This window comes from Pimephales promelas, chromosome 2, assembly GCF_988280905.1.
Source record: "Pimephales promelas chromosome 2, fPimPro1.hap1.1, whole genome shotgun sequence".
NCBI classification, from domain to species: domain Eukaryota; kingdom Metazoa; phylum Chordata; class Actinopteri; order Cypriniformes; family Leuciscidae; genus Pimephales; species Pimephales promelas.
The window spans coordinates 42,264,007-42,336,095 of NC_142770.1; the positions used below are offsets into that span (position 1 = coordinate 42,264,007).

Sequence of the window (72,089 nt, forward strand, 5' to 3'; positions counted from 1 at the left end):
GCATGAGTCATTCCCTCAAGAAGCCTATGGACTGTATGCAGGAGCGATCTTAATATCTTAAATATCTTAATTTGTGTTCCGAAGATGAACGAAGGTCTTACAGGGTTGGAACAACATGAGGGCGAGTAAATACTGACAGAATTTTCATTTTTGGGTGAACTAACCCTTTAACATCATTGATTTATCATTACAAGTGCACAGCCATGTGAGTGGTGTTATTAAGAGTGACCACGGTCAATCGGACTGCAGTAGATGTGAAAGATATGAATAAAAATGATGTTAATTCAGCCAGCACACATGCCTGTGTTTACTTCCTGTTTTCAGTCGAAGTCCACAGTAGTCGATTGTCGAGTTCGCGCGCGATCATTGGTAACTAAGCAACAGTGGAGACTCAGACTGTCAGCCTATGACGGTGCTGTGTGGTGTGCTTAGAACATCAGCTCAAATGGATAGTTCATCCGTATCAGATGTTGAACATCATTTAGTTACTAATGATCGCGCGCGAACTCGACAATCGACTACTGTGGACTTCGACCGAAAACAGGAAGTAAACACGGGTATGTGCGCTGGCTGAATTAACATTTTCATTCATATCTTTCACATCTACTGCAGTCCGATTGACCGTGGTCACTCTTAATAACACCACTCACACGGCTGTGCACTTGTAATGACAAATCAAGGATGTCAAGAGGCTAAAGGCAGGTTTAGAACATGTCCCATTGAAGTCAACAGGGTGCGAATTTTAAAAATAGGATAACACGATGCAGGCAACACTGATTTTTGTCATTTTTGTCTGTACTGACAGCACTCTAAATGTACAAAAAATGAGCTCAATGTTAAAATTGACCGGAGTTCTACTTTAAAACAGTTTGATGTGGTTGTAAATTTGGTGCTTGGACTTCCTTGTTTTTAAGTCTGCAGGCAAAATGCTGTGTCAGGGGATGAGTTGGTGTAAATGATTTTTTTCTAATTGCGTAGATTAGTTTTACTGTACAGTAGCCATACGACAGAGTGCCTATAGTTTTCAATGCCTTAATTAAAAATGTGAAACGTAAAGGGGACTGAATAGTGTTATGGATTAAATTTTAAATTGATAAATGTATTTTCTGATGGCACATTAGACGAAGCACTTAATAAAAAATAAAAAAAAAAATCTTTTTTTTAAACTTTTCTTCAAAAAGAATTGTAGCTCTGATCTTCTAACCTTCCCAAATGTGTTATTACTGGTTAACTACAGGATTCTTAACTTTACTTCAAACATAATACATACTTTTAACAATTGCTTACCATTTATACATTTAATTGGTTTGGTCATTTTTTTTTTTTTTTGTGTGTGTATCTACTTGTGTGCTCTGTCGGGTTTAGGGTGAGTGAAGCACTCTGTGACAACTTTTTTTAAAGGGCTTTATAATATAAATTAGATTGACTTTGATAACTTTGCTGCTCAGCAAAATCACATTCAATGTATGGCTCTCATGGGTCATACTCAGTAAATGTAGCAACTGAATTGTGTAAGAATGAGTTAAATGCAGTATATGATTGTGGCAGTCTTGGAGGACTGAAATGACTTGCAGTTGAAGATTAGATGTTCAAGTTCATTTAAGTTAAGCTGAACTAACTTATTAAACCACCCTATTTTTAACAAACCAATATAACTTCCAGAAATACCATTATGAATTGGCCAGCTGGCCATATTATGACCTTTCTTTGTCTGTAGATTACACTGGTTTGTCCCCAGATTGGACATCCATGTGTACTTATTGATACACTAGTTGGTCAGGGTTTTGTCCCCAGATGGGATTTCCTGTTAATGCTCATATAAGGAGTTGTCCCCGTGTCCCCACATGTGTTAACCTGACCTGTCCCCAGATTACCACCTACCCTTATTTTAATGAATTAATTACATTTTAAGAGAGATATTTATTAAACTTTTTTTTTTGATTTTTTGATATGTTTATCTAGTCTCTAGGATGCCAGGAAAGTGGTGTCCCCAAAATGTGGTAAATAACTGGTGCCCCCACGAGGCACCCCAAACAAGTATGTGTGTGTGTGTGTGTGTGTGAACGTCTCAACCGTCCTGATAGAAAATATGTGGAAAAGATCAAAAGTGTACCTATATATGTGCCAGACTCGATGCCAGAAACACGTGATGCAGTATTTTCCTGCTCTTTTAGCAACAATAGTAAACCTCTTTGAATCAGTCCACATCCTAACACAACGCTCCACTCTTCTCCACAATGGTAACCCACTGTAATGTAAATGGTTCTGATAATTGCAAAGTAATTGAACATTAAACACATTTACACACTATAAAGTCTTCCCCTTACCTCGTTTTCTAAAAAACACATCAAATGACAGTTAATCAACATTTAATCTGTCTTAATTCAGATTTATGCAAAGCATGCTGGGAACTAACAAGCACCGCCCAGTTTCAGTTAATGCAACACAAATCATTCATGTAATCCAACACAAACGGATTAAGTAAACTTAATTTTACATATTTAAGCAGATTGAACTCAATCAAATTAAGTTTGGACAAAATGTACAGCATTTGTGTTGCTTGAGCTCATTTGAAGAAGTTTGAACAAGCAGACAAAATATTTTTTTTCATTGAAATATATTTAAAGCATTCCAGAACAGACTTTCCGAAATACTCACAGAAATGAAAGACTTAGCCTTTAGATTAGCGTTATATTTTCTCTGAGGCCATGCACCTGCTACTTTCTTCCCACTCCATCTTCATCCAATACACTGGAAATGGTCTCATCCAGGTTTTTTTTTATCGTGAAATTAAACCCTTTACATTATTTAACAGTTAATAATTAAGTAAAGTGGAAAAGTTCATTAAATGCAATACAATAGTTTTTGGTGGTAAAAGAAATATGTGTGTTACTTTAACAAAACATATTTGGGTATAAAGAACAGTGCCACAAAACCATTTCTTTGAGTGCATAATCATCTTTCCAGCCAACACACTCAGAAACACTTGAAACTATTAAAATATCTCCTTGAGTATTTTTTCCCGACACATTTTTTCTTTTGCTTTGCGGCAAGCTTTATACACATTTATTTGTAGTATATTTTTCACAATACATATCGTTTCAAAGCAGCTTTACAGAAAACGCATGCGTCTAAATGACAATGTCGAGTGATCTGTTATCTGAGGGGTTTGTGTTGGGAGCCGACTGCAATCGCACAGCTGGACTTGGTGAGAGCGGCTCCCATGTGTCGTGTGTTGTTCAGCATATGGCAGCATAACAATGAAGAAAAGAAGAGATAGCTGTAACATCCAACAAGTGCAAGTGGGCCACCCCAACAGAGGACTCTTTAAAGAAAGTGGAGTATCAGCAGGGCAAGGACATCATTTTTAACAACTCTCACCAATATAAAAAAGGAAAATCTTGGAAAGGTCATTCTCTGTCCGCTGCTGAGCAAGCCCAACTCTACAACAACCTCTCGCAGTGCCGCACACAAGAGAAGCAGATCATCAAACCAGTAGTCCTGTCTGTTGTGGAAGAGTACGCAGCGTCCTGTGTGCCAAAGGCTGTCATGCCGGATCTACCAGAAGCCCTCACCAACCTGTGTAACAAGCAGACGAGAGACCTCAACCTGGCCGACGTACAAGATCAACAGAAGCACTACTGAAGACATAACTGTGACCAAAGAACACGTACAGAAGACTCAATCTATCATTGCTGGTGTGTGTGTGAAATGAAAGACAGTTTGGACTACCTTTCCTGAAGTTCACAGTCCGTGTATTGAAGAGAATGCTGCGAGTCAGCGGAGGCCTCCCTGAGACCCAAACCGCGGACTCCCTTGCCGGCTGGATCGAGGAGGAGTTGCGTTTTTTACGGGACATTGTTCAGCCAGCACTGGGAGCGCCACGAAGTGAAACCCATACACAAAAGCAGGTGGGCAAAGATAAACTTGCATATCTATGGCAGAATAGAAAATCTAGAGCAATCAAGATTATTCTTAACAACAGTACATACCCAAGTGTACCAGTTAGCGCGGATAATATTGCCATCTGTGCAGAACTACTACACTTCTAAATGCGCGCCTGTGAGGTTTGAAGGTGTGTATATCATTCTTCCCTGTACAACTTAGCCAACCTAACACTGCGCTGTTCACTGTCACTGAAGTGGAGAAAGTGCTTAATGATCTCCCCAATAATAAAGCAAGTGGACTTGATGGCGTGACCTATGAAACACTGAAAAATAACAAACAAACGGTGTGCCCAATTCTGACCAATATATTTAACATCTGTCTGGAAAATGGTAAAGTTCCAGAATCATGGAAAGGGGCCCTGATGCACCGTATTCCCAAAAAAAGATAATATTCCTGACGATCCGTCTACCTGGAGAGATATTTCCCTGTTACCTGCAGTCTATCTGAAGTGTATACTGGCAAGAATACTTCCTTGGCTAGTAGAAACGGGAATACTTTCACCAAAGCAAAAAGCTTATATCAATAAGCAGGGGATGAATGAACATGTCTTCTGTCATAAAACGGGAATAGATGACTTCAAACACTTTGTCTACCGAGCTCTTCGTCGTCTTTTTGGATTTTCGTGATGCATTTGGCACATTACCCCATGAGATCATGTTTTGGACGAAATAGGACTACCACAGCTATATGCGGACACAATTAAAGATGTTTATAATAATTCATACATCCAAGTAATATGTGGAAGCGCCCTAACTGTCCCCATACCACTTAAAATGGGAATCAAAACAGGGTGCCCGTGGAGTGCCATCAATTTCATTCTGGCGATTAACTCCTGGATGAAGTGGCTGTGCCAGTGCGCGCCTGCAGGTCTCCAAACACAGTGCAAGGCTATGCGGACCATGTGGAAATCTCTTCAAGAGATCATGAAAGTGTAATTTCCAACATGCTCCTCCGCACAGACGAGTTCATAAGGTGGTCAGGTTTAGACATACAAAATGTGCTGCATCTACGAAAGACGCAGTGGAGGAAACAGATGGTATATAGAACAAAGTCTGATAAACCCCCTGCCTTTTCATTAATGCAGAACGCCATGAAACCTATCCTTATCTGGGACATAAATTTAACATCAGTGGTGATTGGGAGGAACAGATCACAGAGCTGTGTCACGAGTACACTCCACTATGCCCCACTCCCCATAATGATGAAAGTTGAAGCCATCAGGCTGATTGCAGTGGCTAAAATTCAACATCTTTTCCCAAACGTACATATTCCACAATGCACATTGATGAACGATGAAACGGTAAAGATGGTGAGGAAATGGTTCTGTCTTAATAGCCGTACAACTCGGGATATTATCTTCCAGCCGTGTGGAGACGGAGGCCTCGGCGCCCCAAACATCGAATGGCTTTACACCGCTTCTAGAACAGGACATCTTCTAAATATGCTCAATAATGACGATACAATTAGAGAATTAGCACGTGAATCGCTGTTTTTACATCTACAGCGTCTGCCGCTTCCACCGACGAGCCTCAGTTTCTTGGATTTAAACTAAAGCAGAACGGAAAGTTAGACGGATTTGGAGTGTGCTCTGATTGGCTGGACTTAAACGAGCTTTGTGGCCGTATAGGAATACAGCTGTCCTGGCTTGGACCCGACGGAGAAGTAGTTGCACTCGACGATAACATAATCACCAATCCGCTGGTTTCCACCTTGGCGATCCTCAATAACGACAGTACACCTCACCAACTACAGATTAAGCATGCGAGAGCTTCAATTCTTCATCTCAGACAAACCCAGAACGGACAGCGCTGGACGGGCCTCAGACTACAAGGAAAACTTGCAGTACTTCAATTCGCTGACCATTCAGTGTCTCATTCTGTACTGAAAAACTCTTCAATCTCAGATGATATTAAAGTATTCATGATTAAAGCAAGATTACAGTGTCTCCCAACAAAGTACAATCTGGCAACATGGTTCCCATCAAAGCATGAACCCTACTGCATATTACATCCAACTCAGCAGGAGAATGAAATGGTTGCTCACATATTAAATGGATGCTACAATTATAAAGGACTGTATGTGGCCAGACACGACCGTTTAGTTGATCTGGTTGCAAAGGACTTGAACAAGGTAATCTGTGGACATGGTATTAAGATTCATAATAGTAGTGTACAAATTAACTGGTTTCATCAAAATACATCTGACAGTGAGTCTTTTAAAAACCTTCCAAATACTCCTGATATTGTGATTGTAAATGAGGTTATGAAATCTGTGTGTATGTTTGAGGTGGCCTGCTGTTTTGACCTGTATATGGATATGTGTTACTACTCCAAACTATTGAAATATCAACCACTTGTAGATCGCATTTATCAACTTGGTTACAATTGTAAATGAATAATTCTGGTGTTTGGAAGTTTAGGCCACGTCCATAAGAGTGTGGTCCGGCGGATGCAGTTAGGACGGCTGCAAAAAAACGAGGCAAAAAAGCTTGCAAAATTCTGCTCTGTTTCAGCCACCATAGGGAGCTTGCAAATCTGGAGACGGAGATGCTTTAGTCACCTCTTTTTATCTATTCTCACAAAAATCATGTTGTTAAGTAAATGCTATTTATTAAAACAATAATAGAGCTGAGCTTGCTATTTTACCATGAGATGAGTCAGCAAGGAAAGAAGAGGGTGCGTGGCATTGTGATTTTTAATTTTAATTTGCAAGAAATATTCACCTTGTTAAAAAAAACAATAAAAAAAACAAATATAAAAATTTTATTTAAAGTTTATTCCTTGTATCGTGACACATGGATTTCTCTGGGTTAAGCCCCGGATATCCACTCACCCTAGAACCGCTCCTGATCGCAGATGTAAAATATATTTATAGAAAATTTGAAAGGTAATTGCCAGATGTTTTACTGCGTCACATGGCAAACAACAATTTATTAAATGTTACAAAATATTGTAACTCAAAGTTTTCCTCTGACTGCAGTGACAGCTGTAAAGTTGCAGCAGTGTAATTCACACAATTCACCACAGGAGGGCGACTGGCTAAGTTGTCTTGTTTTAAAGTTTTAGTGCTTAGCTTTTTGTGTTCAAAATGTTCAAAGGTTATATAGTAAGCGAGTACATGAATCAGTTGTCCAAATCGTGCTTTGTCTTATCCTGAATCACTGTGGTACTTGTATTCGCAAGTTTCTCAAATGATTCTTTATTAGCCACTTTGTTATTGTATCCGTAAACACATAATAGTATATAACGTCATTTATTTCCACTGCTACCATTAACCAGTGACCTTCTGTATCCTCTTGTGAACAATTATTGAGCCTTCAAATCTATTAAATAATAACATCACTCCAGCTGAATGAGAAGAACCATGTGCAAACAGAGCTAAATCACCCCATTGTGTCTTCCAAAATTTTTCATCGTTCAAAACAGAATGAGACTCTTGTAAGAATATGCAATTTGCTTTTTGTTCCTTACAAAATAAAAAAATGGCTTTACGCTTAACACTATTTTTTAACCCCCTGACATTCAAAGATATAAAAGAAATAGACATAACTGTACAGAATGAACTTTAACATTTTAATATAGAGAAACCGATCATAAAGAATCTTTAGATGCCTATATGGTCCTGTACAAGACTTCTAATATCCAAAAGAGTGAATCATTAGATTTCAACCATTGCTTGGATCCATCTTTGGATATACTGAAGACGAAACGTTGCTCCTCTACTTGCCAGATGAACTAGTCCTTGTCTTCCTTCTTCCGCTTGGAGGAACAGAAACACTTTGTGGAACCAAGTGCAGTTCGTCCCAAAAGAAGTTCACCAGAATTAACTGCAATTTTCCAAAAACCAGCAGGGGGATCAACACAAGCCAGACGATGCCACAAAGCAGAAGCTACTGGGCTGTTCATTATTAAAGTTCTTCCTCTGTAAGACAATTTTGGAAGGAGCCACTTCCATTTTTCAGGTTGATCTTGCACTTTCTCCAAAAAACCTTCCCAGTTTTACTGCAACATTTCATTGTTACCTAAATAAACTCCAAGGTATTTCAAACCTTTTTTATTCCATGATAACCCTGCTTTAGGTAATGTGAATAGACCTTTTCCCAATCTACAAACGCAGTTGCATCACTTTTTGTCTAATTTACTTTAGCAGATGATATCAAACTAAAATCTTTAAAGGGATACTCCACCCGAAAATGGAAATCCTGTCATCATTTACTCTCCCTCGAGTTGTTGCAAACCTGTATGAGTTTCTTTCTTCTGCTGAACACAAAGAATGATATTTTGAAGAACGATTGGAAACAAACAGTTGTTTGGCACCATTGACTTCCATAGTAGGAAAAAATAATACAATGTTCTTCAAAATATCATCCTTTGTGTTCAGCAGAAGAAAGAAACTCAACAACTTGAGGGTGAGTAAATTATGGTTTTATATTATGACTCGTGTTATATTAGAGGTGGTTTGTGGCATTATTCATTATGAATTAATGCTGATGGGAAATGAGGAAATGTGCAATTATATTGAATCTCTTAGTAACAAGCTTTCAGGAATAAAGCTTTTGAAAATTTAGAAAAAAAAATCACCCACATCCACTCAATAGGGAAGTGTTTTCTAATGGCAGAAACCAAATCAATTATGAGACTCAGTAGAAGAGCTTCAGGTTAAATCCTTCATGATACTCGGTAGTGTCGAGGCAATTCGGTCGGTACCTAAAAAGTATCGAACTCGATACCCAGCCCTAGTGAAATGATGAGAAAATGAGGGAAAAGTTGCTTTAAGATTTTGTCTTTATTTAGCCCTTACTGTATAATCATAATTTGCTAAAAGAAAATCTTAGTATTATATCACTGTATTAATGGCTATTCACATTCTCCTCTGTATAACACTTGTGCTGCTGTTAATGGTTGTATATTGTGTAGTGTGGTTTGCTGATTGCTGATGCGGTTGCGTGTGCATTAACTGTTAATGATGTTTAATGCATCTTTGTTTGGTGTTTGTGGAGTTAACTCAGGCTATAAAAGATAAAAGATAGCAGAGCAGCTCATACACACCATCATCATCTCCTGATGAGCAGCGTCTTCAGTCTTCAGTCTGATTCCCGGTAAGATCATGTCGTCTCATGTGGGAATTATTGTGTCCTTGTGTTTCAGCCTTTGCTCAAACGTTAGCACATGTTGTTCAGCTTGCTGACTCTCTAGTGTGCTTGATTATGTGGAGAACAAACTAAAGAAATTAAGGTGGAATTGTTTAAAGCAGGTTTGAAAGTTTTCTTTAAGGTTCTGCCGGATCCAGTTTCCATTTCAGGTTCTTGAGATTCATTTGATGATGATCGTAAACTTCATCATCTGTGTTCCCAGGTGAAGAGGAAATGCATTTAAATTGGGATTTCTTTTGGACATACTTAATATATTTAAATTATACTGTATTAAGTGCGTGTTAAATGTGTTATTGTGAAACAACTTTTCAAGATATGCTAAAGAACAATGTTAAAGGAGTCATCCAAGATGTCCATGTCTTTCTTTCTTTAGTCGAAAAGAAATAAAGGTTTTTGAAGAAAACATTTCACATTTTTGTCCTTTTGATGAACGAGTTCGAAGAGGAGAGTCACAAATGCGTGTCACAGAACAGAGAAAGGCGAGCATTTGTGCTTATAAAACTTAAACATTTTTTTTTTTTAATGAGTGACCGTTTCGCTTGATAAGACCCTTATTCATCGTCTGGTGTCGTTTAAAGCCCTGTGAATAGTTTGCACTGAAACTGTCTTTTGGACCTAGAACCGTTTGGTTCCCATTGAAGTCCATTATATGGAGATAATCCTGGAATGTTTTCATCAAAAACCTTCATTTCTTTTCCACTGAAGAAAGAAGGACATGGACATTTTGGATGACATGGGGTGAGTAAATTATTAGCAAAAAATTTTTTTAAAGTGAACTACTGTTTTAAGGCGAGACACGGCAGGCAAAAACATTGTGTTTTTTTCACTGGTCAATTTTGAGATTTTGGGATATTTGTCTTTAGTAACATATCTTCTTTCAGACTTTTGCCGAAAACAAGTCCAAAATACACATTTAGGTCTTTATTTTACTACACTTTATCTGTTTGCGTGTGTAGATTTCGCCTAATTCATCAAAAGTTGTCGTCTGAAGGATTTGTTGATATGTCATTCTTGGCCTGATTTATATGACTTTTTATGCCTCAATCAATTGAAATCAATTGTTTAAGGATATTGGCAGTGTTTTATGATTGACAGGGTAACAAAAGGAGATATTCATAATCCCCTCTGGTAATGTCTTTTCATTGAATATATCAAAAAAATGCTAAAATAATTTTGAACCTTGTTTTTTTTCAATGGTCAGATTCGTCACTTCAAAATATATGCAAATTAGTGCATATTTAATTAGATATAGCCTGTTCACAGTTCATTTTTTTCATCTTGAGATTAATTTGATGATGATCGTAAACTTCATCATCTGTGTTCCCAGGTGAAGTGCATTTAAATTGGGAAAATGGACAAATAAGTTTAACTTTATTTGTTAGTGAATTGTGTTTAAGGTAATTCCAGTTCCCTTTCGTAGTCACTCCGAGTTAAGTCGGATGACGGAGAATGGGGGTTTCGCCTAGAAAGCCAATCCTCTTCGAGTATTAAAAAACGAGCCAATGGCAAAGAAATGCCATGGGTCTGCAGAATTTGCATAGCGTATCTCCGCCTCACCCCGTGAGTATAAAAGGAGGAAGCGGACGCAACCGCAGTATGTTTTCGCTTCGGAGCCAAGAGAACTTCTTCACTCCACAGGCCACACAATCTGAGTTTACTACTGTGACTCACCTCTTCGAGACGAACGAACTCTCTGGTGTTGGTGTGACGGCGGTACCCAGCGAGTTTCACATTGCCTGCGATCTGAGCAGTGGTCTGCCAGTGTGTGTGTCTCTCCCTGGTCGCTTCAACATCCGCAGAGTTTTCTCCTCTCACTGAAAGAGTGTGCACGCGGCACGTCTTTTTAAAGACGATCTGCTCGTGTATTCCTGAGTGCGGTATTCTGATGAGTCAGCTGATGGGCGCGAGCGCTGTTTGACGTGTTTGGGTTTTGATCACGCTCAGACAGCGCTCGTGGGTGTGTCACGTTCTCTCAGTGGGAACGTGATCATCGCAATGTATAACGGTTGAGACTCAATGAGCTCAATAGTGTGAGAGTCCCCTCATCCACAACCCGAACTATTTTTCTCCACGTGAGATAATACTTCGGCTGGTGGCCAGGGTGACCAAAAGACGTCAGGTCTGGAACTAAACCGACGAAAATTCCTCGGTCCACACCCCGTCTTTCACGTTGCAACCCACGTGGTCCAGAGTGAGTGGGCGGGGCCTCATTTGGTCCCCCAGCTGATGAAATTATGTTTATCGCTGCATCACAAGGTGAGCTGGAGTCCTCTGAAGATGCCTTGTCTGTGCTGCTGTCCTCGGATGTGCTAGCATAGCGAGCTTGATTCAGGGTTCACAACTATGCTTTCCCGGGCTGCCACGAGTGTCGGGTTTGTGTGGAAAATTCTGCCATGTCCCCAGCACTTAAGGCTGATGATTGGTTTTTGGGGGTGGCAAACCCAAATCCTTTCTTCCCGGATGTGCATGAAGAGGCCGTTAGACTGCTGCCTCTACGAGGGCAGAGAAGGCAGAAGAGGCCGCTGAGCAGTCGTGAAAGTCAAAGGAGACTTCCACGACTGCTCAGCGGCCTCTTCCGCCTTCTCTGCCCTCGTAGAGGCAGCAGTCTAGGGTACACTGGGGTTCCCCCCTGTGGAGTGTTCTGTGGCAACACTTATGTGTCCCCACAGCGCCTCCACTGGCCGTGGCAACCCTAAGCACCAAGCGGACTGTGGCTTTGTCTGACCCTGTGGTTTCTGCTGCAACTAGCTGCCGGCTCAGATGCCTCACTTCGCTTGCCGCCGAATGTGCCCTCCTGCGACTTCCGCCCCCTTCTGTCCAGCCCCAGCAGCACCCGGCCGTGCCGTGGAGGTGGTCGCGTTTTGAACCATTCTCTTCACCGACTGCCGTTCATGATGCTTACGGCCAAACGCATTTTTGAGTGCGTTCGGCCCCAGGATTGGTTTGCAGCGATGGACCTGAAGCACGTGTACTTTCATGTCTCCATCTTACCTCGACACAGACCGTTTCTTCGGTTTGCTTTCGAGGGACAGGCATATCAGTACACGGTTCTCCCATTCGGGTTAGCTCTGTCCATTCGCGTCTTTACGAAGATCGTCGAGGTAGCCCTTGTTCCCCTTCACGAACACAGGGTTCGCATCCTGTTTCTAGCACACTCTCGAGATCATGTTTGCGAAAACAGAGACCTTGTGCTCTGGCACCTAGCCCGTCTGGGCCTTCGGGTCAACTGGGAGAAGAGCAAACTTTGCCCCGTGCAGAGGATCTCATTTCTCTGTATGGAGATAGACTCGGTCGCCATGTCCGCGCAGCTCACGAGCGAGCGCGCACACTCACTGCTGACTTGTCTTCGACAGTTCGAGGGCAAGAGTGCGGTCCCACTGAAACTTTTCAGAGGCTCCTGGGGCATATGGCATCCGCTCGGATCACTTCATATGAGACTGCTTCAGCTGTGGCTTCGCGATCAAGTCCCGAGGTGGGCATGACATCCAGTTCCAGTAACTCCGACCTGCCGTCAAACCTTCCCGCAGACGAACCTCAGCTTCTTGCGGACCGCTGTCCCTCTGCAGCGAGTTTCCAGGCATGTTGTTGTCTCCACAGATGCATCTGCCACGGGTTGGGGAGACATGTGCAATGGTCATGCAGCCGCGGGTTCCTGGACAGGACCCCAGCGCCTTATACATATCAATTGCCTCGAGTTGCTGGCAGTACGCCTGGCCCTGCACCGCTTTCGAGCACTGCTCAGGGGTCAAAACGTACTAGTCCGTTCAGACAATACCGCAATAGTAGCGTACATCAACCGTCAGGGTGGTCTACGCTCACGTCGGATGTCGCAACTCGCATGCCACCTCCTATTATGGAGTCAGAAGCACCTGAGGTCCCTTCGTGCTATTTACATTCCAGGAGAGCAGAACCTGGAAGCTGATGAGCTGTCGCGGTTCCGTCCAGTCTCTGACGAATGGCGACTCCATCCCCAGTCGGTCCAGCTGATATGGGACCAGTTCGGGGATGCACAGATAGATCTATTCGCTTCCCACGACTCATCCCATTGCGCCCTGTTTTACTCTCTGACCGAGGGCACGCTCGGCACAGACGCCTTGGCGCACAGCTGGCCACGGGGCCTACGCAAGTATGCGTTTTCCCCACTGAGCCTTCGCGCACGTACTCTGTGCAAGATCAAGGAGGACGAGGAGCAGGTCTTGCTGGTAGCCCTATATTGGCCCACCAAGACCTGGTTCTCCGAACTGGTACTCCTCGCGACAGCACCTACTTGGCCTATACCTCTGAGGAAGGACCTCCTCTTTCAGAGACGGGCACCCTGTGGCACCCTCGTCCTGATCTGTGGAGGCTACACGTGTGGCTCCTGGATGGGACGAGGCAGGTTTGAGTACGCTGCCACCTGCGGTGGCGGCTACCATCACTTCTGCTAGAGCGTCGTCCACTGACACGTCTATGCGTTGAAGTGGAACCTCTTCGTCAACTGGTGCTCTTCTCACCGAGAAGACCCCCGGAGATGCTCGATCTGATCTGCTTTCCTTCCTGCAAGAAGGGTTGGAGCAAAGGCTGTCTCCCTCCACCCTAAAAGTTTATGTGGCTGCAATTGCCGCATTTCATGAAGAAGGGCTCTCTCAAAGCAGCGGCTGTCTCACTGGATAGTGGACACCATCGCTTTGGCTTACTAGCAGCAAGGTCGACCGTGCCCCCTTGGTGTGACGGCCCACTCCACCCGGAGTGTGGCTTCCTCTTGGGCTCTAGCGCATGGTGCCTCGCTAGCAGGCATCTGCAGAGCTGCAGGCTGGACGACACCGAACACATTCGCGAGATTCTATAACCTCCGAGTGGAGCCTGTGTCCTCTCTTGTACTCGCTCAACCGGCCAGTACTGGACCCGCTCAGGTGTCTTCGCTTGCTCGCCACTACACTCCACGGACTGGATAGGTGCGAATTCTTCTCAGCTGAGCCTTCTGTTGAAGCCCTGAGTCCTCCAGCACTGTTGATGCTGGCGCCAATGTCTGTTGCCTGGGCGTCGGCGAGGTGCCTCCGTGTGCATGGTTCCTGCTAGTAACCTCCACATGTGTATTCTCCACTGTAAGCCTCTCTGAGCATGTGTCTTCCCTTGGCAAGCCACCTTGCCACCCCTGGAGTTAATATTCTAGCCACCCTACGGGTTGGTCACTCCAGTATCCTCCATATGGAGCCCCACGGGGCCATAGGTGTATTCGTAAGTCCTCCCTATGGTAGGCATACTGCGGCATATTCCCCTGGGATATGCTCCCCAGTGTACCTTGGTAAGTAGGACTCCTCGTCAGTAAGCTAAGTGCGACAGGGGCTCAGACTTGCGCAGGGCACTGGAAGACACCTGTGAAGGTGGCGTGATTACACGGGGGACCCCCATTCTCCGTCATCCGACATAACTCGGAGTGACTACGAAAGGGAATGTCTCGGTTACGTATGTAACCCTCATTCCCTGAGTTATGTTACGTCTCCCTGCCACTTCCGCTGTACCGCTGGGTAGACGCCTGAGTTCAGTCTCGGCTCCTCAGCGAAGACATACTGCGGTTGTGTCCGCTTCCTCCTTTTATACTCACGGGGTGGGGCGGAGTACGCTATGCAAATTCCGCAGCCCCAAGGCATTTTCATGCCATTGGCTCATTTTTTAATACTCGAAGAGGATTGGCTTTCTAGGCGAAACCCCCATTCTCCGTCATCTGAAGTAACGTCTCCGTTCCCTACTCAGGGAACGAGGGTTACATACGTAACCGAGACGTTTTACACGTTGGATCAAATAGTGTGTGTGTGTAATCTCAGGCATTTCCTCCATTAGATCAAGAAGCTTTAAGATGTGTGTTTCTCCAGTGTGTGCAGTGAATGAAGAGCTCTTTAAACACGGCAGTGGAAACTTGTGAAACATCTGTCAGTCTGTGTGTTATTCCACAAACTTCTGCTTTGACCTGCAGACCAAACATACACTCCTGTCAGTAACGTAAGTTCTTCAAGATTTATTCCTCCTTTAATAAACCATTGTACACTTGCAGCTGTGCTGGACTGAATATTCACAACAACATCATTCTTGCTTCTGTCATATTGTTCAAATGGAGGATTTACTAACTTTAATCTGACATTTCACGTATTTCAAGCTTTCTAACGTTACACACACTCCTCTAAACAACATGTCAAGCAAACTGAGAAAACCTTATTTCATCGCACAGAAAACACTTTATGTCATATATGTATCTCTACTGTCTACAATAGTAAATGAATGCATGTTTTTTAAACTAATGACTGGTTTGTTATTTAGTGCCTGTCAAGATTTCATGAAACAATGGCAGAACAAAACGCCAGCGTCCGCGGATCAAGTGGAGGAGATTATGAAGATGAACGGAGGCGTCAGATGAGGAAATTTCTCAGGAAACTTTATGTTGCACACCCAATAATTCTCAGGACCATTTCCACCATTGAGATTCCAGTCATGATCTTAACTCTGTGTGCGTTGTGTGCTCTTATCAAATCTCAGCGCTCCACTCCAGTTTTTGTTATTCATTTGATTCTGTCAGATCTCATTCAGATCATTTGTAAATTAACATGGACATTCACAAGGTCATGGGATGTGCGTATGCTATATTATTATAGTTTGATTGCGGGTGTGTATTTTATGGCATGTGTTGCTCTAGAACGATATATTCTGGTTTCTCATCCTATCTGGTCCAGATCTCATCATTCACTGAAAGTCTGCTGTGTTATTTCTGTGATCGTCTGGTTTGTTCCTCTGATCTTTGCAGACTTTAAATACTATTCTCTGTTTAAACGTCTGTCTCGATCGATCGCCTGTTTAATCCCCTACCCGATAATCATTCTGTGTTTTATCGGCACTTGTCGCAGTCTTTCACGCACAATATCTCTTACTTCGGTAAAGCGCAAAAAGATTTTGGGCAGTTTATTCCTGGTGCTTCTAACTTACACTTTTCTCATTCTCCCCTACATAATCACGAATTGTATTATAAAATATAGAGGTTACAGGAAGGTGTCATTGTCCTCTATATTTTGGTATTTTTCTGCATATCTCCTGCTCCTGAACCCGCTGGCTGACTGTGTCCTGTACATGTTCATCAGGCCTGATGTCGGAGGGTTAATGAAGTCTGTTCACTGCTGTTGTAGAACTGACACACATCAGGATTCGACACACACACACGGGACGAACACTCTGGAGACAGTAGTGCAGCGTTTGCCTGCTGTGTAGTGCTAAAGCCTGCGTCTCATTCACGGACCTGCACTTCAACGTACAATATGCATTTTTTGGCCACCAGGGGTCACTCATTTAAAATAATAACAAAAGACGTACTTTGATGACGTCGGGAAAGATCGTGGGCTCACGGGAGTTGTTGTCGCTGTCAATGACAACCAGCTCAGCTCATGACATGACATCATCGTTTCACAAAATATACGGATATACGGCATCGCTGTAGATTTTTTTTTTTTTTTTCAGGCTTTCATATTTTTCAGGCTGTAGCAGCAGAACGTGCAGGCAAAGTGTAGTCATGGTCCATAACTATAATACAGACGAATATATTTATATTATGCTCCTTCAATGAATGACCTATTTAGAAAATTTTTCATATATAGGGCGCACCAAATTATAAAGCACATAAGATACTGCAGTCAAACGTTCGACTGGGTTTCCGTTATGCATCCACTATGTGCTAAAGGCTAAAGGGAATGTAGTGAGTGCGCGAAGCCGGAGGTGAGGCGTTTATTTTGTTAGCATGAGCGCGCTGAAGCGGGCACGTACATTCGCAGCCTGACTCATATGAGTATTCAATGTGCGCGGCTCGCTAACTGCAACAGCTGGCTGTTTTGAATGAGACAACACGGTTACTGTGAACGGGGAGCACTTTATGCGCGAGCAGCACCGAGGACAGTGTCTGTTAAGAGTGAGTGCTCGTGAGCGGGCACGTGATTTACACACATAAAAATACGTACTACTTTTTTTTCTTCGTCATTTTCTTTGCTTTATTGGCGGTAGTCCAGTGTTCCCCTTTGTGTTTGGCGGTTTCGCCGGGTTCCACAGAAAGTTAGAGAAAATAGAAGAGTCAAAGGTTATATGACGGCATAAACGGGTGACGAAACGGAAATAAAGAAACGTACCGTGTCTTCGAATTAAACTATGAATTTCTCCGTATTTGAAAGTTGGTGGAAACCGTCGGGATAATGTAAGTACACGTCTAATAGAAATATATAACATCGATACAGCTATTTCTGCTATTTTTAAAGCAGAAAAAATACATATTGTGGCTTTCAATTTCAACATCTGCACTCCATACATGAAGTAAATGCCATTCTGTTCACTCACACACCCTTCCTTTCTATGGCATTCAGCTTTATTAGAGACAACTCTTGATTCATCAATTGCTCTGTTTGCGGCCCATAAAACACATGCGGTGAACAGAGTTTTATTAAAGATGTGTTGATGTAGTGTTGATGCTTCTGCTGGAATTCTGGACCAGCAGGACTTTATCATACGATGGAGAGGAGGGTTGTATAAAGCACGGTTTATTCTCACTTCATTCCCCCGATAGACTGACAGATCAACAACATCAAGTAGTTTCAGCTCGTAGTCTTGCTTGTGTTCCTAATGCATGTACATTATACTCTTTTGACCAAATAACTACTATTCACGCTGTTACAAAGATAACTGACATAATGTACATATGCTCTCATGTCCATCAAAAGATGAATAACTTTCTTTCTTCTGTGGAACAGAAAAGACAATATTGTGAGATGATTTTTTTGAAGGCAGTGGACAGTTTCGGGTGAACTATCCCTAAAAACACTTGATTTAAAGTGCAGAAAGTATATCAGAAGGGTTCTAAGTTTATATGAAATATTAACCAGAGCTTGCATGGAAATCAGAAGAGAGTTATTTGTAATATTGTTGTGTCTTTATAGAAGTGTTTCATGTGTCACATATGGAGTCAGAGATTGTCCTGTATTCGCTCTCTTCTGTCATTAATATAATTAAAGATCTCTCAGTTCTCCTGTGTGTGTCTTATTTGACTAATAACAGATGAGCTGAACTGAGAAATGAAAGCTTTAGCTTAAGTTCTGTCAGGAAGACTCAATCAGCAAATGAAACAAAACAGGTGCTTTTGAGAAGTACTACTTACAATAGGTGTTTGTGACTCTTCGTAAAAGCAAGCAGGATATTTGAGATGTCTTCTCGTAGATTATAGATTGTGGTATAGCACATACAGTAGACCGAACTGTTAAGTCTGTTATATTTAGCAGGTACATTAAACGCATAAATCCCTGGTCTAGTCCTTTGTGGAATGTGATGTGATCCTCCTCTTATTATGGTTAGATCTTCAGGGTCGTCATGTCTCTCTGTAATAAACAACTGTTCCTGATCCACAAATAGCCTACATGATGCTGTGCCAGCTGACACCATAAATCAAAGCCTGGATATTAACTAGTACTAGTGGTAGGCCTACAAGTTTTCTCATGCCATAGGGTGTCTAGCTGCCTGCCAATCTGCCAATCCACTCACTGACAGAAAACAACGGGGACACGTCACAACACACCTCCTCTGGCAAATACCGGTAAAACTTGCAGCTTACCTTTCTTTACATCCATGGAAAACAATATCCACCGAGATGACAAATCCATTGTTTAAATCCATCATATGCCGGCTGGCTAGCCTAATCTATCAAAGTGCAAAGTTGTCCGGAGGTTGACATTGAATTTTAGGAGTCGCTGTGGGTAACGTTATGCCGAGTTCAGACTGCATGATTTTCAAAGTAGTCGGGTTGCTGTTCTTTTCACACTGCATGACTATCTTGGCCAGCATTCAGTCACTGCTGTGTTCACACTGGACGATTGATCGGCGACAGAAGGTTTCACACTGCATGACTTTAGAAAAATCGCCGACAGACTCTGTCTAGCACGCTGCACGCAAACTACATTTCACAACAAACACGCGTGAGATATGAAAAGGAAACAACGCGCGACACCACACGTGCAAGACCGGAGTTCTCACGTGAGACTTTTTTATCGACCCGGTTGTGGTACAGCTGGTGAAACAGACACGAGTGCTCCTGGCAAATTTCTACTAATTTTTCTTCCATTTATTGTGTCCAAATAGACCGATAAGAAGCTTTTTTTTGTTGAAACAATGCCATATCATGTTGATATGTGATCTATAACTCCTCCCCGAACTCTGCTGCTCTGTATCTTGCTCTCTCACTGGCTGCCGGTGATCGCCGATGTAGTTTTCAGTCAAAACACTTTTCACACAGCAGGATTTTGAATCGCCGCCAGGTCCAGATATTTAGCGGGCGTCGGCGACTCGTCGGTGATTCTCTCAGTTCGCATCTTTGCTCATTCACACTGCGTGATTGTCACTCGCGTGAACGAGCGCCGATTTGCCTGTGATTTCGGGCATTTGTCGGCGATTTCTCAAAACCTGTCGGCGAGCCAAAATCGTGGCTAAAATCATGCAGTCTGAACTCGGCATTAGTGTCACAGTCCTCTGTCTGCACCAGTCAGTCTTGTCATCAGCACTACACTTCCCAGGATCCTTTTGTCTCCTCTCCTGAACTCACTCCCTCATCAGCCACCTGTTCCTCGTTTTGATCATCTGTTTCACCTGTTTCCACTCCATTTAGCTTAATCCTTCTGTGTATTTAGTTCAGTTCAGTTCCATTCAGTCTTTGTCAGTCGATGTAAGTGTTTGCTGTGTTTTGTGGATTCCCTACCCGCCTTCCTGTATGTACCCGGTCCTTGGAGTTTCTTTATTAAATGTTAGAATTGGAGCACTCTCTCTCGGATTCCTTCTTCCACCCGTACTACACCGTGACAGTTAGGCTAGGGGGACCAGATGTCCGGTTTACAGCAACCACTAGGAAATTGTTCCGGTTAAACAGGTAACTTCCCTATCTCTTAAAGTGTTATTTTACTTAAATTAAGTAAAACGATAAAGTTTTAACATGATCCAGTACAGATAATAGCCTTCTCATTATTTTTTATTTTTTAATATTCTATTGATGTAATATTAAACCTTACTAGACAGAACTCACTAAATCTTATTTTAAGGCCATCATTGTTATCATAGAAATGTTTGAATAGAGTGATAAAATTCAAAATGGTCTATAAATTAGAAGTCAAGGTATTTTGCCTTTGTATGGCACATTATTGTTCTGCAGATAATGCAAAGGCAGAATACATTAACTTCTGAATAAAGGTCAAGTTTGAGCTAAATTTTATTTATGTAAATAAATATATTCATTATGACAACCACTTGGCAAATTATCAGTGTCCAACCTATCATTTAATTGGCTGGACAACAAAAAAACTTTAAAGGGACTCTGTGTAGGAATTACCCCCATCTAGTGGTTAAATAGTATTTTGCATTCAAACGAATTTTGCTCTCCAGTGCCTCGCTTTTTCAAGTGCGTATTGCATCTACGGTTGCCGTTATGTACCAAAAATGCTATGACAGGATGTCTTGTAGTAACACTTCATCGAGTTTTTCTCCAGGTGAACAGGTTTGTAACTTAAAAAAAACAGCAACTTATGTGTACAATTTATGTGTCTAGCTGTATAAATTAATTTTAATTCTCTGTACAATCTTATCGACATAGCAAAATCACAATTTTAGCTAATTGATCATTTATATATAAAAAAGAAAGCTATAGAAAATCTTACAGAGAGCAATATTTTCTTCAATATTTTCTTACAATCATTATCTCTATATTCTTACTGAATTTATAGGTTATAAAGAATTAACTTACAAACCTTGTTTTTAGCACCTTACTTCACAATAGCTGCGAGTAAAGTAGTCAATAGCTGCTATTCATCAAAGACCTTGTTTAACTTTTTTTACCTATAAATGTTATACTGTCTATATAATAAAGTACACAACCAAGCAATGACAAAAAAATTAAGTCAGGCTGTAACATTGACTAACCTTTTGAGGAGAAAGCAGGCAACTTCAGCGTCTCTTCTGAAATCTTTCTGCTGCATTAGCTCTTTCCACGGTTGAAAACGCTATCCCGATATTTAAGGCCATTGCACACTGAGTACGAAATTTTCGTATGCGTATTTTCCTGTACGTCAGCCTAAAAATTCGTCACGCATAAACCTTGCACACCGAGTCCGTTGCGTATTTATTAAACCTTTGCGGGAAAAAACGCAAAAATACCGAATGGATTCGTCAAGCAGTGAGGATGATTTTTGCCCTCTCTCATATTGAAAAGAGAAGAAAGAGAAAATATCCATCCAATCCTGAAATTGCGCCGAGAGGAAGGAGTTCCTTATCAAGGAGTTGCGAATTTATCCTGAGCGATTCAAAATTTACCTCAGAATGTCAGCGGGACAATTTGATGCTTTGCTAGCGATTCTGGAGCCACATATTAAAAACAAGACCACCAATTTCCGTGAACCAATCGATTCTGAACGGAGACTGGCAGTGTGTCTGTACAGTCATATACAGGATGGTTCAATCATCACTATGTAATAACCAGATCTGCCATTAGAGGAATGAACATTTGATCCTATTCAAGCTACAGGCTTTCTGTGCGCTGGTTAGTTATGACAAACAATAGGCTATGCATCAAATGTTAAAAGAAAAGCAGAGAAACTTAACTTACATTACTTATATAAGAAATGTAAGTTAGTTTGTCTATATATTTAATGATAGTAGTGTGTATATATGAATAAATAATGTAGTTAGCAAGTATTTAATCATATTCATGAGAGGAGCATGCTGAGAACTTTTGATTGGTCGGCTCCTCAACCGTTTCCCAGAGCCGTAGAGATAACACAACCGAGGCTGCAGTTTCAGGACTCAGCATAGTCTCGATGGGACTGACAGGAAGAACGAAAGACTCAGACCTGGCCGATCCCGAACTCCAGACTCGAGAGATGAACTAATCATTTTGTATATCACACACGACACGGCACGGTCCAGCAGACAGCACAGATCAGAGTCAGACACTGACGAGTCAACAACTAACGACACGAGATGAGGAGAACAAACCTGATAAATATGAAGTTGCAAAAGAATGAACGTCTCGGATCAGGAGGTGAGGTGAACTAACAGAATGACACAGATATATATTATCAAATGTATTGTCAAAATTATTGTTCTGGGTTTTCAGAGCGATTTCATTCGGAGACAGTGGCTGCGTCCGAAACCGCATACTTCCCTACTATATAGTAGGGAAAAAGCAGTAGGCGAGCGAATAAGTATGTCCGAATCCTTAGTATTCATAAAGAGTAGGCGAGAATTACCAGAGTGACGTACTAATTATCGCGAGATTCGGGCATACGTAAACTTATAGTACGTCCGAATATTCCTACTTTCGTACTATATAGTAGGGGAAAACAGTATTTGAAAGGAGTAGTATGTCCGAAACCTCAGTACTCATAAAAGAGTAGGCGAGAAGTTCCCGGATGATCTCCTGCTTTCGCCAAGATTTTTGAGTGTTCATCCGATGGATACTCTTCTATCCCAGGAGGCCACGGGAGAGCATTCGTCATTATCAACATCGCGGAGATGAGCGAAGCAGGGGGTTTTCAAATGTGAGTAAACACGGTTCCTTGTGTTTAAATCGTATGTGTTAAACTACTATAGAGTAAACGTTTTAACTGTTGAAGGTCTAAAGCAGTGTTTCCCAAACTATTTTTCTGGGGACCCACATTTTAAAGTCGATAAATCCTTGTGACCCAATAAACATTAGGCCCATTTAGTTCATATATCACGGAGAGAATTTATGTATTAACAAATTATGTTTGACCATTTTTAAGGTCAGTTAAGAGATACAGATATTTGACAAAGCACAATTTTTTTTTTATTAACCTGTTGTTGACAATAAGCGAAATGCAGAGGTGAAATGAGAAAGGAAGAGTTGACAGGGCATCTCATTGTTTTCATATTCTTCTCAGCATTACAGTGTACACAATTTACTATAATAATTATTATAGGCTTAAATTAAAATATCCTAACAGTGAGATTTTGTAACCATGCATGGCTCACTACAACTGTATAAAAAATGCCTAAACAGGCAAAAAACAAACAAACAAAAAAAAACTATACACACAATTAATTATATAGGCCTATTTCTCTACCCCCTTAATAAATCTATGCAATATAAATGACTATAACATAGTAGGCTATTCAATATAAATATTCCACATTTATCCCCAAACCATGCAAATTATTACATTCATAGGCTATTACATGGTTAATGTTTGTAAGGATGGTGGTTAGGGCATTTAGTCTTCTAATTTTGTTCATGTTTCTGCTATTTACCTCATCAGTAGTGTTGGGAATGTTAAGGCTGTTTCATCCGATTTAAAACTAGTTAAAATCATTGAGTGATTTGTAGTTTGTAAGAGAGAGGAGTGTCCGATTAAAACGCTTCTTACTGGATGTCGCAACGCTGTTTAATAAGTGTCCGGGACCGGGAGTAAACACAACTCCTTTAAGCTTGCGTTTCGTTATCCACTGGACCGTGCTGCCTATTCAAAGTAAACTAGTGAAACGACTAAAACCAGCGCTATTTTGTTCTCTATTCGCTGTTACTGACCGAGAAACCGCTTCAGGTGGACAAATCCGAATCGTTTCAGACTGTTACGCGCATTTGGCCAATTCAAGGAAATAACCAAACCAACGAATGATTAATATCGCTGGTTCAGTCGACAGAAATACGGGACACACATAAGAACTGCTGAAATATTCGGACTGTAAACTTTTCTCTCAGGTCAGTCGGAGCGCTCATGGTACACACACAGTGCGGATAGTCGCCCAGCTGCACGCGCCACTGCGGCGACGCGCATATCTACACTGTAAACCCGGATAAGTTCACAGAACTCAAAAATTATTTTGTAACAGATTACACAAAAATATTTGAGTGATGTTTTTAAAAGTTTTAAGTTAACTTAAATTAAAAGTTATATTTAATGTTGCCTTAAATTATCTCAATGTTAACTTAAAAATATTGATATTTCTCAACTTAAAATTAGTGAGTAATTCACTCAAAAATTTCAATTATCTTCAAATCATAAAATGTTGAAAATACACTCAAAATTTTCACTTTTCTTAAACTCATAAAATGTCAGATATATACTCAATTTTCACTTTTCTTAAACTCATAATGTAGGAAATGCACTAAATGTCCTATAGTTTTCTACTCATAAAGTGGGATATGCACTCAACATTTACTCTAAACTAAAATCCTGATGTCAGCCAACTACACAATTTTACTCAGCTAATAATGTCAGAAAAGATGAAGTGACACCACTGTGACAATTTAGCAACTTTTTTTATTCAACAATGTGCTTTTAAAAAGACACAAAAGGAGCTTGCAAGTATTTTATCCTTCACGACAGATACTCTCAGGGCAGAAGAGGGCTGCATCAGTAGTGTTATCTGTTACGACTGTCAGGAGAGACACTGGAGTATCGGTGAGGTCTGGACCAACTCCTGACTATAAAACACAAATAATACAAGAATGAGTTTAGCCCCTCAAGGATACAAATCATGCCAATGATCTCTAAACATTACTGGCACTTAGACTACTACTAAGCCACATGTTTAAACTATTTTCTTTACATATGCTTATATCTTATGTTATTTTCACACCTATCTGTTGGCATACTTTTTGTGGAAAGCTTTATACTTACCTTTTCATTTATAATAACTTGAGAATAACAGTTTACTTAAGAATAACAACTCAGGTCCTGGGGGCTATTCCAGAAAGGAGGTTCAACAAACTCTAAGCCTAACCCTGAACTCTGCGTTGACTTACCATGAGTTTTCAGTTGCAGAATAGCTGATCTGAGTTAGGTACTCTAAAACATTATTATTATAGTATTATTAGTTATTTCTCTTTTTCTGCCAGCTGGTGAAAAAAAAAAGCTAAAACAAAGACGATCGTTCTGATCTGAGAGCACATCAGCAATGACGTGTAGTCTGATAATTTCACTGTAGGGCCGAAGTAAATAAATTGTGGACTGATGAGAGAGCGGTCAACTGTTCGGTTCAGTCCTTGTCAGGGAGTGAGAGCTCATCAAAATTAATCAAACTATGTGAATTATTTCTGCTTCAACATGATTGGACTGAAAAAGAAAGGACAGCTACTGTCAGGCAGCTACGTAAGACTCAGGGTTTCTTCAAGCAAATCTTTAGGTTCACAACGTAAGTTACCACAGTAACAGACCCAGAGATTAAGTTAAATCTATGCTTCCTGATTGCCATGGAGAAACACAGTATCAGAGCTCCATTGATGGCTTTATACTGCTTGTGAAGCACAAGCTCAACTCAAGAGTTAACATACTCGGAGTTGAATTACTTAACTCAGATCAGCTATTCTGCAACTAAAAACTCAGGGTAAGTCAACTCAGAGTTCAGGGTTAGAGTTTGTTGAACCTCCTTTCTGGAATAGCCCTCTGGAATGGATAAGTCAAGAGTTTTCACATAACCTGCTTTCTGAAATAACCGCCTGGTTTTCCTATAGTTTTTAGAGAGATATGTTTAAGCTGACCGAATAGCAAGGCAAAGGGATTGATAGTGAGGACAGTACACTTACATTACAGGTCCTGAAGAACTTAAAGAATCTTCATGCAGGTAGACAGGAAGTGCACCGAGGATGAGGTCCCGTCTCATATTTACATCACGTTGTTGCTAGATGGAAAAAAAATATGCATTACAAAAGTAATTACACAAATGCAGAACAAACACTTAAAAAAAATAAAAGAAAAGTGTTAAATAGCTCCATATTCTGATGGTGGTCTTTGCTATAGAATGGTAGATTCAGTGTTTTTGGTTCACCATTTCTTCATTAAAACATTTTTCAAATAAATTACTTTCTATTGTAAATACTTGAATAACACAAAAAAGGAACTCAAAACTTAAAATTGTAAACAAAATTTCATTAATACAGACAGTAGTTATTTGGATATCTTCAAATTGAATCTGAAAGTATCTTTTAAAGGTACCTCTTTCTGATAGAATACATCTTGTCAGGATGTCTATCTCTGATGAGATGACAATGTTGTTCATGAAATAATCTATTAGCCTCAGGGCACAGTCCAGGCAATTCACTATGGTTTCTTATAGTTGTCTGAATATAATTTGTAAATAATCTGTTTCTGAATCATGTTAAGTTTAAAATTCACCTGAAGGTCATAAATCCTCATGAGTTTGGCTAGCTCCTCCGCTGTCTTGACAGTCTTGGTGGCCTTGTCTCTGAACAAGGAGATGAGTTTAGGCATGTGTCTGTCCAGCTCCTTGTAGAATTGATTGCGCAGGTTAACGTTGTTGATTCGGTGAAACTCTGCAATACATGGAGAGATTTGTGAACGTATTTTTAGTTTAAGTTTTCAGTTGCCAGGTAGGAAAAACAAGGGCAATTCTACTAGGGATGAGTCAGAACCAATGTCAAAATAGAAAGTTATTTGTCATTCTTTAATTTAAAACAGGCTGTATAATGTTATCAAATAGAGAATACTTTTCATTTCAATCTGCTTTAAAAAAAAAAATCATATCAGTAAACAATTTACAAATCTCACCTATTGGCAACTGTCTGATGGTGAAACGCTGACTCTCTGTAGCACTCAAGTCCAATATCTATACACAACATGCACACAAAGATGATTAGTCAATGTTCTAAAAACATTTTTTAAACGATAGATAATGATAAACTAAATTTAAAAAAGTAAATTTACAGATAAAAATCCAAAATTTTCAAATCTATCAAAAACATTCATTGTACAGTATTTTTAGTAAAATGAAAAGTTTAAAAGTTGAGCAAGTTAGTTAGTAACAAGCACAGCATTAAAGTTGTGTGTGTATATGCTATTTCTGTTGATGTTTTGTTTTATTAATACTAACAAAGTATTAATAAAGGGTTCAAGTGATAAAAACATCTAAAGAAATGGCAAAAGAATGACAGTGGAAACACAAAATAAAACCAATTGTTAATAACATTATTTCATAATACATCCTACCTGAACTTTAAAAAAAGATTCTAGATGATCATCTCACAACCAAACACTCGAGCCTGGAAAGAAATACACACAAAGACCTTGTTGGTTTCATGATAACACACTGACATTATGTTGTTTAGCATTGTTAGATTCACGCTGCACACACACACACAGCTTGTCAACGTGAAATACTTACTGTTTAACGCGGACACTTACAAATAAGTAAACGTTACTTTACATGCATTACCAGCGAAAACAACAGCCGGCAGAAACTGTCAAGCAGGGATAAGTTAACGTTATGCTTTCGGACCATATAGGAGCGTTTCGGACTCCACGAGAAAATTCAAACTCACGGTCGTTCCTCTACGTCAATGTCCCGGGAAAACATGCATTATGTGAAATGTAGTTCTTCCGGAAACCCGCCAACTGTACACCGTTGTTAGATTCAAACATTTTTAGTTACAATTACTCGGATTTGTAAACTATTTACAACAAATATTCACTGTGCATATTATATACATGTATTCCCAGTTCCAAATGTAAGACTATTTATCGAAATTCAATTAAAAACAACAACAACAAAAAATGTTAGCATTACTTACCAAATCAGGACTGATAAGACGGCGCTGAAATGACGGCAGGTCAAAGATGAAAAAACTGAGGTCGTGGTTTGAAGTGAGGGGATAAAAAATGCATTGCAAACGAATAAAAACAAATTAAACTGTAAAAACTTCCATGAAAACTTCTCCGCATGAAAGCAAATTCAAGATGGCTGACTTAGCTTTCCTGAGGCAGAGATAAGACCCACCCACCACGTCATGACGTCATTAACGTCATGCCACTACTCCTAAACTTTTTGAGTGATCCACACAAATTAACTATCAAATTTTGAGCCCTATTCAATTAAAGTGGCATAAATGTCAACAGAGCTCAATACTTAATAGTTTGTTCAACTGCATAAGGACATTTGACTGTAATGACCTCATTAGTTATGAGCTAGTACAACTGTTAGGTTTTACAGTGTAACCAAATTAAACCGCACCAACAGAAAATAGGAGGCGGGAGGTTGGGGTGCCCTCGGCCGTATGGAGATGATTGGCGGGCCGCACTTGGTCCGCGGGCCGCCAATTGAATAGCCCTGATCTAGATAGTAGCCTATAGAAAACTGAAAAATAGTGCTCGACTTGGCGACCCATACAAAATCTCCCGCGACCCACTTGTGGGTCGGGACCCCGCCTTTGGGAATGACTGGTCTAAAGGACTTAGACAGTATAGTATAGTTGTGATTTTGGTGTAAACACATGTTTTATTAGTTAGTTAAACAGGGGAGCTCCAGTAAGTACGCTACACGTAAGTTTCTAAAATGGATTTACATAACCATATAACGTTACATCTTAAACACGCTTATTTAAAATGTCTATTTACATCTGAAATGAAAATATTGTTTAAGTATTGCAGATGAGCACATCACATACAGTGATGTAACGTTATATGTGCTATTATGAAGGATAATTCACTGTTGTCAACAAACACTACTTACATTAGACAAATGTGCTGTAAATACGGTAAATAAACAAATCTATAAAGTAACTAAATATGTTATACTTAATTTGTCCCTTATTAGTGTTGATATATTAAGGAACATTTAAGTTGGATTAAAAGTGAGTTAACACATCAACCTCAGCATGTAAATTCAGTGTTGAGCTCGTAATGTGAATCTTGTCTGTATGTTACAAGGACAGAAGAACACGCGTGTGTTTATCCGGTGGAGAGAGGCTCATGATGCTGAATGCTGTCATCAAAGGCTTTGGGTGAGTATACTACAGAAATGGATAACAAAATCTATTCAATCTTAAATTGTAGTTTATTTGAATTATTGTAAATTCAAGTAGAGAAATTACAACACTTTTCTGATTCTTGATTTCTGTGCATTTGCTGCATAGCTTTTGTGGTGGAGCAGGACCTGCAAGGAAAGATGATGGCAGCATTTGTTTTAGGGATTTTACTCAAATATAAAGTAAGGTTATTTTTAATAGATAAATCAAATGACATTTTTAATAGATAAATCAAATGACATTGTGTTAAAATGACTGCTTTTGTATAATGTTTGTGCATTTTTGTAGGATCTGAAATGTCTGCAGACTGGTGTGAGCACTGAGGATGAGGAGCCAAGAGGTGCATCCTAGAAGTGGTGCCATGGATGAGTCCCTACATCTCTCCACCTGCCTTTACGAGACCCTCGATCTCTCCACCTGCCCTTATTGCCTCAGATTGTGAAGCGCAGCACAACAAGAAGCTCTGGGAAGAAGGCACAGTCCCCTCTGGTGAATTCATCAGAATAAAGCTGCAGAATGGGAACCGCTGTGTCGAGTCGGCATGATGTGGTGTTCAGCGGCTGTAAATACATGCTTGTAGTTTGAATAAAGCTTTGTTTCATGTGTTGTTGACTTGTATAATGCATTTGTTTATTGTGATGGTTACTTTTATTTGTTCTTTTACTCATTTATTCATTTTTATTATTGTTGTCAGTATATAAAATTTAATTATTTAATTAATGTATCCATTGTTATATTAAATTATATTTTTAGTATATAAAAAAGTTATATAATTAAGTATTGGTCAGCATTTAATATTATTATTTTGTTTAAGTTTTGGGGTGGGCCAACAATGCAATTCATTCTGAGGTAATATTCATTTTTAAAGAGTGATACTTACATTTTTCGAGTATAAAATGAACAGTTTTCTCCAAAAAGAGATCTTCGAGCAGCTGCCCGTCTCCTTTGTGCAGACATTACAAACGCAGAGGAAAACTGTTCTAGGTTGTGCTGTCGAGTCACTGATGGTATGAAGTGTTAGTACACCTGTCGCTCATATAATTTAAACTTATAAACGTATTACATACAAGATCATGGAAAGATACCATAATAGTCATAATGACAAAACAGAAAACATAAAGATCATTGGTTTGTTTACATCATAATACAGGAAAAAGGAACAATAACAAGGCTATCTTTAAATAGTTCTTCATAATACATGAAAAATGTTGTTGTTGTTTTTTTGTTGTTGTTATAGGTCTGAGGGATGAAACAAGGTAAATTCATCAAGAAAAGGAGGAAAACTTAAAGGAGAAACGTTTTGGGTATAAAATAAGGAAATTAACAACATATATTCAAGAGGTGACGATTTGGGGGTTTCTTAATAAAAAAAATATCGTTATAAGAATAACACTGTGGGTCACATTAGTAGGCCTAGGGTTTAAAATATAACAACTTAATCAACCTTAAATGTATTCACAAAATGAATGGCCAGCTGTTTCTTCAACAATACCACAACAAAATGAGCAAGTTTCATCAATGTCAAGATATTTGTAGATATAAGAATTAAACGTGTCGCTGTTCATTTCTTTGCGCTTGTGATATGATGATAACGCGTCGTAGTAGGTCACATGATAACGTCAACATGGCAGATGTCCGGTTCTCATTCTCAACGAGATTTGGCTATAAAGTACCTACTCTTTTAGCGCTCGTTGAGTAAGTACTCATTGAAATTAAGTACCTACTCATTGAGTATGCGGTTTTGGACGCAGCCCTTGACATCACCCGCACTTCCGCTCGCGGCCGCCATGAAAACGCGCACGTTGGTTTTCACCTGATATCTCTGCCAAAACTCAGCCAAAAATTATGAAACTTATATTGTTATTTTCAGTGCGAATATACGATTCCAACGAGCCCTGTGGCGTTCAGATCCGTTCAGTTTTCGCCGAGATATGGTTTTCACAGAATTTGCTGGGATAGTGACGTCACCCGCGTCTCATCTCGCGGACAACATATGTAACGCGCATGTTGGTTTTCGACAGATATCTCAGCCAATCCTCTGCCAAAAATTATGAAAATTATATTGTTATTTTCAGTGCTAATAGACGATTTCAACGAGGCCTATGTCGTTAGGATCAGTTGAGTTTTCACCGAGATAGGGTTTTCACAGTATTTGCTGGGATTGATATTGTTGTGAGTCTGAACCAGGCAGACCAAGTGCCATCTTCCCAGGATCACCAAGTGGAGGATTATTTTTTGAATTGCTCCAAGAGTAAACCAACTTGCAATCTTACTTGAACATTAATATTTTACAGTCCTGTAAAACAAGTTCCTCTTTGGACTTCATAAACTTTGATTAAATTCCCAAAGCGTTAGCCTATTGTAATTCAACATCTGAAAATTTCAGATGAGCTACAGGTGGGACACAAAGTATTGGACTGGGCCATAAGCTGTACATGTACAGCACATCTGTCCCTGTCTAATATGTTGCATGTGGACTTCAAGATGTCTATTCAATCATTAGAGATGTTCTCTGTGCTTGCAACATAGATGGAGAAAAAGTATGTATTTAACAACTCCCATTCCCACTTCCATGAATCCCATTTCTGATGGGATGCTGTTTAGAATTTGGTGTATATGCTGCAAACCTAATTATGTACATTATAGGAATTATGCAATTGTGATAGTGATTATGAATTATGATGGGGTGTGCTTATAATTTTGAAATTTTAAATACAATTTCTAAGTCAAAAACAGCATCCCAGCTGTAACCTATTCATTTTGCATAATTAATAGCTGAAATGTAAATTGTGTGTTGGGTAAAGCATGTGTCACCTCATAAAGTCAATGTAATTCTAAAAAAAATGACCCATAAGTGTGCTGTCCATGAACAGTAATAATTAAACTTGACAACTTTTTTCAAGACAACAAATTTTATTAAGAATTAGAAGAAAATAGAAATATAAAAAACTATATACAATAAAAATAAAATAAAAAAAATAAACATATAAAGAACAGAACTATTAAATAAGTAATTAAAAAATTTTGTGTTTTTATGGAACTGGATTATTCGTCGAGCCATTCTAGACTCAGGCCCTCTCCACGGTAAGAGCCTCTCTTTAGTCATATTTGAGCTGTGTGCCAACAGTGATGTCCTTCAGTGCTTCAAATAAGATTATATCCTTGTCTTCCCCATTAATTTTAATCTTGCAATGGAATGGTTTAAGAACAATAAAATATATTATTTATTATCATGTAATAAGCATGTAATGACTGAACTTACCTTGGAAGAGCAGGCACTGCCAGCTTCTCTGTCTCTGTCCATTTCAGACTCCTTGGGCTGGTTGGTTACAAAAACCACGCCGTAGAAGATCCTTCAACATGGAAACTCGAGAGCGTGAGTCAGGCAAGAGCAGACAGAGCTGATTGTAGTCCCAGATTCTGCTGTTGCGGACCCACAATCTGTGAGAATCCTTTGCTTTTAGAGCTCTGCTTGTCTTTCCTTAACACAGTCTCATCCCAAAAAGTCATATAACTGACGTCTTGGGACGTCTTTTGACCATACGTCAATATCCGCCTTATAGGGCCCCCTTAAACGTCAGTAGATTATTATGCTCATCAGGCCTTCATTCATTTGGTCAAAAATACAGGACATATTTGGTTAAATGGATTCAAAAGTGACTGTAAAGATTTATATTGTTGGTAAAGATTTTGATTAATATTTTAAATTCTTTGGTAACTGATCAAGAAACTACAGGCTTGATGATCTTCTTATTTCAAATAAAAATAATAAATGCGGCATTTGTGTGAAATAATAGTAATAATAGCAAAATGATGAGCGACAGCGGTGTTGTCACATCAGGAGTGAGTGAAGAGGTAAGTGTAGAAATAAGTATTGATAGAAAATGCTTTGTTGTTTGGCAAAATCTTAATCTTTATTAACTTGGTTTATAACAAATTAAAGCTTGTGGTAATATTTCACATTTCATTTATTTTTTTTCAATGTTTTTTTTCTTCCCCAAGGCAACCACTGAGATGATAAGCCGCACTGTGAGTACACTTGTCATTAAACAGTGCATCTGTTTTAGACAGAGATTATCGTATGATGTGCAGTTGGACAGATGTTGTATTGTGTTATTTTGCAGGACACTGAGCACCCATCCTCCAGGAGGAGATCATAGGAGGAGCTAATATTCCTCCTCCACTTCCTCCTCCCAGCGGATCGTCCTTCGGGGTGATGAGGGCCCTCTAGTGGTCCTCTCAGACCCCAGTGTCCCGAGGCTCTGCGACCCTTCCTTCTGAAGTGCACCCTTTCCTGTTGGACCCCGTATCTCGGCCTGTGGGGGCGCTAGAAGCACGGGCTAGGGCGCGTTGGAGAGGGCCCCTCTGGACCCTACTTTGACCCGAGTTTGGTGTGGCTAGGCGGCCGGGTCCCCGAGTTATAGCCGTTCAAACTTTGGAGCCAACCTGCAACTTATTCCACAGAGCTCCTGTAGGCTTCCTCCCGGACTGTACATTAATGGGTCATATTTCATAACTACAGTGCTTTTATGAGGTGAAACCTACTGTACACCACACAGGGGACACAGCTCCACACACTCATGTACATTACAGACATTAATTATGCACAATTTGCATAATATTCGAACGTCCAGGGGGAAACCTATAGGGGACCCGTCAAATAGGTTACAGGATGGATGCTCTTTCTTACTTAGACATTTTCAGCGGGTCAGATCCTGTAAACATTTGGGGATTTCACACTATGTGGTGAAGTCCAGTCAGTAACTTATTAAGCTACAAGTTGGATGCTGATTCTGGGTGTATCTCGAGAACCAAGCCGACTTTGGGCTCCATACTCTGGGGTCATGGGGGGCCTATGTGTCCCTACCAATGCCCGGAGTTTGGAGCTTCAAGTGGGCGTGGTTTCCGAGATACACCCGGTCAAAGTCTCATCTTTGACTGGGCATTAAATCCCACGTGGAGCTGTCCCGTGCTGAAAGGGACAACACACTCCAGACTGTTAAGAGGAAGAAGATTATCTCACAGATTGCAGCACTTAGGGACACTAACCCAGCGGTTCCCTTGGTAAGCACCCTGGACTTGCTTCCAGAAATTGAGGATCCTGATGTGCCCTTAAATGAGGACGAGGAAGAGTGCAGCAACCCTGACTGCAAAGAGAGGGTGGAAAAGTTGCGGCTTGAGAACAGCAACCTAAATCAAAGTGTTGACATGCTGACCACTGCCCTGCGCGACATTACCCGGCGGTACCGTCTGTTGAAGAAGAGGTCAGCATCCAAGGGTGCGGGAAGATTGAGCAAGGCAACCAGGAGGCTCATCTCCTCTCTCGGGTCTGGAGGTGACCCTTCTACCCACCGTGCCCGGGCCATCCAGTGATGTAGAGCCCTCCACCAGCCAGCAACCACCCAGCTTTCAGGAGCCGGAGAGCCCCCCAGATCATGGGGTGACACTGAGTGAGTGCACTTGCATTGTTTTAACTGGGTGTTTCCTGAAACGTCATTGACACACTGCAGAAAAAGCTTTTTTTTACTTAGTATTTGGGCCTTGTTTCCAGTCCAAATATCTAAAAAGTCTTCAATGAAGATGGGAAATAAATCAAAACTAAGCGAATTGGAAATAAATTCATTTTTTTTTGTTTATTTGTTTTTCTCTTTCTTTTTAAAAATGGACTTTGAGTCTGTAATAAAGTTTTGATTGATTGATTGAATAGAAAAATAATATTGTTTTTGTTTGAATTAAAATTATTTTTCTTGTTCCATTAGCAGATGATTTTGATTTTTTAAGCAAAAACTTATAAGAAAAGCTTTTTTTTGCAGTGCAGTACAACCCCGGCATTAGAATGTATAATTTAAAGTAAGTCACTATTTAATATTTATCACTGCTCTGTGTCTTACTTGAAAATATACTAGATACCAGAATGTATAATTTAAAGTAAGTCATTTTTCTTTGTGCACAGATAACATCACGGAAGAGTTTCGGCTCAACCAATTAGGGCCAGACCCATCATCTAAACATACTGACGATGTAAATGCCAAAATGTTTAGAATTAATCAATTCTTAACACACATGAGTGAGGGTAAGACGAGACTGAGCACCCTGATCTTCCTGAACGAGACGAGCAGGATTCATACGTAAGTCATTTTCTTATTATGTGCCTCTTTTAAAGCTGTTTTAAAAAAATATATAATAATAATAATAATAATAAAGATGAGTGTTCATAGAGGGCGTTTGTTGTTTGTTTGTTTGTGTGCAGTGGGTCGCCTCCCTGCGCAAGGCCCACAAAAAGGAAACAACAATTGAGTATTATGTGCAGAACGTGTCTCAGTTCTTGAATTACGTATGTGAAACTCCTCCCCCTTCCTGTCGACTGTCAAAGACAGTGCTGATTGGTCTGCGCCGGGAGATGATGAGCATCAGAAAGTCACTGAAGAGAAAGGTTGCCATGCACCGGACTGCGGTAAAGACTGTTAAAGAACAAAAGGTGCTTAGCAAAGCCTCCCTATTGAAATGTCTGAGCCAGGCCAAGCAGGCCATCCCCAAAATATTGAGGACGTTTTTTTCACCCATTTAACTCATTGTACTGACAGAGAATAAGAAATGTGCAACATGAACACTGAGATTGTGGTCTGTGTTGTTTATAGTCCTCCTGGAAAGTGACGATCCCTCCACAGCCCATCAGTGGGAATGTTATGGTCATATGTCTGCCTACCTGGCAGCCATGTATGGTCACCGAGGGGGGGTCTACCAAAATATGACCATCAAGGAGGTTGAGGAGGCTCAGGAATGCCCTATGGAAAATGTGTTCCTGATCAACGTGAGTGTATTACATTCTTTTTTAGACATCAGGTGACCTCAAATTGTTTAATCTGTTCTGAAACGTTTTTCTGTGTGTGTCAACAGATACTCCAGCACAAGACCAGCCAGATGTTTGGCCCCGCACAAATTGCACGCACCAGAGAGGAATTCGACTGGATGCAGCGCTTCCTGAACATCAGACAAAGACTTCCCGCTGCCAGCGCAGCAAAATATTTCTTTTTCACATTCACCACAAATGTCTGCAAAAAGCTGGTGACATATTTCAGAAGCACCAGAAGGAAATCCAAACTTCACCGATGTGAGAACCTCCATCACCAGCCATGTAAGTGTTTTCTCTCGTTTTGGGGGTTCCTATTTCAGAGACTTTCAGATAGGTGTTGTCTCCTAAAACTGCTTTTGTTTTCTACTTTTTTCCCTCCATTTCTAGACCAAATTCACTCATCCAGAAACGGACAGAAATAAAATATCAAAATTCATGTGTCACGACACTCAGACGGCAGACAAGTTTTATGTCACAAACTTGTCAAGCAGGCCCTAGAGCTTTTGGAGGCTGTGCTTCAAGGGGAAGACAACACTGGAGTGGGACTCAAGCGAGTACGTCATCGCCGTAAGATAGACACACCAAGGAAGAGGGTGAGAGCATCGGAAGATGACTTCGGCACCACTCCTGAGGAAAGTCCTGAGACCAGACAGGTAAATAGATATCCTGTGAATGATTATGCTGTATTTATTGGCACAATAATGATCAATCCTTCACTGTGAATGTTCTTTGGAAGGAGACAAGGGGGTAACCTACGTATTAACAATGAGACCAGAGGGGTATTGCACAAAAGTAGAATTAAGAAAGCCAGGATAACTGAACAGTCGCGGTTTGACCTAGTCTGATCAGTGTATCCTGGCTTAATCCGTTGCACGTTTGCTGAGCCAGGATGAGAACGCGCGGCTATGTCAAGCCAGGTGTATATAGTTTGGATAAATGCATGTTCACGGCATTCTTAAAAAGAGCTCGAAAACGATCACAGAATCACCGATCCGAAAATGGACAAAACCCGTGCGGCATACTTTTCACCTAATGAGCAACAGCTTCTTATGGAAACGCATGAAGAAGTGAAACATATAATATGTAAAAAAGCCAATACAGATGCTGTAATAAAACAAAGAGAGAATGCCTGGCAAACAATAGCAGACCGATTGAATGCTAAGTCCATAAATAACCACACTCTAAAAAAAATGCTGGTTTGTTTTAAGCCAATTTTGGGTCAAATATGGACAAACCCAAATGTTGGATTTAAAAAATGCAATTAATAAATTTAACCCATCAAACTGACAGGTTTATTGCCCCCCATAAAAATAAGCCCCGCCCCTTTTTACCACTCCCACCCCTCCCCACGATGGTGAAAAAACAATACATTTTCAAACTTTAAGGACGACATAAAACAAAGATAGGTTTAGTGATTTTTATTAAAAGAAAAATCTTTTACACAGGTGTAATTCTGAACCTCTTGGCTTGCCATAATCCTAACCAAACGTATATTACACACGGTGCGTTTCCTAAGCATGTAAAAACAAATTTTCGCGTATAAATTGCACGATAAACACACTGCGTGCAAGACGCATTTAGTTGATGTATCTATGGCAACCAAACGTCACTGGTGAGACAAACGTGCAACGTTTACGTTTTGGCAGGGGAAAAAACTGATCAGGAAATGTAATGAAAATGTAACAGAAGTTGTAGAAATGTAGTGGAGTAGAAAGTATAATAATTGCTGCAAAATGTAACGAAGTAAAAGTAAAAAGTATTCACTATTTATTCTACTTAAGTAAAGTAAAGATACATGAAAAATGTACTTAAGTAAAGTAACGAAGTATTTGTACTTCGTTACATTCCACCACTGGTGAAATCCTCCATGAAATCATCATTTCTAAGTAGGATCTCTGGCATATCTCAACAAATATGTTATGCATTTGAATGAGTGGTGTGTAAATATTCAACACATCTTCAATGTTCCTACAGAGAGCTGAGCAGCCTTAAACTAAAGGAGACCAACAAGACCGATGGTTTCATTGGGCTCAACAAGTATGCTTCTACTCTTTTTATTTTTATTTTATTTTTTATAGCTTATATAAGTGTAAAATGAGGTAATTGGAAGTTTGCATGTTATATTTCTAAGAATCCACGCATAAGAAGGACATTTTGTTTAGAAAGAAATAGTTTTTCTATAATTTTACCTTGGATAAACGATTAATTTACTTTTTAGTGTACATTGTGTCCGTGGACGTTATCCGGACGCTATGGTCAAAGCCTGGGACAGGTTCTACCGCCGGCAGGGATCAAAGAATGTCAGACCTGGTAAGCTAAATGTGTAAACAATGGACTACTTGCACAACTACTTCCGCGTTTTACTTATTACATACCGGGAGTTTCCGGTTAGAGTGTTCATCGCACGTCCATACATGAGAATGCAGATTATCACTACGTTTTATGGATGCCAATTGATTAAAACAATGAATAATGATCTCTGTATTAATTATCTCGAGCCTGCTGAAATGTTCCTCTAAATATATTTTCTTTCCAACTGTTCCATTCTGAATAATAAATAGGCTAAATATATATATCCACTAACCTGCAGCAGTCTTCTGTCTTCTCATTAACAACAGTATTTTTCTCTTAGCCTACTTATATTCTATACTTGAGTTTACATTTTTTTTAATGAATTTGACTAATAAAAAGTACATTGGTGCTTTATTCCTGTCTTTTTAAAATAGTTGAATGAATGAATGATCGCGAGGTGCCTACGATCAGAACGCCCGCAGTTAGAGGAGAATGACAGTCAACTTCTCTGAATATTAATTAAGCATTTTGGGCATGAACATGTAATAGTAAAACGATTGACATTGAAAAATGACACTGAATGATCACAATATTTAATCCAAATAAAGAAATGTTTGTGTTTCGTACTGATTTTATTCATCTGTTCTCACACATTTCAGCGTCGCCGTCACTAGTGTAGACGAACACTGGCACGCTGCAGTGAAATAATGGCGTATTTTTAACAGCCGCAGGTTTCTCGGATTGCCTTGGTTTGGATTTAAACTTCATGTTCCGATGAGTTTTGAAAATTCTGCACACGGTAAACATCAGAATATCCTAGTCATAGATGCAGAGGGCTGGACGGCCAATCATCCTCGTCCAGAGGACATCATGGCGAAGTGGAGGCCGCTCAGCAGAGCACAGGCGGAGAGTGACCCGGGCATCATCAAGGGGGTGACCAGGCAGAAATGGTCGGGTCTGGCTGTGAAGGCCTTTGGGGAGCAGAAAGGTATGTACAACTGTCTTATGAGCACAGTAAAATCCATAAATAAAATGAATATAATAACATCATGAACAGCACATTAATGACTCCCTCTTTTTGACCACAGGCGTTGTTGCAACCAAGGCCTTCGGGAAGGGCTCCATCCTGTGTGATTTCCACGGAAAGGTGATCACAGGTGCTGAGGGCAGGGAGATGGCAGAGACGCAGGACCAGCTGGGAAACCTGTTTTTTCTTCAAACATGGCCCTGACGAAATCTGCATCGATGCGGAGACTTTCCCCTGTGAGTGTCACCCGTCTCTGGAAACCTTCGGGAGATGGATTACACACTCAAAGAAGAAGCACAACGTGCAGCCATGCCACTGCATAGTGAAGCTTCAGGGGGAGACAGGCATGTCCTGCTCTTTCAGGCCACCACGGACACTGAGAAAGATGATAAGATCTGCTTCGACCACGGCATCAAGAAGAGGACTTTTCGTGGGGAAGAAGAGGAGCTGGATTGGCTTAACATTTGATTCTTTACAATTTGTGTCACATTTTATGACACAAGACTATGAACTATCAATGTTTTGTTTGTCAACTGTGAGCTTGCGAATAAACTATAGATGTTTGGACAAAATTGGGAGCTTGCGTATGGACTTGATGTTCATGTAAAAGGAGCCTCAGTAGCGTCTAAACATTGTAGTTTCATGTAAATGGAGCCTCAGTGTGACCAATGAAATAATTGACCTTGATCTACGTCCTGGAGCTGGAGTGGTTGGATCTCAGACTCTATTTTTTCAGACTGTGATTTTGCCGGACGTCTGCTTGCCTCTCACAGACCATGTGTGACAAATTTAAATGGAGCCTCGTTGTGAACTGACAACCCAGACAGACTGTATTGTAAGTAGAGTAAAGTACTTATTGTAAGTGTATTGTAAATACTTTGTATTGTACATGAATTTATGCTCACTAAAGTTATAAATCAGTCTATAAATGAAAGTACTTTCCCTACAGCTTTGAAAACAGCCATAGTAAAGCCTATACACAAGTCAGGAGATAAGCTCCAGGAGCCTCATTTATAAACGTTGCGTACACACAAAAGAAGGCGTACGCCGCTCTCTACGCAATAGTTGGTGTTTATAAAAAACAAACTTGACGGTAAAATGTGCGGTCCTTCACGCCAGCTCTGACCCAGGCGTACGCACAAAAACGGGTGAAATGAGAAATGGCGACACCGTCGGCAGATGGAAAAACACGTGAATGTGTGTGAAACTGTAGACGGTTGTGTAAAATAAATGGCAATACTGCCTCTCATAAATAACACGAAGACTTCACAAAGCAAGTCTTACAATTAACAGCCTACACGAACACCCGTTTGATCGATCTGTAACAGAAATGCAAGTTAACATTTCCGAATTTCCAAAAAAGAAAGAAATATGTTCTTCAATAATATTGGCTTATACAATTCATTCTCATAAATAAGATGGTAAACAGAACAAAATAATGTACAAAACTGATATTCTCGCCATTACTAATGCCAAAAAGGCACTTGAGTGGCAAAAGGTTGCAGACGCCGTAAATGCTGAGCCTCACAACCTCGGACTGTGGCCGAAATAAAAAAGAAATGGTCGGATTTCAAAGTCGAGGCAAAAAAGCGTCTAGTCATTAATTCAATTAGAGAGGGCCAAGGAGTTGGGCGAAATCAAGACTGTCCAAACTGAAATAAACTGCACAATGAGGGAATTCTTCAATAAATAATATATTTTTCCACACCTTTTGTTGTGAAGATGATGCTTTGAATCCTTCCATTTAATCGCCACATCTTCTAAGAGCGCAAGATCAGCCATTGTGCGTCATTATACGCATTGTAATGGGGCATTTTACTTACATCCATTTAATTCTGCATCTGACAAGCTACGGATGTCGGTTATAATCTAAATGGGAAATAGTTCAGCGCAAATGTAATTTCTTGCAGCTTTCTGAATGGTTGAGACACGTTATTTAATCAAAAATAAAACAAACTAAAGGCATATGCATGAATGCCATGATTCCGGAGCTGATGAAGATATTTTTACAATGAAAACAACTTTCCCCAGTGGACAAATAATACACCTATTTATCGATCTATCTAGGCTATATATCTCTCTAATTATCTACCTGACTAACGATTTAATTGCTATATCTGCTCCATTAGACGGACATATTGGATACCCACACTGTGCCCTCCAAACAACATTTCTCTCCTCTTTTCCACCTCGCCAACGATAACTTCTACTTCACATTGAGTGAAGTTACATTTTTATTATTTCCTCTCTGTGTTTAACATGATTTCGCAATTGATGAATATTAAAGGGGGGGTTGACTGCGATTTCAGTTTTTTCATGTTAAATAGTGTGTAATGTTGCTGTTGGTGCATGAACAGTATCTGCAAAGTTGCAGCGCTGAAAGTTCAGTGTAAGCAGAGATATCGTCTTTTAAAAATCAGGAAGTATAAATGCCTACAAAAATGAATGGGACTACAGCTGGGTTATGGTACGTCACTAACCCACACATTTGCATCAACCCTCCCTCCGGAATAAGCAGAAAAGAGCATTTCAGCAGCTCCAGCTCGTCGAGGGTGTTGTTCACGCAGCTGTCAGGTCTTCTGTGTTTCGGCTTCCCACGGACGCTGTACTTCAACAATGGATACAATTTATGTTTGATTATGTTCCTGAAAATGACGATGGTAATCTAGCTCTCTGTGCTGCGCATTTAACGGAAGACAGCTTCCAGAATCTCCACGAGTTCAACACCGGATTCAACAAGAAACTGTTACTAAAACATGAAGCAGTTTCAACTTTAAAACCAGAGGCAGCAGTTGTTGGGCCACAACCTGTAAGTAGGCTAAGACTTCATCATTTTAAATGTATTTGCATGTATAATTACAGATGTGATGTTTTAGTTTTGTCAAATGGCAGCGCTGGCTTTATATCCACTTAGTTATGCTATTTTGCGTCTACGACAGACGCGTACAAACATTTTGGACCTGAATTTGTATATGTACTCATTTTATAAATGTATTTATCATGTATATATACTTAATCATCACTTTGTGATGTAAGAACAGGTTTGTTATGTGTGGGTGATGAAAGGAGACACAGGGTCGGCGAATACTGGGACTCGTGCACTTTTATTTACACAACTCTTCACAGCGCGAGGTCGCGCTCAAATAAAGTTAACTCAGAATGTCAAAGGCAAAAATAAATAATATAATACTCTTCCCACTAAACACAGCTTTGCCGAACACAGTTGCAGTGAAAACTCTTCCCGCTGAATACAGCTTTCAAATGTTACGTGTTCGGTAACAGGACTCCATAGGATACGTGCACGAGCGGCCAGTCTCTCTCTCAAACTGTTGTCCGCACGGCCCGCTTATATGCGCTCTCCTCACGCCAATCACTCAAATCACAGACAGGTGTTTGTCATTTGAACTTGACCCACTTATTCACCGCTCGGCTCCGTCCGTCCCCGCTCTCTCACAGTCAGAGCCGGCCCGAGCCTTTTGGGGGCCCTAAGCAGAATTTGATTTGGGGGCACCTCCCACGACGCGGAGTCACCTGTGTTTGACGATTAATGACACAAATGTCACGCAATAATGATGCATTATAAATGAACACACTTCGGTTATGTATTAGGCTACAACAAAATTAATACCTACTACCTAAAAAATAGATGCCTACTTAAATAAAAAAAAGTTTAACAGTCTTAAAAACTGTCTCAAAACATCAAATAAATAATTTGCTAAAATTATGTCAAAACTGAGAAACATAAGAGCAAGGCTTCAACAATCCTATTGTTGAAAACTAAAAATATTTGGCCTACTATTTCTCCACTGTCTCAATACATTGTAACTGTCCTCAAAAGCTTTATTATTATCGTAAGAGACTTTGTTAGATATTACATGACATAATCCAACAAAGTCTGTTCCTATAATACCGGTAATAATGTTCTGGCGCTCGTTGTATGTGTGTATGCAAGACACAGCAGCAGTTGTAACTTGTAGGCAGGTATATTGATCATTAAATCAGAGTTTTGTTGTCTTGAATGATTCATTTAGTCATATTCATTGATTTATGTCACTTGTTTAAGTAATCTAAAAATAAAAATAAAAAATAACCCCGAGCGGCCACTTAGTTCGCTTATGCCTCGGGCCGGCTCTGCTCACAGTCCCACTACAGGACCATCTGCATCTGGACCGGAGCGCAGGCACATTTCGCCTGTAAAGGTAATGGGCGTTAACCTTCCGGACAATGTGAGCGACAGTTTAGCTAATCACAACACACCGGCCCAAACTAACCAATCAGAGCCCACTGCCTGTTTCTGGGGGAGTGGTTTCATAGACTCAGGAAGTCAACGGCTCGTTCAGGGGACAGAGGAGCGTGCGGCTGACAATAAAGGTGAAGTTTATGAAAAATAAGACTTTTAAAAAAAGAAAAACCACGAATACATGTTATATTGCACCCCACAAACACAATCATGCAAAGAATGATTTAACTTGTGGGCGTTTCATGGACTATTTATGGGCAACTATGGGCGTGACATGAAGCCGCAAAAGCTGCACTACATTTAGAATTGATTGTGATTTATTAAGGGAAAAATGCATAGGATTTGCGTGCGCACGGTTTTATAAATCCGAATATTTCTGTGCGTACGCACGCCCTATGTTTCATCCGTATGCCACTTCTGACACAAATCCTACACAAAGTTTTATAAATGAGGCCCCAGGTCTCTAACTATCGACCTATAAGCATCGTTCCCACAATCTCCAAAGTCTTTGAAAAAGTAGTTGCAGCACAGCTTGTGAAACATTTTGATTACAATGCTGCATCCTCTCCAGTTTGGTTTCAGAAAACGATACTCAACGGATACAGCATGTTGCTACTTAAAAAAGGAAATAAAATCTGGATAGCGGAGGAGTTGTAGGGGCGAAAGACTTCTTGACTTGCGTAAGGCCTTCGACACAGTAATCCATGAACTACTGATAGATAAATTAACACATTTCTCTATTAGTATAAGTACAAATAATTGGATTAAATCTTTTCTCAGTGCAAGGCAGCAGAGTGTATCTATAAATAATGTATCATCTCTCTTACGAGCATGCACTATGGGTGTGCCGCAGGGCTCTATAGAACACGTTTATTTTGTGATTTTACCGGTGTTACGGATTAAATGGTGACCGTGTTAACTGGTGACCAACTTCCTGTTCAGATCACCCGCTGCAGATGTGCGAAGATCGTAGATTCGTAGGAGCAGATTCGTCGATTCTGAAAGCTCAAACTGACGCGACATGAAGCTGTCTAATAAACGCAGACTTGCTCTTTACATGCCTTTCGTATTCTTGTCAAGATGACAAAAGTATTGCTATGATCTCAAAAAAAAAAAAAATCTTTCTACGGGTTTCGAACGCGCGCAGAACACCGTGGCAAACATGCTTTCTCACTACTACCTATTTATTGCAGTCTCGGCGTCACTGTTACGTCCCTGTGGTCGTATGTTTTTCTTTTGGTTTCTATTTCTCTTCTCTCTCTTCTACCACTATCCTATTCTTAGGTTTGCGTCATCTCTTGTCCGCTGTTGGTTGAGAGCGATGTCAATCTTCATTTACATCATGACGTCATCTCCCTCCCGTGGCCTATCAAGTTCAACCTTCGAGTTTAAAGGGAAGCGGGAGAAGAACGCAAGACAGCTTTTGTTTCTTTCTGTGTGTTGATTGCCGCTTGTATGTACGTTATTTTTTTGTTACAGACATTACTCTGTTTTGTTTTGTTCTGCCTTGATGGCGTGTTTTGAGGTTACCAAGTGTAACGTGTTCTGCCTTGATGGCGTGTTTTGAGGTTACCAAGTGTAACGTGTTCTGCCTTGATGGCGTGTTTTGAGGTTACCAAGAGTAATTTGGACAGGTAAAAATGTCACGTGACGTACATAAAACAACACCTAGTAAACTCGATGTATACTACACCAGGTAAGAGAGTGAATGCCACTTTTGTATGTTTTGTTATTAGTTAGTGTAGGTAGAGAGGGCGCTTTGCGCTGAAGATCTTTGTCTTTTATTTTCTTTTTGTTATTAGTGAGCTAAGGGGTTGGGGTTTAGTTAATTGGTGTTTGTTTTGTTCCTTTCTTTTATTTGGCTTCACTTTATGTCCTTATACTCTATTATTATTAGTATATTTATTTTTCTTTGCATTAAAAAAAATATCATTTGTCAAATAAATCATACTTTATATTTTCACAACTCTGAGTATGGGTCGTCTCTTGCCATTATAACGTGCACCATCTCCTGATCACAACCTCAATGTTGCCCCTTTCAAACAAACTTGTTTGAGGGTACGTAACATTTAATGGGGGCTCGTCCAGGATCTTTTATCTCAAGTTAATTCAGTTGTGATCAGTTGTATGTGTGTATGATAGTGGTAAGTGACGTTACGTTTATTTTTGCGGCTTATTCATGCAGAGCAGTATTTTTGTACTCGTTTGCTGGTTGTGCATCATGGAAGTGTTTAGCTTAAAAAAATTCATTGCCAACCCGTCTTTCGAACAGATTAGTTCATGCAAGAAACAAGATTTAGTTCTGATAGCTGACCACTATCAGATTGAGGTGAGTAGACAAACCCTTAAGAGCGAGATACAAAGTAAATTGATACATCGTTTAAAAGAGATTAATGTTCTTCCTGTGTCAAGTCCTGTGGGTGATGAGGCTGGCGGAGGTGCAGAGGTGAGTGTTGGTGGGAGTGGCGTTGCCGTGACAAATCGCAGTTTTGTGGATGATGAGGATAAATGGAGCGGTAGAGCTGATGCTGAGGCGGAGGTGGGGGCCGATGCTAAGGCCGGCTTGCCACCGTTTGATCCATTCTCTCCCAGTTCTGTTGATTCCAGAGATGGAGCGCGACTGAGAGTCCGCTTGGCCCGTTTGCAATACGAGGCACAGGAGAAAGCCCAGGCACGTCAAGCTGAGATAAATCTGCGTTTGGAGGTACGCAGGCTTGAGATTGAGGCAGAGACTCAGGTGAAGCTGAGACAGCTTGATCTGGACGCAATGAAAGTCGCTGCCGGTTCAGCTGTGCAGTCGACTCCAGGTCCAACCTCTGATGTTCCTCCGCGGTCTGATTCGTCCCAGGTAACGTTTGACATTAGTAAGTACATTTCTTTAGTACCTCAGTTTAGAGAATCAGAGGTTGATTCGTATTTCAGTACATTTGAGCGCATAGCTACTTCTCTTCGATGGCCTAAAGACATCTGGTCTCTATTGTTACAATGTAAATTGATTGGAAAAGCTCAAGAAGTCTGTTCTACCTTATCTCTAGAAGAAAGTTTAAAATATGAGTCTATGAAGTCCGCGATACTTCGTGCTTACGAGTTAGTCCCAGAGGCTTACAGGCAGAAGTTTCGTGGGCATAAAAAGAATTCGGCTCAAACATTTGTGGAATTTGCTAGAGAAAAAGGAATCTTGTTTGACAAGTGGTGCACAGCTTGCAAAGTGAGTGATTTTAATGAGTTAAGAGAACTTGTACTGCTCGAAGAGTTCAAAGGGTGTTTACCTGATCGTGTAGTGGTCTACCTAAATGAACAGAAAGTAATTTCGTTGTCTCAAGCAGCTGTGTTAGCGGACGAGTTTGTTTTAACCCACAAAAACGTTTTTGCACTTGCACGTCCAGAGCGATCACAATCTGTTCCTTTGCAAAACCCACCAGTCCGTCCCAAACACAGTCCAACTCGTACGAGAGAGGATCGTGAATGTTTTTACTGTCACAAACAAGGACATGTGATCGCAGATTGTCTGTCTTTAAAACGCAAGCAGCAGCCTAAGAGCGTAGGGTTTGTGAAGGCTTGTAAGCCGACTGTCAGTGTACCTAGTGTGGAGAAAATCGATGACAGTTATCAACCTTTTATCTTGAAAGGGTTAATTTCTCTAAAGGGAAATTGTGACGAACAGAAAGAAATAAGAATGCTCAGAGACACCGGTGCAATGCAGTCTTTTATTGTGGCAGATAAATTACCATTCTCTGAGGACACTTTCTGTAATTCAAGTGTGATAGTTCAAGGCATTGACATGAGTTGTATTACTGTGCCATTACATCGTATCCACCTGCAGAGTGACTTATGTACGGGATTTGTAAGAGTGGCAGTACGTCCTTCTCTTCCTGTCCAGGGCGTTGATTTTATCCTTGGAAATGATCTAGCGGGGGGGAAAATTTTGCCTGTGTTAGAAGTTGTTGAAAAGCCAGATGCGTTCAGTCAATTGGATGTGTCACATACTTACCCTGAAGTTTTTCCCGCATGCGCTGTCACCCGCGCTCAGTCGCGTAAAGTGGGTGATATGGTTGATTTGTCTGACTCTGTTTTTATCACTCTTTTTTCTGGTGACGAATTGGGTGCCGGTACGTCGCCAAAAATAGATAAATCACAGACAGAGGTTAACAGAGGAAATGTGTCTGACGCCGATGCGTTAAAATTACCCGTGTCACGAGAGAAAATTATTACTGCACAAAAAGAAGATGAGTCTCTCAATGCTGTTTTTAATTCTGCCGTCTCTCTTGATTCAGTTAAAGATCAAAAAGTTGCTTACTTTCGGGAGAATGAGTTATTGATGAGGAAGTGGTGTTCTAACACAAATGATTCAGAGTGGAATGTTGTGTACCAGGTGGTCGTTCCTTTTCCTTATCGTAAACATGTGTTATGTTTAGCGCATGATCATCAGCTTGCAGGTCACTTAGGAATTACAAAGACGTATGATAGGATTCTGAGACATTTTTTCTGGCCAGGCTTAAAGAAAGATGTGGCTCAGTACTGCCGTACTTGTCATACGTGTCAAACTGTTGGGAAGCCGAACCAGGTGATTCGCCCCGCTCCTCTGTCTCCCATACCAGCTATTGGAGAGCCGTTCGAGCATGTGCTCATAGACTGTGTTGGGCCATTGCCTAAAACTAAGTCGGGTAACCAGTTTCTGTTAACCATAATGTGCATGGCCACTAGATTTCCGGAAGCAATTCCATTAAGGAAAATTACCGCGCCTGTTATCATCAAAGCATTGGTGACATTTTTTTCTACTTTCGGTCTTCCGAAAATAGTACAAAGTGATCAGGGCACGAATTTTTTATCAAAACTTTTTAGACAAGTACTGGAGTCGTTGTCAATATCTCACCGAGTCTCAAGTGCGTACCACCCACAAAGCCAGGGCGCACTTGAACGGTTTCACCAGACACTTAAGTCGATGCTGAAGAAGTATTGCCTGGAAACTGCTAGAGACTGGGACGAGGGAGTTTCCTTAGTATTATTCGCTGTAAGAGAGACTGTACAGGAATCTCTTGGTTTTAGTCCAGCCGATCTCGTATTCGGACATCAGCTGAGAGGACCTTTGAAAGTTTTTAAAGATCACATTTTGAACAGTGTTCCGGGTCCTCGCACTAATGTACTGGATTATGTCAGTAATTTTCGAGATCGTTTGCATACTGATTGGTCACTGGCTAAAGAATCTCTAGAAAATGCTCAAAAAGGCATGAAGCGCAAATATGATCAGAAAGCAGTTGCGCGTTCATTTTCGCCTGGTGATAAAGTGTTGGTTCTTTTACCTGTTCCTGGATCATCTTTGTCTGCCCGTTTCTTTGGTCCTTATGTGGTGAAACAGAAAATGAGTGAAACTGATTATATGCTGTACACACCTGACAGAAAACGTCAAACCCGAGTTTGTCACATAAACATGATAAAAGCTTACCATGACAGGGAGATGCCTGAGGTGAAAGCTTCAGATGAAACTGCAGGGCCCGCGGTCTCTTCTGTCGCAATAGCCGTGGAACTGAAACCATTTTCTGGTATCTCAGGGGCTGACGAGGATGGTGTCGTGCTTCGCAACGCTCCTCAGCAGTGCGCAAGGTTAGCTAACTCAGAAATTTTAGAAGATCTTCACTCGTATCTCAATCATTTAACTGCTGACCAGGAAACTGACATTGTTCAAATAATATTCGATTTTAATTGTCTGTTTAGTGATGTTCCTAAACAAACAAATGTCTTACAGCATGATATTGTTGTAAACGGTGCTCGTCCTATTAAGCAAAATGCTTATCGCATAAATGCAGTCAAGAAATCTATTATGCGTCAAGAAGTGAATTATCTGCTTGAAAATGACTTAGCCAGACCTAGTTGCAGTCCCTGGAGCTCTCCTTGTCTCCTTGTGCCTAAACCTGACGGTACGTTTAGGTTTTGCACTGATTTTCGAAAAGTGAACGCCGTAACGGTGCCAGACAGTTATCCGTTACCCCGCATGGAGGACTGTGTTGATAATCTGGGGTCTGCTCATTTTGTTACTAAGCTGGATATGTTGAAGGGGTACTGGCAGGTACCACTTACTTCACAAGCGTCAGACATTTCAGCATTTGTAACACCAGATAAGTTCCTTCAATATACAGCGATGGCTTTCGGACTCAGAAACGCTCCAGCCACTTTTCAGCGTCTTGTAAATATCGTCTTGGCTGATGTACCGAATTGCAATGCATATCTTGATGATTTAGTGTTATATTCTGTGACTTGGGAGGAACATGTGAGTTCGTTGAGAACGGTGTTCGAACGTCTACGTGCAGCTAATTTAACTCTCAACTTGGCAAAGTGTGAGTTTGGTCGAGCGACTGTCACTTATTTGGGTAAAGAGGTTGGACAAGGCTACGTACGACCAGTGGAAGTGAAGGTTACTGCTATTGCAGAGTTTCCAGTCCCTGCGACTCGACGAGAGTTGCGAAGATTTCTAGGTATGGCTGGTTATTACCGCAGTTTCTGTAAAAATTTCTCAACCGTTGTTACCCCTCTCACTTCATTACTTTGTCCATCTAAAAAATTTGAATGGTCTGCGGAGTGTCAGAATGCTTTCGATTGCGTTAAAATGCTTTTATGTAATGCACCTGTTCTCGTTGCACCTGATTGCTCCCGTACTTTTAAACTCGAGGTAGATGCAAGTGCTGTTGGAGCCGGAGCTGTCCTTCTTCAGGAGGATATAAATGGTATAGACCATCCGGTGAGTTATTATTCTCGCAAGTTTAATAAACATCAGCTTAACTATTCTACCATTGAAAAGGAAGCACTTGCTCTCTTACTTGCTCTCCAGCACTTTGAAGTTTACCTTGGTTCCAGTAATCTTCCTGTCACCGTATTCACTGACCATAACCCTCTAGTGTTTTTATCCAGGATGTACAATCAAAACCAGCGTTTGATGCGCTGGGCTCTAGTACTCCAGAATTATAACGTATAGAGAAAAGGAAAAAAAGGGTGTTGATAACGTTATGGCTGACGCTCTTTCGAGAGTGTAAAATATTGTGTGTTTTTTTTTACAAACAGGTTTGTTCTTAAGGGTGGTAGTGTTACGTCCCTGTGGTCGTATGTTTTTTTTTTGGTTTCTATTTCTCTTCTCTCTCTTCTACCACTATCCTATTCTTAGGTTTGCGTCATCTCTTGTCCGCTGTTGGTTGAGAGCGATGTCAATCTTCATTTACATCATGACGTCATCTCCCTCCCGTGGCCTATCAAGTTCAACCTTCGAGTTTAAAGGGAAGCGGGAGAAGAACGCAAGACAGCTTTTGTTTCTTTCTGTGTGTTGATTGCCGCTTGTATGTACGTTATTTTTCTGTTACAGACATTACTCGGTTTTGTTTTGTTCTGCCTTGATGGCGTGTTTTGAGGTTACCACTTGTAACGTGTTCTGCCTTGATGGCGTGTTTTGAGGTTACTAATTGTAACGTGTTCTGCCTTTGATGGCGTGTTTTGAGGTTACCAAGAGTAATTTGGACAGGTAAGATGTCACGTGACGTACATAAAACAACACCTAGTAAACTCGATGTATACTACACCAGGTAAGAGAGTGAATGCCACTTTTGTATGTTTTGTTATTAGTTAGTGTAGGTAGAGAGGGCGCTTTGCGCTGAAGATCTTTGTCTTTTATTTTCTTTTTGTTATTAGTGAGCTAAGAGGTTGGGGTTTAGTTAGTTGGTGTTTGTTTTGTTCCTTTCTTTTATTTGGCTTCACTTTACGTCCTTATACTCTATTATTATTATTATATTTATTTATCTTTGCATTAAAAATATCATTTGTCAAATAAATCATACATTATATTTTCACAACTCTGAGTGTGGGTCGTCTCTTGCCATTATAACGTGCACCATCTCCTGATCACAACCTCAATGTTGCCCCTTTCAAACAAACTTGTTTGAGGGTACGTAACACACCCTCTCTTTTACTTTATGAATATAGCTATTATTATCAAAATACCTGGCAGACCTCGAAGAACACAGGTAAATCAAATATCATTGCAATCATGTTTATTGCCTTCAAAACATCTTTATATGCATGTTACAGCGATCTCTGTTAGCTTTGTTGCGGTCAGGCACTTCCTAAAATGTCACATGATTATCTTTGTGTGTAATGCTGCGTTCCAGGCAGGTTTTTGAACACGTAAATCACGACTTCAAACCACGACTTACGACTTTGTAGCATTCCAGGTCATTCACGCCAAACTACCTAGATGTAAACAAACCAGCATGGCGGACCTTACGGCTTACGGCGCTCACGCGCGTTTGTAATATTTTCTAACGCCAAAGGTGCTTACTTGAGGAAGAAAAATAGCGCATGAGGCAAGATAAGCTGTTATACTCTTTATTTTACTTTATTTGTATATTTAGGGCCCGAGCACTAACAGTGCGAGGACCCTATTGAAACTGTTAGGATTATTTTTAGGGCCCGAGCACTAACAGTGCGAGGACCCTATTGAAACTGTTAGGATTATTAGGGCCCGAGCACTAACAGTGCGAGGACCCTATTGAAACTGTTAGGATTATTAGGGCCCGAGCACTAACAGTGCGAGGACCCTATTGAAACTGTTAGGGTTATTTTTAGGGCCCGAGCACTAACAGTGCGAGGACCCTATTGAAACTGTTAGGAGTATTTTTTTTTATTTATTTATTTATTTTTTCTGCAAAGTAAGTGCCATTTTCGGGGCCGCAACATGCTCAAAAACTCACCAAATTTGGCACGCATGTCAGGACTGGTGAAAAATTTCGTATTTTGTGGGTTTCGCGGATGGGCGGGGCAAAATGGCACGCTAGCGCCACCTAGAAAATTGGAAAAAATTAGCCCCTCGTCCACGTTCAACCTACATGCACGAAATTTGGTGGGGACGTGTATCATATCAAGACGCACAAAAAAGCCTCAAGAACCCATACCCTAAACTCGACAGGAGGTCCGCCATTTTGAATTTGGCGGCCATTTTTGGACGATTTACAGACTCCGTACTTTAACGAACTCCTCCTAGGGATTTAGTTGGATCGACTTAAAATTTCTGCTGTGCCTTCTAAAGGCATTGACGATGTAAAGTTGTGCTATCTGCGCGTTTTCATCAATGGGCGTGTCCGTGGCGTCGAAGATTCGCCATGAAACTGGAAGTTGTAGTAACTTGGCTGTAAATGCCCAGATCTGCACGAAATTTTACACATTTGACAAGAGTCCCGCCCTGAACAAATCTACATGCTGACATTCACCCACAGTCATAGCGCCACCTGCTGGCAACAGGAAGTGACCTTTAACGAAGCAGCCCCCGCCACTTGTTTGACCGAAATGTACGAAATTTCTGTGGTACATCTACCATGATCAGACGCACAAAAAAGCCTCAAGAACCCAAACCTCGGAGAAGTTTACGGACCTCGTTAAACGCCGACCTGGCGCGGGCTACACTTGGTGGATAATCAGGAAAGATGAGTATGGTTGAGCCGTTATGTTGTAGTGGGCCAGATTCCCGTGCGAGGCGGAGGATTTCGACACAATCTTGATAATAGTGTAATTTTGCTATAATAGCTCTTGGTTTGCCATCCATCCGTTTCGCCTGTAAAGTGCGATGGGATCTGTCGATCAGCACGTCTTTATCCATTTTAAGAACTTTTTTAATCAGCCTTGAAACAGAAGAAGGGGTGCTGGAGCCATCTTCCTCAGCTACATTCAAAATGCGGATGTTTGACCTCCGCATACGGCCTTCCATGTCCAAGCATTTCTCCTGTAGATTTTGAACATTTCCCTCCAGCCTGCGCACGGAGTTTTGTAGCTCCGTGACATCATCCGAACATCCTGAGAGTCCTCTTTCCATGTCCGACACAGTTGTTTTGATCACTTCCAGTTCTGACCGAAAAGCTGATGTGTTGTTTGCTATCTCCTGCCTAACTGCTTGTAGCTCTGATCTGACTCCGTCAAACTCTTTAGCCATGATTGATCTTAACTCGGTTTGGAAAAGTGTGGTCATCTCTGATTTTATAGAGGACAGTAACTCTTCCTTCATCTCCATCGTCATATCAGTTTGTTTTCGAGTTTGTTGAGCTTGTTTACCTTGTTCAGCCATCTCGGGTGTCGTGTTAGTTACGTTGCTAACACTAGGTGTGTCGGCGCTCGTCTTGTTAGCAGAGGCCTTGCCCGTATATTTGTATTTGCGCAGGTTGCTCGCCATTTACATTTATCAGGAAGTAAATCGTCTTCGAAGATGCAGAACAGTCTTGGGTAGTCTTTTTGTATCACACAATTTGCCAAAGCACCATTTAAAAGGGTAAAAAAAATACAATTGTGCAGAGCTCTCTAAACTTGCAACCTACTCCATTGCCTGCTCGCTAGCGCCCCCACACACTCCGTACTTTAACGAACTCCTCCTAGGGATTTAGTCGGATCAACTTAAAATTTCTGCTGTACCTTCTAAAGGCATTGACGATGTAAAGTTGTGCTATCTGCGCGTTTTCGTCGATGGGCGTGCCTGTGGCGTCGATGATTCGCCATGAAACAGGAAGTTGTAGTAACTTGGCTGTAAATGCCCAGATCTGCACAAAATTTTACACATTTGACAAGAGTCCCGCCCTGAACAAATCTACATGCCAACATTCACCCACAGTCATAGCACCACCTGCTGGCAACAGGAAGTGATCTTTAAAAAAGCAGCATAGCAAATGCACAGCCCCACTGGCTGAGTTGCAGAATATGCAACGCGGCCGCCTCAACCCCCGACGCGCTACAGTTGCGAGGGCCCGCCCATCGCTGCTTGCAGCTTTAATTTTTTTTTTTTTCTGCAAAGTAGGCGCCATTTTCGGGGCCGCAACATGCTCAAAAACTCACCAAATTTGGCACTCATGCTTGCAGCTTTAATTAGGGCCCGAGCACTAACAGTGCGAGGAACGTATTGAAACTGTTAGGGTTATTAGGGCCCGAGCACTAACAGTGCGAGGACCCTATTGGAACTGTTAGGATTATTTTTTTTTTCTTTTTTCTTTTTTCTGCAAAGTAAGCACCATTTTCGGGGCCGCAACATGCTCAAAAACTCACCAAATTTGGCACGCATGTCAGGACTGGTGAAAAATTTCGTATTTTGTGGGTTTCGCGGATGGGCGTGGCAAAATGGCACGCTAGCGCCACCTAGAAAATTGGAAAAAATTAGCCCCTCGTCCACGTTCAACCTACATGCACGAAATTTGGTGGGGATGTGTATCATATCAAGACGCACAAAAAAGCCTCAAGAACCCATACCATAAACTCGACAGGAGGTCCGCCATTTTGAATTTGGCGACCGATTTCGGACGATTTACACACTCCGTACTTTAACGAACTCCTCCTAGGGATTTAGTCGGATCAACTTCAAATTTCTGCTGTGCCTTCTAAAGGCATTGACGATGTAAAGTTGTGCTATCTGCGCGTTTTCCTCAATGGGCGTGTCCGTGGCGGCGATGATTCGCCATGAAACAGGAAGTTGTAGTAACTTGGCTGTAAATGCCCAGATCTGCACGAAATTTTACACATTTGACAAGAGTCCCGCCCTGAACAAATCTACATGCCGACATTCACCCTCAGTCATAGCGCCACCTAGTGGCAACAGGAAGTGACCTTTAACGAAGCAGCCCCCGTCGCATGGTTGACCGACATGTACGAAATTTCTGTCGTACATCTACCATGTCCAGACGCACAGAAAAGTCTCTTGGAGCGATGCCATAAACTCAACAGGAAGTTGGCCATTTCTAATTTTACCGCCATTTTGGGACGATTTACACACTCCGTACTTTAACGAACTCCTCCTAGGGATTTAGTCGGATCAACTTCAAATTTCTGCGGTGCCTTCTAAAGGCATTGACGATGTAAAGTTGTGCTATCTGCGCGTTTTCGTCGACGGGCGTGTCCGTGGCGTCGATGATTCGCCATGAAACAGGAAGTTGTAGTAACTTGGCTGTAAATGCCCAGATCTGCACGAAATTTAACACATTTGACAAGAGTCCCGACCTGAACAAATCTACATGCCGATATTCACCCACAGTCATAGCGCCATCTGCTGGCAACAGGAAGTGACCTTTAATGAAGCAGCCCCCGCCGCTTGTTTGACCGACATGTACGAAATTTCTGTGGTGCATCTACCATGACTAGACGCACAAAAAAGCCTCAAGAACCCATACCCTAAACTCGACAGGAAGTCCGCCATTTTGAATTTGGCGACCGATTTGGGAAGATTTACACACTCCGTACTTTAACGAACTTCTCCTAGGGATATAGTCGGATCGACTTCAAATTTCTGCTGTGCCTTCTAAAGGCATTGACGATGTAAAGTTGTGCTATCTGCGCGTTTTCGTCGATGGGTGTGTCCGTGGCGTCGAAGATTCGCCATGAAACAGGAAGTTGTAGTAACTTGGCTGTAAATGCCCAGATCTGCACAAAATTTTACACATTTGACAAGAGTCCCGCCCTGAACAAATCTACATGCCGACATTCACCCACAGTCATAGCGCCACCTGCTGGCAATAGGAAGTGACCTTTAATGAAGCAGCGTAGCAAATTCACAGCCGCACCGGCTGAGCTGCAAAATATGCAACGCGGCCGCCTCACACCCCGACGCGCTACAGGTGCGAGGGCCCGCCCATCGCTGCTTGCAGCTTTAATTTTTTTTTTCTTTTTTTTTCTGCAAAGTAAGCGCCATTTTCGGGGCCTCAACATGCTCAAAAACTCACCAAATTTGGCACGCATGTCAGGACTGGTGAAAATTTCGTATTTTGTGGGTTTCGAGGATGGGCGTGGCAAAATGGCTCCCTAGCGCCACCTAGAAAATTGGAAAAAATTAGCCCCTCGTCCACGTTTAACCTACAAACACGAAATTTGGTGGGGACGTGTATCATATCAAGTCGCACAAAAAAGCCTCAAGAACCAATACCCTAAACTCAACAGGAAGTCGGCCATTTTGAATTTGGCGCCCATTTTGGGACGATTTACACACTCCGTACTTTAACGAACTCCTCCTAGGGATTTAGTCGGATTGACTTCAAAGTTCTGCTGTGACTTCTAAAGGCATTGACGATGTAAAGTTGTGCTCTCTGCGCGTTTTCATCGATGGGCGTGTCCGTGGCGTCGATGATTCGCCATTAAACAGGAAGTTGTAGTAACTTGGCTGTAAATGCCCAGATCTGCACGAAATTTGACACATTTGACAAGAGTCCCGCCCTGAACAAATCTACATGCCGACATTTACCCACAGTCATAGCGCCACTTGCTGGCAACAGCAAGTGACCTTTAACGAAGCAGGCCCCGCCGCTTGTTTGACCGACATGTACGAAATTTCTGTGGTACATCTACCATGACCAGACGTACAAAAAAGCCTCAAGAACCTATACCCTAAACTCGACAGGAAGTCCGCCATTTTGAATTTGGCGACCGATTTGGGACGATTTACACACTCCGTACTTTAACGAACTCCTCCTAGGGATTTAGTAGGATCAACTTCAAATTTCTGCTGTACCTTCTAAAGGCATTGACGATGTAAAGTTGTGCTATCTGCGTGTTTTCGTCGATGGGCGTGTCCGTGGCATCGATGATTCAACATGAAACAGGAAGTTGTAGTAACTTGGCTGTAAATGCCCAGATCTACACGAAATTTAACACATTTGACAAGAGTCCCGCCCTGAACAAATCTACATGCCGACATTCACCCACAGTCATAGCGCCACCTAGTGGCAACAGGAAGTGTCCTTTAACGAAGCAGCCCCTGCCGCATGTTTGACCGACATGTACGAAATTTCTGTGGTACATCTACCATGTCCAGACGCACAGAAAAGTCTCTTGGAGCGATGCCCTAAACTCAACAGGAAGTAGGCCATTTCTAATTTTACCGCCATTTTAGGATGATTTACTCATTACGTACTTTAACTAACTCCTCCTAAGGAATTGGTCAGATCGACTTCACATTTCTGCTGTGTCTTCTAAAGGCATTGACGATGTAAAGTTGTGCTATCTGCGCGTTTTCATCGATGGGTGTGTCCGTGGCGTCGGTGATTCGCCATGAAACAGGAAGTTGTAGTAACTTGGCTGTAAATGCCAAGATCTGAATGAAATTTGACGCATTTGACAAGAGTCCCGCCCTGAACAAATCTACATGCCCGCATTCACCCTAAGTCATAGCGCCACCTGCTGGCAACAGGAAGTGACCTTTAACGAAGCAGCGAACCAAATTCACAGCCGCACCGGCTGAGCCGCAGAATATGCAACGCGGCCGCCTCACACCCCAACGCGCTACAGGTGCGAGGGCCCGCCCATCGCTGCTTGCAGCTTTAAGTTTTTTCTTTTCTTTTGGGCGTGGCAAAACGGCATGCTAGCGCCACCTAGAAAATTGGAAAAAATTAGCCCCTCGTCCATGTTCAACCTACATGCACGAAATTTGGTGGGGACGTGTATCATATCAAGATGCACAAAAAAGCCTCAAGAACCCATACCCTAAACTCGACAGGAAGTCCACCATTTTGAATTTGGCGAACGATTTCGGACGATTTACACACTCCGTACTTTAACGAACTCCTCCTAGGGATTTAGTCGAATCGACTTCAAATTTCTGCTGTGCCTTCTAAAGGCATTGACGATGTAAAGTTGTGCTATCTGTGCGTTTTCGTCGATGGGCGTGTCCGTGGCGTCGATGATTCGCCATGAAACAGGAAGTTGTAGTAACTTGGCTGTAAATGCCCAGATCTGCACGAAATTTTACACATTTGACAAGAGTCCCGCCCTGAACAAATCTACATGCCGACATTCACCCTCAGTCATAGCGCCACCTAGTGGCAACAGGAAGTGACTTTTAACGAAGCAGCCCCCGTCACATGGTTGACCGACATGTACGAAATTTCTGTGGTACATCTACCATGTCCAGACGCACAGAAAAGTCTCTTGGAGCGATGCCATAAACTCAACAGGAAGTTGGCCATTTCTAATTTTACCGCCATTTTGGGATGATTTACTCATTACGTACTTTAACGAACTCCTCCTAGGGATTTAGTCGGATCGACTTCAAATTTCTACTGTGCCTCCTAAAGGCATTGACGATGAAAAGTTGTGCTATCTGCGCGTTTTCCTAAATGGGCGTGTCCGTGGCGTCGATGATTCGCCATGAAACAGGAAGTTGTGGTAACTTGGCTGTAAATGCCCAGATCTGCACGAAATTTTACACTTTTGACAAGAGTCCCGCCCTGAACAAATCTATATGTCCACATTCACCCACAGTCATAGCGCCACCTAGTGGCAACAGGAAGTGACCTTTAACGAAGCAGCCCCCGTCGCATGTTTGACCGACATGTACAAAATTTCTGTGGTACATCTACCATGCCCAGACGCACAGAAAAGTCTCTTGGAGCGATGCCCTGAACTCAACAGGAAGTCGGCCATTTTTAATTTTACCGCCATTTTTGGATGATTTACTCATTACGTACTTTAACAAACTCCTCCTAGGGATTTAGTCAGATCGACTTCAAATTTTGGCTGTGCCTTCTAAATGGATTGACAATGTAAAGTTGTGCTATCTGCGCGTTTTCGTCAATGGGCGTGTCCGTGGCGTCGATGATTCGCTATGAAACAGGAAGTTGTAGTAACTTGGCTGTAAATGCCCAGATCCGCACCAAATTTTACACATTTGACAAGAGTCCCGCCCTGAAGAAATCTACATGCTGACATTCACCCACAGTAATAGCGCCACCTGCTGGCAACAGGAAGTGACCTTTAACGAAGCAGCCGCCGTCGCATGTTTGACCGACATGTACGAAATTTCTGTGGTGCATCTACCATGACCAGACGCACAAAAAAGCCTCAAGAACCCATACCCTAAACTCGACAGGAAGTCGGCCATTTCTAATTTTACTGCCATTTTTGGATGATTTACTCATTACGTACTTTAACTAACTCCTCCTAGGGCTTTAGTCGGATCCACTTCAAATTTCTGCTGTGCCTTCTAAAGGCATTGACGATGTAAAGTTGTGCTATCTGTGCGTTTTCGTTCATGGGCGTGTCCGTGGCGTCGATGATTCGCCATGAAACAGGAAGTTGTAGTAACTTGGCTGTACTTTCGTACATGTAGGTCAAACTTGCGATGCCTTAACAGTGGAAAATACCAGCTTTTGTGAAAAAGGGTTCAGTCAATCTTGTCAGGCGTCTATTTCAGTGGAGAAAAGTTATGTGAGGATGTGGAGTGTGTTAAAATAAAGGTACCGTATATTGATATTTTGTGTGTGGTATCGATGCATCGTATCGTTAGACTTTTGATCGATGCATCAATCCATATCGATGTATTGTTACACCCCTAGTATCTTCAGTCTCTGTTGATTCTATTGACTGTGAGTCTCTGTAGTGGATCCTTATTCACCATCAGATGATCAGCAGAAGATCAGACTGTCATCTATAAGTCCTAAAATAAAACACACACACAGTCACATATGTAGTATGACATATTACATCTGTCACATCTTTTCATAAGAAAACTAACTAGATAATCTATATTAATTCCTTCTCCAACATGATAATATAGCTTCTATCTGATGCTCAAAGTCACTTTACAAAATCAAAAGCACATGAAAGGTCACTTTCACACAACGGACAGCTGATCCAGAACCAGCAGAAATCATCATTACACTCACTACAGATTTAAAGCTGCACACACACACACACACACACACACACACACTGTTACTGAACCTGAACCTTTACTTCTATTTCTAGCGAGTAAAACAGCCATTTGAACTTTAAATGAAAATATGATGATGAAAATCGTTAAGAACTATTCTTACTCTAGTGTCTTCAGTTTATAATGTGGATCATCCCTCAGATCCTCCAGCTGCTTCACTCCTGAGTCTCCTAGATTATTCCCAGATAGACTCAGATATCTCAGGTGTGAGGGGTTTGATCTCAGAGCTGAAGCCAGAGCAACACAACCTTCATCTGTGACTCCACAATCACACAACCTGTGGAGAACAATGACACACATTAGCCATCATTCATCAAAAGTGCGTACACCAAATTTCCAGCGTACACCTTGCGTAAACCCAAACCACTGTGACTTTCAGATTTATCAATATGGATGTTGGCGTACGGCACGCTCAAATCCTACACCAGCTCAGGAGGTGGTGTACGCACGTTTTGATTTAGTGCAGAAATGCAAAGTGCAGAATTTAGTGCAAAAAAGCCTAACACCAAAAAACGCACTGACAAACTAAAAGATATGATATATTATGACCCAGTGTAAAAAAACAAGCAAAAAAACAACATAGTAATTATAAACTTCAGTGTTTATTTTTGTGCAACATGGATTTCAATGTTTAATTTGTGTGACTTTACCAAAGCATTTGATTTGTAAGCATAATTATTCCTTCAGTTGCGAGCCTGTGTGCTTTAACTGGCGTTTCAGGATTATCCCCGGCAGGTGCGCACGGACTGGGTTCAGTAATGAAAGGCTTTCATAGACCAAAAAATAATTCAGACTGACAGAATAATCAAAAATGCATTCTTCTTCTTTTAAATTATAATAATAATAATACAAATAATAATAATGACATCCTTCTTCTAAATAACAATAAGCTTCATTAATACAAATCAAAATAATAAGGAGAATATTACAAATTGTCATGCAATTATTAATGTGAATGAATGGTACTTCACATCACATCATCACTATTATACATGTGATTCGAAATTGAATGCTAATTTCAAAAGACGTGCTGTAAAATAATGCATTGTGCTAGGTCATTTCAGCTCCACGTCGGAGAAGTTTCTCTTTTTTACCGTCTTCCGTGTGTACATGGCGTAAGACAAGGGCGTGGGGGAAGCGGAGACTTGAATATTTAGGGGCGTGTTATTCTAATGACGATTGTTTTCGGCCGCGGGATTTATCAAGGGCAGGCATTGCGTACACCTGGATTTCAAAGGTACGCACATCTTCATAAATCAGGCGGTGAGAGGCATAGCTGTCAACATTGAATATTGAAAATAAGGGAGTTTTCCCAGAATCCATCCCCAAAATAAGGGATTTTGTTTTGCACGATTCTTACCCACAAACTTTAAAAATAAAGCACTAATCCTTAAAAGTCTAAAGAGTTCATAACTAACGTAAACCTATGTGTGAGAGAGAAAGAGACAGTGTCATTTAAAGAAAAAAAAATCTACATTTGGATTAGCGGTGTGTTGCTCTTGCATTTGGAGAACAATTTCTACTGTTAGCCTATCACACATCTTCCAAAATCCGCAAAAGGGAAGTGGGCTGTCTGTTTATTTCAATTACATTTACACATTTTGTGTAGCTTTAAAGAGCCTATTTAGCCTGATGGTGGACCATCACTCAGAAGACACACTATCCTATCTTTATATCCTCCTGTGGCCCAGAACGTTTTTTTTTTCTAGTTTTTTTTCTTCTTCATGTAATCACATTGTTAAGAGCATAAGAAACAACTGGAAAAAATAAAATATATTTTATTCATATATTTGAAAATCGATTTATATTAATTATTATTTGTTTAAATTACATTGATATCTGAATTTATGTAAAAACCTAGACTTTCAAACATCAAAATGTAATTTATTAATATGTATTCGAGTACAAAATCACATACAGCTAGCCTAAACATAGTTTCCTATTTTTTATTTATTTATTTGCCTGGAAACGCAAAGAAATTCCAGGCAAAAAACACGCTTGCCTGTCGCGTGAAAAATAGGCGTCAGTTCTATTTCTAGCATGCACGCATTTTCTGGAGACGCGTGTGTCATGCAGGCAGCGTGCACGCTCTAATCTGTTAACATGGGAACCGAAATAAAAATGGACACGCCACGCAGCCAGTGTGTCTCCGGCCAGTGCGCGCGGCACCGCATCAGAGGATAAACTACTTCAAGCCGAATCTGTCCGAGCTCGTACGTCTCACACAATCAGAGAGTAAATACGGGATATTTTACGGGAAAATACTAAAACGGGAAGACAGCGGGAAAGGAGCTAAAATACGTGAGAAACCCGGAAAAAACGGGAGGTTGACAGCTATGGTGAGAGGAGTGTAAGCATAATCTTACGCCAACATGCACACCCGTTTCTACGCAAGAATGATAAATGAGGGCCATTAAGTCTATATCCAGAGATAAACACAACACATAATGCTGTCAATATGAAATATATATAAATACTCAAACTGTTCAAAGGGGTTTAAACGATTCCAGACGATGAATAAGGGTCTTATCAAGCGAAACGATCGCTCATTTAAAAAAAAAAGGTTAAGTTTTATAAGCTCAAATGCGCGCCTTTCTCTTTTCTGTAATGCACGTTTGTGACTCTCCTGTTCAAACTCGTTTATCAAAATGAACAAATCTTTTTTCGTGTCATTTGGTTGATTCAACAAATGAAATGAACGAGTTGACTCGGAAAAAAGATTTGTTCACTTTGACGAACAAGTTTGAACAGGAGAGTCACGAACGCGCATCACAGAAAAGAGCAAGGCGACCATTTGAGCTTATAAAACTTAAACTTTGGTTTTTTTTTTAAATGAGCGATCGTTTCGCTTGATAAGAACCTTATTCATTGTCTGGAATCATTTAAAGCCCTTTGAACAGTTTGCACTGAAAGTTTTCTTTTGGACCTTGAACTGTTTGGTTCCCATTGAAGTCCATTATATGGATAAAATCCTGGAATGTTTTCATCAAAAACCTTAATTTCTTTTCGACTGAAGAAATAATGACATGGACATCTTGGATGACATGGGGGTGAGTAAATTATCAGCAAATTTTTTTTTTTAAAAAGTGAACTACTCTTTTAATTTACAGTTTAAAAATCATTATTTCTATGGAAAGTGCTCATAAAACATGGTAACCCAACGTGTGTGTGGTTAATGTTGTAGGAGCCACATTTGAGTTTTATTTTTGGTTTCATGATTTACTTATAATTGTTTCCATTGCATTTGAGTGGTGCACCTTCTACAACCAGAGAGGGCACTATAAGTTGGAGTGTGTAGCGCATGAGAGAAGGAGAAGGAGTGCCAGCTGATACAAGCTATGTCCCAATGTGAAGGCTGCATCCTCCGTATGCCGTATTTGAAGGACGCTTGGCCGTATTTGAAGGCCGATTGCTTCAAAGCCGCGCTACGAAGGCTGTCCCAATTCAAAGGCTGCACCCTCCGAAGGTCGCATTTGAAGGCCGATTGCGTCACTGCAGCGCATTGAAGGCTGTCCCTATTCAGTTATGCATCTTTCGAAGGACGTATTAGAAGGCTGGTTGCGTCATCACGGCGCGACGAAGGCTACCCTGATTCAAAAGCGACGCCAAATGCACCCTTCATTTTGCCGTGAAAGAGAAGATACATAAATGGATCCTACCTGATCCTACGCGGTCTATCCTATCCTCCTAATGTCATTAAGCTGGTGACGACAGCATTTTTATTTTTATTTTTTTAAGGGCGGCCGAGAGTTCGGTGGTGGACGGCAAATTCACATTTAAACGTAAAAGTATTGTTTTCATTAATCAAATAGCCAGAGAAACCAGAGTTAAAAGCCAAAAGTGTTTTTTTTTTCTTTTTCATCAACACATTCGTCACCATTGTGTGGCTTTATTTGTCTTGTTGAAACGCGAAAACGAAAAAAAAAATTTTCTGTACATTATTATTCATAATTTATTATTTTATGCAACTTTAAATGTGTTAAAATAAAATTCATGTCTTTGGACATTGTTTATTTTTGTAACGGCATCTGAGTGTATACATTTAAACTATAGGATTGCCTACTTTAGTGTAGTTTATTGTAAATGCGTAGCAGTGTTGCTGTCCTGTGAGGGGGGAAAGTAGACTACTTCACATTTACGTGAATAGCCTATGAAGTAGGCTGTGAAGTTCATTCCCCCACTGGTTATTTTGAAAATTAAAGTAACAAAATGTAGGTCTATTGTCACAATATTAACAAATAGTTGTTACCTAAAGCTGCGTCCCCTCATATGAAAGTGCGCATCTGAAGCGCTCGGACCGGTCCACGGAGAATTTTTCTTGTCGCCAACTGTGACAGCTGCCGATGACGAGCGGAGTAACGTTACCTTGTTTACGTTAACTTTTTATATTCTGCTGGTTTTAAATTATTAAATAGGGTTGACATGTGCTGTCATGAATAAGAGGAATGTCTTCTCATAGGATAAGAACACGCAGTCTCATTAATAACACACACACTGACGTGTCATTGATGGACTATAGTGTTTCTCCATGTCATAATCTGTGACTCTGTGACTGTGATCCTGATTGTGCTGAGATTGAGTGTGTTTAAAGTAAAGGGTGTTAAATGTATGTCATGATGTCAGAGTGTGTTTTTCAGTGTGACTATCAGTCCTGCAGTTTCAGCTTAATGAGGAGCAGCTCATGTGTTCAAGCATTTACAGATCAAACACATGAACTCACAGTGCAGGAGAAACACAGCAAATGTTTTATACATATTAATCCTCTTACATCATATAAACAGACGTCATTATACGAACAGACATTAATTTAATTTCATGAATTTAATAAGGTTGTTTTCAATATTACATTTTACATATTACATATTACAATATTAGATGTGCTTGTAATTAATGTAATAATAGTTATTTCCCTGAATTTTATTCCATTTGATTATACTTTATGAATTCACAGTGACAGTTTAAGTTGAGAGTCATGTATGATCTTACCTCAGTTTCTCCAGTTTACAGTGAGGATTCGCCAGTAGATCAGAAAGCTGCTTCACTCCTGAGTCTCCTAGTTTATTATCAGACAGATTCAGATCTCTCAGGTGTGAGGGGTTTGATCGCAGAGCTGAAGCCAGAGCAACACAACCTTCATCTGTGACTCCACAATCACTCAACCTGTAGAGAACAATGACACACATTAAGCCTATATCCAGAGAAAAACACAACACTTAAACTATAAATAACATAGGCAAGGCAAGTTTATTTCTATAGCACATTTCATACACTATGGCAGTTCAAAAGTTTCACATAGAAAGAAATTATAATAATCAAACTATAGCAATTCATAGAGCTTTGCATAGAAAATAGATACAAAATAAAAGCACGTTTAATAATGTATTTGTAAGAATTTTAAGGAATGTGTGTGTGTGTGTGTTAGGGCTGGGAGAAAAAAATCCATTCACCAAACTATCGTCATTGTTTTTCTCTGGTGGCTCTCAAAGACACTCCAGCGTGTGACGTTACAGTCGCTATATCCCTTTCAATTGGAGCGTGGAAGCGGCGTGAGACTGAATCAGTGTTGCCAACTTAGCGCCTTTGTTGCTATTTTTAGTGACTTTTTAGACCCTTTAGTGACATAAAAAAGTGACTAGTGCCAAATCTAGCGCCTCTTTGGTCAAAGCTCAGTATCCTCCAGATGTTGTCAGTGGTGCGAGCGCAACCTCTTGCTTTCTCCCTGCCGTCTCTCTCTCTCGCTGCGTCTCCCCTGTTCAGTGAATGATGAGAGGAGCAGCGGCTCGTTCTTCTGTTGAGCGCACGGCCGCTGACAGACGGGAATCAGCAGTGTTTGTCACTGACGCATCACTTATCTTCTGCTCTTTTGTTTTACATTTAAATAATTTAGTTTGACCATTTTAATTTTGTGCTTATTACTTCTAATACTCACTATCACACAGCTTTAGTCCATCCAGTTCCTGAACTCTTAATTCAGATCATTTTACACATGTAAAAAATGTAGTCATTGTTGGAGAATTCTGCTTGTCTTATGCACATGTGAAAGAAGCGTGTATGTGATGTAATGCCAAGCAGAAAAAACTAGGGTCATAGGGCATATGAGGACAGGGACAAGAGAGTGGAAAAGTACCCAAAAAACATTTGTAGCACAGATGCAGGTGTTGGGAGGCACCGGGGGAGAAACAGATTGTATACAATGTAACAATGTGCCACTGAGAAAAGCGTACTGAAACAAGGAGCCCATTGTGTAAAAAGACACTAATACAGATGTCCATTTTTTTTAAAGAAATGATACGCATGTGCAAAGAAGGTTGCCCCAATAAAATGATGATGCTGGTGTTTTTAATCTGGGAGGAGTAATAAGGAGGAGCAAAGAGAGAAAAGATAACAATTTGAGCGCTAAAAAAAGGAAATGAGAACATCTTTATTGGACATTAGGCTAATTTATATTATATTAAAATCCAGTATGTGAGCATGAATTTAGAGAGAAAACATTAGTCAGAACGCAAGAATGACGCGATGACCTAATGAATATGCATATTGACGAATTACTTCATCTAGCGACATTTAGGGAAGGCATAACCTGAACCACCGGATGGGGCTTACACCAAACATATATTGTATACACTATCTACATATGAATCCTTATTCACTCAGAGGCTTTATGGTAGAGATGATCTTACCTCAGTGTCTCCAGTTTACAGTGAGGATTCGCCAGTAGATCAGAAAGCTGCTTCACTCCTGAGTCTCCTAGTTTATTCACAGACAGATCCAGTTCTCTCAGGTGTGAGGGGTTTGATCTCAGAGCTGAAGCCAGAGCAACACAACCTTTATCTGTGACTCCACAATCAATCAACCTGTAGAGAACAATGACACACATTTAGCCTATATCCAGAGATAAACACAAAACTTAAACTATAAATAACATAGGCAAGGCAAGTTCATTTATATAGCACATTTCATACAGTATGGCAGTTCAAAGTGCGTTACATAGAAAGGAAATAATCACAAAATAAATGCAAGGAAAATTCAAACAGTTATTCAAAAGCTTTACATAGAAAGGAATTATAATAATCACACTATAGCTATTAAAAAAAATTCTTTGGAAAATCCCCAAAAAACATGGAAACCCAACAAAGTGTGTGAGCGTGTGTGTGTGTGTGATTAAGTGTGTGTGTTTACTGTATTTGTAAACATTTTAAAGAACGTGTGTCTGTGTGTGTTAGGAATGGGGGAAAAAATCGATTCACAATACTAATCACAATTTTCTGGTTCACAATTTTAAAATATATTTTTTTATTTATTCCAGAATTGATATTAATTCAAATTAAATTGCTTTATTTTTATCGTTGCTTATAGACAAGCTTGACAGAAGTTAGCCACTCTTGCTCCAACAGAGGATGAAACGTGTCGATATCTATGAGTGTCGTAATATAAGAGATAAGACAGTAGAGCTGCACGATTCATCTTTAAAATACTGTGATCTCCATTCAAAAACACACACACACACACACGATCTTCTTCCAGTTCCTCTGTCTATTGAACCTTTGACCAAATCATATCGCAACATTCGCTGACCCAGAGAGAGTTGTCATGAAACAGTTTCACAAAAGGTCTTTTCAACCTCATAATAGTATCAATATTTCTGTGATACAATAGTTTAAATTATCATGGAAGTAATGGGATAAAAGTTTAAAGCTCAAATATAAACACTGATGTCTAACGATCAAAATAGAGAAAGTCAGATTTTGATAGAAATAATCGCAATTCTTAAAAATCGTAATACTTATAGTATCGGCACCCAAATATGATGATATCGAACCAGGAGATCGTCCCAGCCCTTGTGTGTGTGTGTGTGTGTGCTTAATGTTTTGTAAACACAGAGCGAATTGCTTAAAGTTATTGAAACTTTAGAGTGATTGAGAAGCACGGATAAATGAACAATAAGGAACGGGACGTGCTTGATGATTTAACCCTTGTGCATCAATTAAAAAAAGTTACACACAAGTAAAAAGAGGACAAAAATGTCCATGTCAAAAAACTGTCATAAAAATGTGACGCTTTGGAGCACTGACTTAAGTTTGGTATCATTTTAAAGAAGACCCTTTGCAGATTATTGCTGAAGTAAAAAAAATAAGTAAAAAATAATAATAAGTAAATCCCCCAAAAAAAGTTATATAGGTATAAGTTTTTGAAAATTATTTATAAAAAATATTTTATATAAAATACATATTTTATAAATCAGGTTGAACTCAAAACTGCAATACAATCAAAGCCATAAATCTAAATAGGTTGTGTTTCAAATTTGAGGATGATATCTCAAAAAATGAGCTTTCGGTAACAGTTTGTTTGGGCGTAGTAGCATATTTTACCCATTGGGTGCCAGCAAAACTCCACTGGTGCTCACAGTGATTGGATTTGAATTTGCAGTTTTTCTCTCTCAGTATTACAAACACACACATACACATATTTTTTTATAACACACATACTAACCACACTTTGACATCCATACCAACACACCCACACAAATATTGTTGCATAATTTATCCAGTTGGCTCTATAATATGCCGAACCAGAAAACAGGAGAAAGCGGCACCGTCTGATAAAAAATAGTAAAAAATAAAATTTTTAAGCCTTGCCATCAGAATGAAAGCCTCTTAACAAAGATTGCATAATTTTATAGTTAACTGAACCGGGGATTAAAAATGGCAGGTTTAATGGGTTTCAAAGGAGTCATTTTTGTCCAAAAGGGTCTGAGAGGGAGTATTTTTTGTACCTAATGCTAAAAATATTTTTTTAAGAAAATGACGGTGAAATAGTAAAATTCCAATAAAAATACACACCAGTGCCAAGTTTTTTGCAGTTAGCTTTAACACAGGCAAAGTGATAAAAAAAAAACTGAAAAGGACAAAAATGTCCATAAGGATGCACAAGGGTTAAAGCACATTAGAACTCAAATCGGCTCTCACACAATGGCTTCTTGTGCCGCCTGTCAGCATAGACATAATAAATACATAGACGCCCTATTGGCCGCTTTGGAACGTTGCTGAGATACGTCAACGCATCTGCCATTTTGCGGAGGGCAAGACTGCACTGTAATCAAGTAAACGGTGAGCTGCGGTTTTATCTGGATAAAAACAACAAAAAATAAATTACATTTATCAACTGATTTCAGTGGTTTTGTTCGTGGTGTACAAAAAGTTCCATCACTAGTTATTTAAAATCTCGATAGTAAGACTTTTTTTAAAAATAAGGAATTGTCAAAGCTCAGGCTTGTCATGTAGGCTATAATCTGGCTTTTTATTCTTGACTAAGAATTGTGAAGATATCATTTATTTTTTACATTAAATTAAATAAAGTTTTCTTATTGTGGTAAAAGCATTTTTTGTGATTGATTTTAGCCATAACAAAGATAACTGATGGATCCTTTATGGCAATACATAAGATATTGGTACAACTACAGTGCAATGCAAATAGTAAATATTCGATAAAGTAATAATAAAAATATACGAAAAGAAGTAATAGTGTAGTTTAGTCAATAAAATCAACAAACAGCAAGTAATGAATACTATAATTATATACAATTATAAGTACATAATAATACACTGATAATAGCATATAGTTTATGAATAATACTAGGGATGTCCAGATCTGATCAAGTGATCGGAAATCAGGCCCGATCACGTGGTTTTAGACTCGATCGGAATCGGATGTTACCTCCCGATCAGGACTCGGATACATGTGTGTATATATATATATATATATATATATATATATTCTCCGTATTTTTTAACACATCTATAGTTTATGCCCTGTGACACACTGGCTGCGTGGCGTGTCCGTTTTTATTTCGGCTCCCATGTTAACAGGTTAGAGCTTGCAGACTGCCTGAGTGACTTGCGTGCTCAGGCGCGCTCGAGCCATGAGGAAAACAACGCCTATTTTTCACGCTACACGCAAGGGTGTTGGAAGCGTTTCCAGGCAAAATAGAATAGAGAAGCTATATTGTCGCATCTCACACTAGGCCAGAGTTCAGTTAACTTGATTATTCGCCAGGCACAACGTGCAGGCATTCAGAAACATAGCTTCAGAACAGCGCAATCAAAATAACAGACAAACTTCCTCAACCCGCCACCCTCTCCTAAAGGCCAAACAACAGCGTGCCCAGGGTTCCACATAGCTGACTGACAGCCACACAGCCATCGACAGTCACTACAATATGTTATTTTGTACACAAATACCCAGGGTGTGATTAAGGGTGAGTAAGTGGATAAGCTCAAGCTCCACAAACAGAGGGAACGTTCAGGGTATGTAGTAGTAGTAAAACATTTCCATACTGAAGGCACTCTCTGTAATTTCACTGAGGTCTGAAAAATGAAATGACTGATATCACAGAGCTGATAAGCACAGCTCCTCAAAACTCTCCCACTGACTTTATCAAGCCCAGGGCTTTTATTTTTTTTGGTGGTTTGTAAAACCCTCAAAACAGAGGCTTTATCAATGAGCAGATATTCCTCTGTTCCCTTTCGTAGTCACTCGGAAGTTACGTCGGAATGACGGAGAATGGGGGTTTCGCATAGAAAGCCAATCCTCTTCGAGTATTAAAAAACGAGCCAATGGCGTGAAAATGCCTTGGGTCTGCGGAATTTGCATAGCGTATCTCCGCCCCACCTCGTGGGTATAAATGGAGGAAGCGGACGCAACCGCAGTATGTTTTCGCTTCAGAGAAAAGAGAACCTCTCCACTCCACAAGCCACTTATACTGAGATTACCTCTTCGAGACGAGCGTCCTCTCCAGTGTTGGTGTGACGGCGGTACCCAGCGAGATTCTACATTGCCTGCGATCTGTGCAGTGGTCTGCCAGATTTTGTGCTTCTCCCTGGTCGCCTCAGCGCTGCAGAGTGAATTTCCTCTCTATTGAAAGAGCTGCACGTGGCACGTCTTTTTAAAGATGGTTCGCCCGTGTTCTTCTGGGTGCGGTCGATATCTCTCCTCCTCTGATGGGCATGAGCGCTGCTTTGTGTGTCTGGGCTTTGAACACGCTAAAGCAGCGTTTGTGGATGACATATGTTCCTTCTGTGGGAACATGACCATCGCGACACTGAGATCGAGACTCAATGATCTTACTGTGAGAGTCCCCGCATCTGCTACCCGATCTGCTTCCTCTTCCAGAGATTAAATTCCTGTCAATGAAGACAGCGCTCCTGGTTGCACTGGCCTCTATCAAGAGGGTAGGGGACCTGCACGCATTCTCCGTTGACTAAGCGTGCCTGGAATTCGGGCCGGCGTACTCTCACGTGATCCTGAGACCCCGGCCTGGATATGTGCCCAAGGTTCCCACCACTCCCTTCCAGGACCAGGTGGTGAACCTGCTGAAAGCGCTGTCCCTGGAGGAGGCAGACCCAAACTTGGCACTGCTCTGTCCAGTACACGCCCTCCGTGCTTAAGTAGACAGAATGCAGTGTTTCAGGACCTCAGACCAGCTCTTTGTCTGTTATGGTGGGAGCCAGAAGGGAAGGGCTCTCTCAAAGCAGCGGCTGTCTCACTGGATTGTGGACACCATCGCTTTGGCTTACCAGCAGCAAGGTCGACCGTGCCCCCTTGGTGTGACGGCCCACTCCACCCGGAGTGTGGCTTCCTCTTGGGCTCTAGTGCATGGTGCCTCGCTAGCAGACATCTGCAGAGCTGCAGGCTGGGCGTCACCCAACACATTCACTAGATTCTATAATCTTCAAGTGGAGCCTGTGTCCTCTCTTGTACTCGCTCATCCGGCCAGTACTGGACCCGCTCAGGTGTCTTCGCTTGCTCGCCACTCCACTCCACCGACTGGATAAGTGCGATATCGCCATTGTCTGTTGCCCGGATGTCGGTTAGGTGCCTCCGTGTGCATGGTTCCTGCTAGTAACCTCCACATGTGTAATTTCCACTGTAAGCCTCTCTGAGCATGTGTCTTCCCTCGGCAAGCCACCTTGCCACCCCTGGAGTTAAGATTTTAGCCACCCTACGGGCTGGTCACTCCATTTTCTTCCGTATGGGACCCTACGGGGCCATATGTGTATTCTTAA

General features: G+C 40.9%; 3 protein-coding genes, 3 long non-coding RNA genes and 1 pseudogene across 10 annotated transcripts in view; 4 read left to right on the forward strand and 3 right to left on the reverse strand.

Moving 5' to 3' along the window:
* Nucleotides 1-15,418: 15,418 nt before the first annotated feature.
* LOC148997436 (uncharacterized) lies at nt 15,419-16,333 on the forward strand. Its single transcript, XM_089120028.1, has one exon. It carries the CDS (start codon nt 15,419-15,421, stop codon nt 16,331-16,333), a length of 915 nt encoding a protein of 304 aa, XP_088976154.1.
* An 8,061-nt stretch (nt 16,334-24,394) lies between these two features.
* LOC120479091 (uncharacterized) lies at nt 24,395-27,898 on the reverse strand (annotated as a pseudogene). The gene is made up of 6 exons (XR_005622808.2): nt 27,856-27,898; nt 27,100-27,119; nt 26,662-26,719; nt 26,269-26,426; nt 25,680-25,774; nt 24,395-24,578 (listed from the first exon to the last, which is right to left on the reverse strand). The product of XR_005622808.2 is annotated as an uncharacterized LOC120479091 (transcript).
* A 790-nt stretch (nt 27,899-28,688) lies between these two features.
* LOC120479111 (uncharacterized) lies at nt 28,689-29,288 on the forward strand. The gene is made up of 3 exons (XR_005622817.2): nt 28,689-28,889; nt 29,022-29,095; nt 29,202-29,288. It is a non-coding gene; the product is annotated as an uncharacterized LOC120479111 (long non-coding RNA).
* Nucleotides 29,289-31,797: 2,509 nt separating this feature from the next.
* Nucleotides 31,798-35,074, forward strand: LOC120477245 (uncharacterized). The gene is made up of 3 exons (XR_016147346.1): nt 31,798-32,942; nt 33,038-34,363; nt 34,867-35,074. It is a non-coding gene; the product is annotated as an uncharacterized LOC120477245 (long non-coding RNA).
* Nucleotides 35,075-36,164: 1,090 nt separating this feature from the next.
* On the forward strand, nt 36,165-39,436 carry LOC148997437 (uncharacterized). The gene is made up of 5 exons (XM_089122666.1): nt 36,165-36,419; nt 37,741-37,803; nt 37,985-38,076; nt 38,879-39,046; nt 39,147-39,436. Exons 1-5 carry the CDS (start codon nt 36,376-36,378, stop codon nt 39,287-39,289), a joined length of 510 nt encoding a protein of 169 aa, XP_088978792.1. The 5' UTR covers nt 36,165-36,375; the 3' UTR covers nt 39,290-39,436.
* Nucleotides 39,437-46,555: 7,119 nt separating this feature from the next.
* Nucleotides 46,556-54,503, reverse strand: LOC120468317 (uncharacterized). The gene is made up of 2 exons (XR_016147330.1): nt 48,769-54,503; nt 46,556-48,664 (listed from the first exon to the last, which is right to left on the reverse strand). It is a non-coding gene; the product is annotated as an uncharacterized LOC120468317 (long non-coding RNA).
* A 4,833-nt stretch (nt 54,504-59,336) lies between these two features.
* LOC148997438 (protein NLRC3-like) overlaps nt 59,337-72,089 on the reverse strand; it is a 131,135-nt gene continuing 118,382 nt past the window's right edge. For 3 of the 4 annotated variants that reach the window (XM_089122513.1, XM_089122515.1, XM_089122514.1), the window contains exons 7-10: nt 66,708-66,881; nt 65,014-65,187; nt 60,131-60,304; nt 59,337-59,751 (exon numbers count right to left, since the gene is read on the reverse strand). In XM_089122513.1, the coding sequence (XP_088978639.1) occupies nt 59,739-59,751; nt 60,131-60,304; nt 65,014-65,187; nt 66,708-66,881 (535 nt within the window). In that variant the 3' untranslated portion in view covers nt 59,337-59,738. The remainder of the gene's footprint in view (nt 59,752-60,130; nt 60,305-65,013; nt 65,188-66,707; nt 66,882-72,089) is intronic. The other variant, XM_089122516.1, reaches the window with a different exon arrangement.

What these genes read in the sequence shown, in the direction of transcription:
- LOC148997436 (XM_089120028.1), top strand. Translation starts at nt 15,419, where the DNA reads ATGGCAGAACAAAACGCCAGCGTCCGCGGATCAAGTGGAGGAGATTAT.
- LOC148997437 (XM_089122666.1), top strand. Translation starts at nt 36,376, where the DNA reads ATGACTTCGGCACCACTCCTGAGGAAAGTCCTGAGACCAGACAG. An exon ending in GGTTTCATTGGGCTCAACAA is followed by an intron (nt 37,804 to 37,984) that starts GTATGCTTCTAC and finishes TTTACTTTTTAG; the next exon opens with TGTACATTGTGTCCGTGGAC. An exon ending in GGCCTTTGGGGAGCAGAAAG is followed by an intron (nt 39,047 to 39,146) that starts GTATGTACAACT and finishes TTTTGACCACAG; the next exon opens with GCGTTGTTGCAACCAAGGCC.